At 41.1% G+C, this 72,089-nt stretch overlaps 1 protein-coding gene across 1 annotated transcript; it reads right to left on the bottom strand.

Moving 5' to 3' along the window:
- Window positions 1-17,804: 17,804 nt before the first annotated feature.
- LOC122787321 (RNA-binding protein MEX3B-like) lies at window positions 17,805-59,099 on the bottom strand. The gene is made up of 2 exons (XM_044053966.1): window positions 58,297-59,099; window positions 17,805-19,900 (listed from the first exon to the last, which is right to left on the bottom strand). The coding sequence occupies exons 1-2, from the start codon at window positions 58,856-58,858 to the stop codon at window positions 18,624-18,626; spliced, it is 1,839 nt and encodes a 612-aa protein (XP_043909901.1). The 5' UTR covers window positions 58,859-59,099; the 3' UTR covers window positions 17,805-18,623.
- Window positions 59,100-72,089: the final 12,990 nt, after the last annotated feature.

Raw genomic sequence — 72,089 nt, 5'->3', positions numbered from 1 at the left:
TCCGTAGCATCTGCTTATAATTAATATAGCTTACTTAGTGATATCTGCAGACATGACACTCAGCTATATGAGTATAATCTTTATATGTAAATAGGAATATTTGGTTCCCGATTTATTTTTGCAATGATATTTTTGCAATGATATATTTTTTGCAATGATGTTTAGTTAGCAAGAGATCGGGCACCGTATAAGTGTTGACTAAGGCAACTATAAATGCTTTGGTGAATGTTACGTTCCTGACATGGATATCTAAGCTTATATTATTTTTAGTGTTTTTAAGCACTGATAATTTAGTAATGGCTGACTTAACTATATTTTAGATTGTGTCTATATGCTTAGAGTCTTGTTTCTTTAACAAAATGACAATGAATTGCAAATGAGTTTTTAGAACTGTTGATCTAACTTCTGGGAATAATGAATGTAAAGTGCTAATTTACTAACAGCCCTACTTTTTCCAAAAATGGGCATTATTTCCTGCTAGGCAGGATTGTATCTAGCAATTATGCCCTTAATTAAGGGGCATTTATATACGCTGATATGAATTTTTTGCACAAACTTTGATATTATCATGCTGCTGAATTTATGAGTAACGTTATTATGTTGCTTGCTTCAATATTATACTTAATATATTTGGATTGGGTATTTAGATGCTGATTTCAGCAAACCAATAATGTAGATGAGCTTAATTTAATTAACAAAGTTAATTGAATTATTGTAGGTAAAGCACTAATATAAAAGATGTTGGTAGTTTTGAAAGAATGTAACCTGATGAAGCGCAATCTTATTGCGTGAAAGCGCTTGTTCCTGTTTTACTTTTTGTCATTAAATGCTGTTTGACTCAATTCGTGGTGGTTTCAAGCAATTTCTTCATTATAGGTTTCTGTTACTGCACAGATATCGATGTTCTCCACGCTAAGGAGAGTTTCGAGTGCGTGCATCTTGAGGTTTAGACTTCTGGCATTGAGTAGCATTACTCTTAGTTTCTTATCCCTTGTGATACCTATGGAGGTGGGTTTGTCTTTTGAGCCTTGCCTAAAAAAGGCACTATGGGGGTGGCAAGAGCCTTTGCCAATATCCGAAAGCCCAGGGGTGACAGGTGCAAGCCGTCCCTAGTGAAGCATCGTGGCTTGTCGAGCATGTCATCCCAGGCTGACAGGCATTGGATCCCCTTTGAATGACACCAATACTTAAGCCAATCATTGAAATTGATCATCTTGTCTTCATATTGTGGCATCATTCTTGGTGAGGGTAAGATGCTACTCAAGGTCAGGGTCATACTGGCCTGGGCTACATGCTCAGAGAGCTCCTCTATGTCTCTTTTCATGTAGTCCAGGGAGGTACATCTCGGGTCATTCACACCAGCATGGACAATGACTGAGTCATATTTGTACTTGCCTTGGCGTGACTGGAGTGCTTTTGTTATGTGGCGGATCCTAGCGCCAGATAGGCAGCTCACAGTGACCTTCTCCTTGTTCAGCCTGGTGAGCAGGACGTCAGTGTGCCTGACGATAGTCACCTATTACAAGTGTATCAGGTGCGTTGTTTAGCCTTAAGGGCTGTGACTGTTCGGCACACTGGCTTTGTGAGCTATGTGTTGCACGTGTTTTGTTTTGGGGTAGCGGTTGCTTGGGTGTCTGCTTTGGAGGTCTCTGTTGCTTAGGCAGATTTTTATTTAGAGTCTCAGAGTATGTTTTTGTGTGTTTGTGTGCTTGGTTTGCTGTCGTGGTAGGTCTATGTGAGACTGGAATTGTAGTGAGTGTGGTTTCCTTCTCCTCCTGACTGGTTACGCCAGTACTGAGTTGAGAGAGCTTAGCCTCCAGTTTGGCTATATGGTTGCATCTCTCACATGTGTTGGAATTTGTTGGGAGGAGGACAGGGTTGTCTGTGTACATGAGGCAGTTGTAACATTGCCTCAAGATTCCCAGATTCACCAGCTGGACCGGAGAGGAGATTGACAACTGACCTTTGGACATGCTAGAATAGTATTGGGAATTCCTTTATAATTGAAAAAAGGGCCAATGGGGAACAAGGTACTCAAGGGGAGTGTGTGAGGGTGTAGTGCTTTTAATTTTTTAGTGCTGACATATAATTGCTTTAGTGAGCAAGTGCCAGGCTTTAGAGTAGGAATAGGGTGCTTATTATGAGAACTAGATCAGTTCTAAGGGAAAAAGTGAAGAGCAGACTTTGTGGAGCAGAAAATGGTTTAAACCCAATTAAGCGGCGTTACCCGATGCTGCACTATGCGCAAAATCGCGCAAAGCCGTGCTAAAGCGGGTTTTGCACAGGGGGGACTTGAAAGAGCTAGAAATTAGCCCAAAAACGGCCAACAGACTACCAGATTCTTGTGCTGGGAAAACTTCTCCAGGGATAGATAGGCTGCTCTAAGCTCCCCACTGCCACTGGTGAACAAAGAAGCCTCCCTTTACCCAAGAAAAGAAATGGGCAACAAAGGAACTTTCCAAAAGTCCAGAATACAGCAAAGCCTGTATTTGGACTACTCTAGGTCAGGAAAGACAGGAAACAAGGATAATTTTTTTTCTTCTCTTTTTTTGCAACAAACAGCAGGAAAATGCAATAAATATGTAACACAGGCTAGCGCACTTGAGTGTGTAGCCTCAACAGGTAAATGCAACAAACAGGACAAACTTTAAATTACAAGCGCAAAAGCGCGCTAAAGCTGGCTTTAAAGCAGGGGGTTAGAGATAGGAAATGGCCCAAAACGGCCAATAAGCTACAAGTTACTGGGCTGGAACCACTCCTCAAGGGACAGATAGGCTGCTCAGAGCTCCCCACTTTCACTGGTGAACAAAGAAGCTTCCCCCTATCCAAATAAGGATATGGGCAACACAGGAACTATGACACAGCCCAGAGATCAGCAATACCTGAAGACTGGACTATTTTAGTTCAGTAAAGGTGGGAAACAAGGAATTATTTATTTATTTATTTTTTATTTTATTATTTTTTTTTTTTTTTTTTTAAGTAGCAGAAATTAGGTACAGAAACACAGTAAATGCTTTAATTCGGCTAGCGCACTTGAGTGTGAAGCCTACCAGTTGCCTGTATCACTCTGCAGGACGCGGAGTTGTATACAATAAACTTTTTAAATCACAGATTCGCTAAGAAAAAAAAAACTGGCGTTTTAGGCAGAATTAGTTAAGACAGCAAGAAAGGCAGAAAACTGATACTTAATCACTCCAAAGTCACTCTTTTGTGTCTCTGCTGCTGTAGACTCTGCAGAACACCTGGAAGGCACTTGCTGAGCGGAATACAAGCGTAAAAACTGTACAAATGAGGTTTTTATAGCAGGGAAGTGAAAGAGATAGACATTATCCCAAAATGGCCAATAAACTACTAACTACTGGGCTGAAATCACTCCTCCAGGGACAGATAGGCTGCACAAAGCTCCCCTCTCTCACAGGTGAACAGAGAAACTTCCTTCTATCCAAGTAAGGTAATGGCAACACACAAACTTGTAACACAGCCCTGGATTCAGCAATAACCTGAAAACTGGACTATACTAGTTCAGAAAGGTGGGAAACAAGTATATCATTTTTTTTCCAGAAAATAGAGCAGATACCATCAAAATTAGCCCAAAAAGGCCAATAAACTACCAACTTCTGGTCTGAAACCACTCCTCCAGGGACAGATAGCCTGCTCAAAGCTCCCCTCTCTCACAGGTGAGCAGAGAAACTTCCTTCTATCCAAGTAAGGTATGGCAACACAGAAACTTGTAACACAACCCTAGATTCAGCAATAACACGAAAACTGGGCTATACTAGTTCAGAAAGGAGAGAAAGTATATATATATATATATATATATATATATATATATATATATATATATATATATATATTCTCCCCCCCCCCCAAGAAAATAGAGCAGATACAATCAAAACAACACTTTACCCAATTGACCAGTTAAAAAGCTTAAAACTGAGCACTCCAGCAGTCTTCAATCAGACAAGTTCTAACTGCACAGTCCTGCCACTAGGGTACAGAGAAACCTTCTCCAAAAAAGACGGCCTGGGTCAGTGCACAATTCATACAAACAAAGCTAGATCCAGCCGGCCTGAATCTAGTCTATGCTACAGCAAACAAGGCGTACCGATTTCAGAAAGAAACAGTTCAAGTAAGCATGCATAATAAGCCTTTAACCAGAAATTCCCAGCTCAGAAGGGCAGAATCTAGCCTCTCCTCCCACAAGAGTGCAGACCACAAACCTTCTTAATGTAAAATAACTGGCCTGAAGCCCAAGTCCTTAACCTAGAACTAATACACTTTTAGAACAACAGACACTGAGCCTTCAATCAGAAATTCCCAACTTAGGATGGACGCTACCTGTCCTGCCACAACAGTGCAGACCACAAACCTTCCTAATGTAAAACAACTGGTTTGAAGCCAAAGTGCTTAAACCAAGGGCCTTAGAATAACAGTTACAATTTAATCAGGCTACTAACAAGCAGTAATAAAGGCAGCAGAATAAATTTAATTGAGTACTTTTAAAAGAGGCAAAAGCAAAATAAGGCAATAAAGTAGGAAGAAACACAAATACAGTAAGGCAGTTAAAGTGCAAAAAAATTTTTTTTTTTTTTTTTGAGATGGAGGAAACAGCAGATTCAGATACTATAGGGGAATGCCCTTCCCAAGTGCTCTCTCTGTACACTGCAGAGGAGATGGGACTGGTAAGAGTATCCAAAATCAAAATATGATCTCACTGTACTCAGTTGAGTAAGCGAATGAGATGGGTCCAGGAGGAGTGTGCATAAAGAGATTTACAGCACGGGCGGGCAATTCCAAAGCCACCAAGATTAACACCACAACAAGAAACAGGGAGGGTGGGTGGGGAACTACTGCAGAGATTCAGACACACACAATATTTACTGAATCCAAGACACACAATATTTACTCACTCAAATCTTAAATAAGTGCAGGAAATATACTTAAATCAGCTTATGTCCAGTTGATATATGCAAGCAAATACACCCAAAAGGTTGTATAGGATAGAGAAGTGTAGATAAGCCCCAGCAAAGGAAAGGGGGATGGTGGGTGGGTAACCTGGACTGCAACAGTGAATACACTCTAACATCTATATTTATGGTAGGTACACAACTGTACTATGTTCATAGTGTTTCACTGTTGCAGTCATTACTCTTGGGTTGAATCCCAAAGCTGAGGTAGGGTGGCTGGTCTAAATAGGATTTGGAGAAGCTATGAGGCCCTGCAGAACTGCAGTGGCAAAGCCTGCTCTGGACTTCGAATAGAGAGGTAAATGGTAGTGCTTTGTGAAGGTGTGCACTGAACTCCAAGTTGCAGCCTCCAAGATATCTTTGGTTGGTACTCCTCTGAGGAAAGCTGCTGAAGTAGCTGCTGCTCTGGTGGAATGAGGCCTAATGTCCTTAGGCACTGGTTTGCCATGTTGAAAATAGCAGAAACGGATGCAATGGCCTATCCATTTAGAAATAGTCTGTTTTGAGATGGCCTTTCCCTGTGAACCTGCAGCATATGACACTAAAAGTTGCTCAGTCTTTCTGAAAGCTTTAGTTCTGTCCATGTAGAAACTTAGCTGCCTGTGTATGTCCAAAGAATGCAGAATTTTCTCACCCTTGTTCTGTGGGTTAGGATAAAAGGTTGGCAAGTGAATGGCTTGGTTGAGGGCCACACTGGACACCACCTTAGGCATAAATGTAGGGTTCGTCCTCAGGGAAACCCTGTCTGGATGAAAAATGATGAAAGGTTCCACAGCCATGAGTGCTTGTAGCTCTGAGACTCGTCTTGCAGAGATTATTGCTAGGAGCAGAGCTGTTTTCCAGGATAAGAATTTTATATCTGCTGTTGATGCTGGCTCGAAAGGAGGCAGTGTGAGTTTTTCCAAAACATAATTGAGGTCCCAGGCCAGAATTAGTGCTCTCCTTGGAGGTCTAATGTTTTTGGCCCCTCTGAGGTACTGCCTTAGTAAAGGATGAGAAAAGATAGGTGGGTTCCGTATTGTAATGGGTTGAAATGGCAGAGGCATGAATCTTAATAGATGAGAAAGAAAGGCCTTTGTTTAGCATCTCAGTTAGGTATTGTAAAATCTGAGGGATATTTGGTACACACGTGTCTATGCCTTGTTCCTGGTTCCAAGCAGAGAATCTCTTCCATTTTTCTGCATAAGATTTTCTGGTACTGGGCCTTCTGGCCTCCAAGATAACTGCCATAACAGTTTTTGTAAGTAGAGTGCTCGGAGTGGCTATATTATCCGCCATGCTGCCAGATTTAAGGTCATGAGTTGGCTGTGCAGGATCTCACTGTTTTGTTGGGTCAGCCATTGAGAAGTTTGAGGCCATATCTATGCTGGACCTTGAGACAAGCTCTTTAGGATTGGGTACCAGTGTTGGCGTGGCCAGTCTGGTGCAATCAGTATCATGTTTGGCTTTTCTTGTCTGACCTTTAGGAGTACCCTGGGAAGGAGAGGCAGTGGGGGGGAAAGCATATACTGTTAGATTTTTCCAGCTGAAGGATAGGGCCGTCTACTTTCCATGCTTGCTTGTGATAAATCCTTGTGCAAAATCTCTGCAATTGGCAGTTGTGAGGGGAGGCAAATAGATCTATGTCTGGGCATCTCCAGCTCCTTATTATCCTGCTGAAGACTTGTGGATCCAGTTTCCATTCATGGGGATCCATGAGGTTTCTGCTTAGTTCGTCTGCCAGAGTATTTGTTTTTCTTGGCAGGAATTGTGCTTGCAGGTGAACTTAAGATGCCAATGCTGTGTCCCATAAGGTCATTGCTTGTCTGCAGAGGGGGTAGGAATGTGTACCTCCCTGCTTGTTTATGTACCACATAACCGTAGTGTTGTCTGTCTTTATCAGTAATTGCCCTGGATGAAGCAGGTCCTTGAAAGCTGTCAGGGCATTTTGTACAGCTAGCATCTCTTTTTGATTGATGTGAAGATGCATCTGGTTTGCAGGCCATGTGCCCTGAATACATTTTCCTGCCATATGGGCTCCCCAGGCATAATCTGATGCGTCCGTTGTCAGTGTCTGTCTGGTTGTGGGTAAACTGAATAGCAGACCCTTGTTGTGGTGACAGGCTTCTGCCCACCATTGAAACTCCTGTTGCAGGCAGGGGATGAGTGCAATTACTGTCTCCAGGCTGTGGCAATGCTGAGTCCAAACACTTTTTAGATACCATTGTAGTTTCCTCATATGCAGTCTTGCATATGGAATTAGTAGAAAGCAGGATGCCATGAAACCCAAGGCCTGCAGGATTTTCCTTGCAGATAAGTGGGCTTTTGTCGCCAAATTCTTGAAGTAAGTAGCCAGTTGGTTTTGTCTGGCGTGAGATGAGCCATCTGGGCAGTTGTATTTAGGCTTGCACTCAGAAATATTATCTCTTGAGAGGGCACTAGTTTTGATTTCTTTTCATTTACTGTGTACTCTAGGCCAATTAGTAATCTTTTTAGAAATGCCAGATGCTTTAGAAGAATGTCTTCGTTCTCTGCTTGAATTAGGCAGTCGTCCAAGTAGGGATATATTTGAATTCTTTTTTGTCTTCAAAACGCAATTACTGGTGCCAGGCATTTTGTGAAGACCCTGGGCGCAATAGATAAGCCAAAGGGCAGTGCAGAGAACTGGTAATGCATTGAGCCAGCTATGAATCTGAGGTATCTTCTGCAAGTTTGTCTGATTGGGACATGCAGGTATGCCTCTTTTAGGTCCAAAGTTACGAGCCAAGCCTTCTTGCCCAGCATGGGCAGTAGCTGCTGCAGAGTCAACATCTTGAATTTTGGAACTTCCAGAAATGTATTTAGTATAGACAGGTCCAGTACTGGTTTCCAGGTTTTGTCGTTTCTGGGTACTAGGAAAAGTCTGGAGTAAAATCCTTGCCCCTGCTCTTGTTGCGGTACTTGCTGAATGGCCCTCATGTCCATGAGGGCTGTAATTTGTTTGTGCCTCTGCCCATTGATTGAGTGGCAGGACTGGCATACCTTTTGACCTTGGTAGTGTGGAAATGGAACCTGTAGCCTTGGGACACTATGTTCAGGACCCATTTGTCTTGGGTAATTCCTTTGCCAATTTAAAGAAAAAAAGTGCTAGTTTTCCCCCTAAGAGGGCCGCCAAAAGAAAAGTGCTTGGATCTGATAGAGGAAAGTCATTGGGACTGTTTCCTGTAAGGTTGTGATTTGTCTTCTCTGCTTTTGGAGGTAGCAGCACCCCATTGTTTAGGCATGTATGAGCCCTGGGGCTGACCTCTGTGCCTCTGGGACGCCTGTATCTGCCTCTTTGTGGTCTGACACTGGAAAGGACCAATTTTTAGAAGGCTAGTTTCTGCTAAATCTGGGTGGCTGTACCTGTAAGAAATCCTTGACTGTCTGCATGGATTTTGCTTTATCCTCCATTTTTTTCAATAATTCTTCTGCTTTAGTAACAAAGTATCATGCTGTAATGGTGCATCTAATAATTTTGCTTTAACATGATAAGGCAGAGTCTGTTCCTTTAACCAAGCATGCCTTCTAATAACAGAACCTGTAACAGCGGCCCTGCAACAGGCCAACAGTGAATCATAACCACATTGCAAAGTATGCTTTCCCACTTGTTCAGCTGCATGCAATAAATCCTGCAATTCCTTGTTCTCTGAACATTCAGTATTTGTCAACATTTTCTGTTTAAGCAGTGACATTAAATATTGCTGATATTTAAGCATATGAAACTGACAATTTAAGGCCCTTACAGCCAGGGTAGCAGAAGTGTAGACTCCCCCCCCCCCCCACCCATCTGTCTAGAGCCCTGGAATCCCTATCAGAGGAGACAGGGTTTTTTTGCAGTGGAAGCTTTAACCCCCTTGGGACCCTGAAATATAGTTTCTGGGTCAAGCAGCGGGGTTTTTATATAGAAATTTATGAGAATCCAGGACCCTGTAGTATCTGTCTGGCTTAGCAGGTGCAGGGGGTAAAGAGTCTAGGGACAGGCTGGACTCTGAAAATACATCATCTACAATGTCTAGAACAGGTGCAATAGCAAGAGGTCTATGCTGAGGAAGTAGCAGAAAGTCTCTGAGCCTTTTCTTAGATTCAGAATAATCTTGGCTCTCCTAGTGGAAATGTTCCCTCATGGTATGGAGGGTTTACCCAAAAGAATAATCCTCAGGAGGAGAGGCTGAAGGAATGGATTCTTCAGCATCAGAATCCTCATAGGGAAGCATGGAGTAATCCTGTTCAGAAGAGGAATCAGAGGAAATAGAAAACGAATCAGAAGAATCATACTCTTTCTCTTGTCTAGGCCTCTTATCAGGGGGGGATGGGAGCCCCTGATCAAAGTAATTAGGTCATCAGCCATTTTGAGCATCTGTTTTTTAGGCATGGAAGTCTGAGTAGGAGAATGCTGTACTTGTTTCTTTGTCTTTAGCGCTGCTTTAGTCTTTGAAGCTGAAGATGGCTTAATATATAGTTGTGTAGGTCTGAAGACACCCTCAGAAGCCGATGCTTGCTCAGCGGCTCCAGACCCATCTGAGGGAATGATTTCCGAGTGTCCAATACCTTGAGTATCCACAGGCCCAGACGGCTCCACGTGGGAGTCGGAAGCGGCCTGTGGCTCTGAGGTAGCAGGCGCCAGGGGCTGCGAAGGTGCCTCACTGAGAACTGGCGACTGGCCTAGAAGAGGCTTTGTCGGTTTTGGACCTCGGATGCCTATCCTTTTCCTTGTCCTTGCATTTTTTGTAAACTCCGGTTGTCGGCTGGTCCGAAGGCATTATACAATTAAATCTTCGGCCAAAGTAATGAAATGCAAAATCGAACCGACCTTGATAGTGTATTGGTTAAATCTAGCACAAAACCGACAACTAGCAACGTTGTGATCAGGGCCTAGGCAAGGAATACAGTAAGAGTGAAAATCCTTATGAGGTATTTGCTTCCCACAAGAAATACAATTGTTAACTTTTTCTGACATCAGTCTGGAGCAAGAAAAAAGTTTCCCCAACGGGGCACTTAGCTTTAATGAAGACTTCGGTTCTGAAATTCTGTTTCGAAAATCTCAGGAGTCTGCCGACTGGCACTTGCGAACTGCTTTTGCTTCGGGCACCGCGCGGCAAGAAAGACTGAAGAAAATAGCGTCAGCTGCATCTTTTATACCCCTGGCGCACTGACGTCAGGGAAGAGGCGACAGCAACCGACGCCGGACCAAGACTTTGGAATTCTGGCCGACTGAGGGTAGCCTGCCAGCAGGATAACCCAAGAGTAAGGACTGCAACAGTGAAGCACGATGAACATCCAGTTAGACTTGAAGTAAAGTTCTCTCAAGTTTTTTTTTTTTTTTTACATGCAATGGGGATACCAATAGAAACGCGTTTTTCTTTTTTTCTTGTTCACCCTTCTCTTTTTCTTTGTCCAGTTTTGAGAATGTAGTCACTGCAATGAAAAAAGAATGGGGGGGGAGCAAAAGTGTATGGTTAAGAGAGTATGACAAAAGAAAAATCAGTGCACTTTTCCCATGCTTGCATAAGGGAATGACTGGGTAATAACTCTAGGCATTATATTTATCCAGTAATACGCTTACTACAAAGCATGTAAATGAAAAAGAATATTGAATATCGTAAGGCATTTTTCTGATAAACAAGGTAGCCTCAGCAGTTTTGTGACTGGTTTGCATGTCACTAGAAGACAATTTGATAAAGAAAAATGGCTTAGAGAAAGTGTTCACTGAAAGCATTCAAGTGTTCTCAACTGGGAGAGTTATATACACATAAAAAAATCAAATAGCACTTGCTAATAGCAAAGAATGTACCATGTGTCTTAGCATGACTAACCCTTCTTTCTGGTTAACTTAAGCCTGTACAGCCATCAACTTAAAACTTATGTTCTTATTAGGAAACAAACTTCAATATTTGAAGATGTACATAGTTGTGTGTGTTATTGCAAAGTTCATAGGTTTTAAAAGAATTTTTTTTGGGGGGGTATTTGTTCCGTTTGGTGGCTTTCAAAAAACAAAGTTATGTAATATGTGACATAGGCGTAAATGGATATGACATGAAACTATATAAAAAAAAAAACAGCCTGCCAAACAGTATATAAATGTAACAAAAGTTGGAACTAGACATTCAGCAAAAGAGCAGTAACATATAAACAGTGGTAATAACTACATAAGAAAATGATGTTTTCTGTAATGTCTTTCAATCTAAATGGTCTTACAGATAACTAAAAAAGAAAGATTAGTGAAATATATTAAAAAATGTAGAGTGCTAACAGCTATGCTACAGGAGACACCTGGAAAGAAATGAGCATGTGAATTTGATAAAGAAAGGTTTTTAGGATGGTTATTCAGCAGAATGTTTGGGGCAAAGGAAAAGAGGAGTACTTATATTAATTGCAAGAGGAGCTCCAATGGTGACAGAAGAGGGAAAAAAAGAATACTGGAAGATGCAGAGTACTAACTGGTTACTGGCTAGGGAGGAGGATTACACTAGCATGTATATGCATCACCCCTACAACTGCTATAATGGAGCTTAAGAAAATTCTGGGAGAAATAATCCACTTTCATCAATGAATATTACGTATAGGTGGAGGCAGGAATTTGGTTTGCAACAGTGAAGATGTGTCTGGGGAGCCTAGAAGGGAAAACATAAAACAAGGGAGGTAGATTTTTGAAGAAATTTATGAAAATGTTTGGCATGGAAGATGTGAATTCAGTACTAGGAGTTCAGAGTGAATTTACATATTACTCAGAGATACAAAAACTAGGACAGTTAGACGAGGCTCAATTACTAACAGTTAGGATAGGAAGGGATGAGATAAAAATGGCTATGTATAACCAATCTAAAGGAAAGTCACCAAGAATAGATGGTATTCCTGTGGAAGTTTGGAAGTTAGGAGGGGAAAAAAATGATAAAGATCTGGAGAGTTTTGTTTAACAGTATTTTAAGAGAAGTACCAGCATTCTACAAGAAGGCAGTGGTAACAGTAATACCTAAAGAGGGTAAAGATCCATCGGATCCAGCATCTCAATACTAAACCATGACTATAAAGTGTTTGTGTCTATAATGGCAAAAGTGGTACCAAAATTTATAGCTGTGGATCAGTGTGGTTTTGTGGAGGGGAGACAATATTAACAGAACACTGAGGACCCAAAGGGAAGCAGAATGTAGGAAAGTACCAGCTGTATTGGTGGGCCTTGATGCACAGAAAGCATTTGACAGACTAGACTGTGACTTCATGATTAGGGCAGTGGAAGCATTTGCTTTTCTTGATAGTTATAAGGTTGATTAGAATAATATATTAGGGACCAGAGGCGCCAACTGAAGTGGGTGCAGTCCTCTCCAATAGTTTCTACTTGAGCAAAGGAACGTGGTAGGGTTGTCAGCTTTCCCCTTTATTGTTTGCATTATATTTAGAACCATTGGCAAAGAAAATAAGGGACTCAGAAATCAAGGATATAAATTGGTATGGTAGTCAGGAAAAGTTGGCTCCATTTGCAGATATTTTAAACATGGCAAAACCAGAAAGGGAAATTAGTGTTGTGGAACACTTCTTGGGAAACAAAATTAATGAAACTAAAACCAAGACAATAGCAGTAAATTATGTACCCACACACGAATTGGTCCAACAATATCCATATTTATAGAGACATGGCAAAATGAAATATTTAGGAGTATGAATTAGAAAGGACTCTGTGGTGGCAGCTAAGGATATGTGGGAAGAGAATAAACAGAAGATACAAAAATTGAGAAACTGGAAGTTTTGTTATATGGATACCAAGACAAGCCATTAAAATGTTTTAGTCCCCTTAGTCTTACACACAGGGCAGGCATACTTTTATCAACTGGAGAAGTTGTGGATACCAATTAAAACAAGAGTTGAAGGACTTTATCTGGGAAAGGAAGACAGCAAGGGTCAAGTGGGATAAGCCAATTCTACCAATAGAACAAGGGGGGACTAGGATTACCTAATTTGAGGGGGTATTTTAGAGCAACACAGTTAAGGCTCTTGTACATAGCACAAGCAGAAAACTACAATTCAAAGTGGAAAGGAATGATGCTGACACAGGGAGAAAGTTAAAGAAATAAGGAGATTTGGAGTTTGGATGCAGTCGCTTAAGGAGAACAACCAAAATCACACAGAGTACTATATTCATAAAATATGGAGTTACTCAAGAACCAAACCAGCACAAGAATGGAGAAGAGAGATTTTGCCGATAGGGTCGACTATGGTCAGGGATACAGATAATACGCAAGAGGGGGCTGGAATTTATTGGAGAAAACTAGCAAAGGAACCAAGGAATTGGGAGCAAATAACTAGAGAGAGAAAGGTAATAAGAGTGGGAAGAGTCCAAGAATTTATTTGGACTGCAGGTTAGAGATTGCCATCCCTATCAAGGATTGATGTCAGAGTATAGGCAAAGAGAAAGAAATAGGGGGCTCCTAAATGAAAGCCCAGCACTGGTAAAGTTTTTAATAGAATCTAGAACAGAAGCTGCCGTTAAAAAAGGAATAATTAGTAAAGGATATAAAATATTGCATTGCATGATAATTATAAGAATCAATCAGTGGAGCTTAGAAAGGATTGCGAAGAGATAATGAATAAGCAATTCACAGAGAGACAATGGGAGGCTATATGTATATCTCCCAAATATGCAAAGTCTAGAAGACTTAAAATCTTTGCCTGGAAGTGTTTACATAGGCATTTTTATACCTCAAGTAGACTACAAAGAATTTTTCCCAGGTGGACAGCAAATGCTGGAGCTGTGACGGACAAGAAAGAGGTAGCTGGGAACATTTTTTGAAGTGTGGTGAGCTGGCAGACTTTTGGGATTCCATGCAGACTGCTCTGGCAGAGATGCTGGGTTAGCAGACTGGACTGACTGGGGGAGTGATTTTTTTGAGTTACGCTACAGAATTGAAATTGCCTGGACATTGTAAAGCTTTGCAGAGTCTAATTATGGTGGCTGCCCAAAAAGCAATTACTATAAAATGGAAATCAAAGTCTAGACCATCTTTACTAGAAAGTAGTGAATATTAGTAACAGAGATAAAACAACTGTAATTGGGATCTTTAGAAAAAAAAGAAAGAGCAAACTACACAAGAAAAAAATGGGAACTGTGGGAACAATACATGCAGAGCAGAAAGGAGGTTTAAGAGCCAGGATTTTAATGATCTATATACTACTCAACTGACAATGACTGGATGGTTTAGAAGTGATGTACAATGTTTACATCTATAGTTGTTTCAATGGCGTTTGTGATGTAAACTGTTGGTAACTAAAGTTGTATCATTTTGTATGTTTTTCATTTATATGAACATAAGATTGCCTTTGTCATGTGTGTAAATTTAATAAAGATGTCTGGGGGGAAAAAAGAAAAAAAGAATGCCATCTCCAAAACAGTGATATGAAGACTGGCCTGTTTCTGTCCTATCCCTTGGACCATCCCCCCCCCTCAAAATACCCCTCAGCCCCAGAGAGGTGTCCCTGGTTACAACCATTACTAGGGAGGGATAAAAAGAAAGGATGACAGAGCAGAGGATTCTGCAAGGTCATCCACCAGTTCAGATGCATCCTGCATGACGGGGCTAAGTGGACTGGTAAGGAAGGGGGAACGGTCAGCTGTGATCACCGGGAAGACAGTAACCACTGAAGAATTCTCATGTATAGTTAGGCATAGAAGATCACTGCCAATAAAAGCATGAGGCCTACAGCTCTCAGAATTGAGGCTGGAAAAAAATTGCTGTTGCATTAATAAGGGTTACCTGCTGATCTCATATTTTGCACTCTTTCTGCTGGACGACTGCCAATGCAACTTTCTGCATTTATACAGCAACCAATGAACTTTAATTTCAAAGCAGGGTGAAGGCATGATTTTTTTTTTTTTTTAATGTTGACTGGTAAACCTTAAGATAGGCAAAACTGAAAAATGCATGATCTGTCTGACAATAAGGATTCCAAGTTCACTGAGAAACCAATTGTCCAGATAAGTGAGCATGAACGCCTGCAGGTTGGGATGAGAACAAAAGGTAGGGCTCGAAACTGATAGTGACCAGCTCCTAGCAAGAAGTGAAGATGTCTCCTACATTCTTTAAATACTTTATGTGGATATATCCGCGGTGGTGCAGCGGTAGCATTGTACTTTATGTGGATATATCCGCGGTGGTGCAGCGGTAGCATTGTTGCCTCACAGCAAGAGGTTCTCCCATTCGATTCTCGGCTGGAGTGCGGGAAGTGCCTTGTGTGTGGAGTCTGCATGTCCTCCCCACGGTTGGGTGGGCGTTAGAAAGACGTGTAAATGGGCGTGCCTTCATTGAAGGTTGAACGTCAAGCTGGCACCTTGGCGCTCATCAAAATCTACTGTCAATCATTAGCAGACTGGAGTTCCGCTGTGGCGACCCCTAACCGGGAAAAGCCGAAAGACAACAAGCATCCTGCAGGTCTAAGAAGCATATCTAATCATCCTGTGTTAAACATGGTAGGACTGCTTGCAGTTTGACCATTCTAAACAGTGTCTTTTTGAAAAATGGTTTAGGTTGTTGAGATCCAGTATCAGCCTATGGTCCTTGATTTTCTTGGATACTAAAAATAATCCGAAATAGGTTCCAAACCCTCTCTCGCCTGGTGGGACCTTTTGGAGGCTCTCTTTTGAAGGAGGGCAATTTCTTTCTTTGGATTGCTGTCTTGTCAGAGTGGAATGTCAGGGAGCAGTATCTTTTGGGGAGGTGGTGGGAGAGGAAAAAGGAATAGTACAGCCTCTAAATATTATATCTCTCTCACCCATCTGTCTTGCATGAAGACCAGCTACTCGTGAGTGGACAGAAAGACTCCTCCCAACTGCCTTGAGTCGTGAACAGCTCCAAACTGCCTTGAGTCGTGAACAGCTAGGGAAGCCTTCACGGATGCTGGTATTGTCTTCTGGAGGGACTGTAAAATCCCTGACTCTGTGGACCACCTCAACATTGGGGCTTGCATCCATTAAATGAAAGGCCAGTCTCCTGAAGAGTCTGCTACCACTATGACCCTTTCCTTGAGGGCATCCAATTTGCTCTGTCCCAGGTAGCCATGAGATAGGGACTTAGAGACAGATGGATTGGAATCTGATGGTGGGGCAAGTGCTGAAGGAAAACCTGCAGCACGTTTGGATAGAGAAGCTATTATCCTTTCCATGACTTTGAATACTGATCTGTAATCCGTTGGCACCTAGTGTCAGGCTCCTGTCTATCTATGCTGCAGAGCCATTCCCCTGATGAAACAGTGGTGATCAGGGCTGAAGGTACACTACCCGGCAGTAAGGAGCTGGACGAGTCCAAACCAGAGACCAGAGTAGATGGCATGAAGGCCAAAAACTCTTTCACTGAAAAAGGCCTCACATGAGTTAGAGCTGAAAACCCAGCATTGAGTGATGTGTGCCGAGAAGCCTCAGGGTCAAATGAATCAGATGTGAAGAAATCAAATCCAAAGGAGATTGTATCAGAGCCAGTACCAAGGAGTCCGGGAGGCATGTCAGCTTAGAAGCCACTAGTGCATACACAGGCACTAGGAAAGGAGCTAGTAATCACATTAACCCATTCAGCAATATGGTAGATGGAAATGGGATAACAACCAATTCCGCCAGAGTCTTAAAAAAATGTTCTCATCGTGGGCTCTCAATCTGCTTCAGTTGTACTCAAAGGTTATAAAAGATGAAGATGGTCTTAAAGGAATACAAGTTCCCTTTCACATGAATGTCTACTAGGAACCCGAAGAGACTCTTCTCTAATAACAATATTCTCTAAAGGAGACTAAGCTGGTGCAGTCATGGTTAAATTTGGGGGCAGTCCTTTTCCTGAAATTCGTTCAGTACGTGCATCTTCCGAAAGACTGCTGCCATTCTTCCTGTTCAAGATTAGCTCTCTGCATTGACTCATTAACTTGCTGGGATAGGTTTTGCTCTCCCTCAATCCTAAAAGGAAAAAAAATAAAGAGGGTATCAGAGAATTAAAGATTGAAAAACGAAAAAAGTAGACAATGTAAAACAGCTTGCAGGGAAGAAAAAAAAAACAATGGATTTGGAGGTACAACTGCTGAAATATTTGGTCTCCACTTTAACACTGGGAGACAACGCTGCCATCCAGTCATACTTGAAAGAAGCTCTACATCAACTCAACTATGACACTGTTTACGAAGGAACAAGAATTAAGTATACATACAGACAATTTTATGGAGAAATAAGGAGAACCAAAGCAATGCTGGACGAATGTACGGCTCATCAAGCACCACCCTCAAACTTTCACCCAAGTAAAAGATGTCACCATTAAAGAACAGTTACTGAAGGTACCTTCTGACATGCAGCAAGCAATCAGCTAGTGTAGTTAGCAAATATGGGCAAAGTAGCTGATGGCAGGACAATATACATTTCTGCCAACTATGCAACATTAAGAGGAATTCAAGAAACCAAAGTAAGCATTTAAGCCCTCACATACTGAGAGTAGTATCAACAGAAATAAGCCACCACTTAACAATGGGTTAACTTTCATAGGTAGGTACTAGGCTATCGGCCCTAGGGACTATACAAGCCCAGCCAAAAAGGTACTCTGGCTTTTGCCACCCAAGAAAATTATTTTCCTGTGCCACTGTCGAACAGAGCCACAGAAGTGATCCTCGGGGTGAATTTCCCATCCAATCATCAATGCACTGGTTTGCCTTGCATGCCATCACACCAAGTGTGAAAATATTACACAACATCCACTTCAATACGTTTTACTACTACTTATTGATGTGAATATGTGCCCAGAAAAAGGGTTCAGCCCTCATGAGCTATCACAACACTACCATCAATGAGAATACACATGAAATAACTTTCTTCACACTAAAGCAAAACTTCATATAGCAAAAATTCTTTATTACAAATGCTCTGAAGTCAAAAAATAAAACTCTTAATACAATTTCCATAACTGTCAAGTCAGTTGAGTAAATATATCAGTACTTTGTCCAGGATGGATAAAGGTCTGTTATTTTTAAAATAAAATATATTTAATTCTTAAAATTTCTTCAATAAAGTACGTATCTCCTATAAATTTCCTACATATACACAGAAAAAGGTAAACAAAAAATAAGATAAAAACTGTTTTTAGTTTATATATGTATATATAATATATATATATATATTTATATGTGTGTTTGCTTGTGTGGTTTGTGCATTCCGTACCAAACTTGGTAAGAAAACAATATAGGACACATTTGGCCATTCACATTCGCATTGTATACAAGTTAAAATTCGTACAAAAATAAAAGCTAAAAAAATGCTACGTACAAAGTATTAAAAAAAAAAAAAAAAACGTCCCAAAAAAAAAGTGCAATGGACCCTTTCTAATTAAGATTTTTAAATGAATACTGCTATTAGTAAACAAGTAAAGAGAAACCTGGCATTCATCCCATCCAGGCCACCACAAATGAACAAGAGTTAAAGCTATGCTGTAAACATTTCAAATTCTAGGAATACAATTTTCCTGTCAGATAAAGAAAAACTTCTTCTAAAAAGATGTACTGTATTTTTATGTTAACCAATGAATGTGGGGGGGGGGGGGGGGGTAAGTCTATGGATTATTTACTTTTGTTTTTTTTCCCCTACCCCCAACCATCACCCCTCTCCACTGTCTATGACAACAGAAGTGGGGTGGTGGTTGCTAGGAAACGCTACGAGAAGATTCGTATGGCTTGGGTGGCAGGAGAATGGCAAGCTGGGCATTCTGCATCTGGCTTTTCACAAATACGGATGGCACATTCCATGCAGAAGAGGTTGTGACCACAGGGAACTAAAGCAGCTATTACTTCACTCTCAAAGCAGACCATGCAGTCACGAGTGCTCTTTCGACGGCCATCAGAGCTGCTGGAATCAGTAGGTGAGCCTGAAGTAACAGAGATACTTCCAGGAAGAGATGAAGAAGATGAGTAACCAGTGCTGTTGGAAAAAGATGAAAGTGAGCCTTGAGCTGGTAGCCACGACAAGGTACTTAGGGGGTCACTTTGGGCACGGCGGGCCAAGGGATGATCTACAGTCACAACATTTTCTGGAAGTGTTGGTGAGAGTCGTGGTGTAGTAGTTCCACTGATACTATTGTTGCGCCTCTGGGGACCACTAACTGTAGAGCAGCTGCTAAAGGCCTGCACTTGGGTGGAACGCTCAAAGGGGCACCAGATGGTTCCTGGGGCTTTAAAGTCAACAGCTGGAAATTCAAATCCAAATTCACGCTCCTCAGAATTAGTAGATGTCTGTGCCTCATTGAAAGTGAGCCCAACGGTGCTGCTTGTAGTGAAAGTGCTACTGGGGCCAGGATCAGTCACACGGCTGCTATAGTAAGTCTCTGCAGATGTGCTCCCCAAAGAACTCAGGCTGTCATTACGAAAGTTTGCAGATGATCTGCGAGCTGAATTCGGTGCTTTGGCCCAGAGGCTGCTAGTTAGAATACCAGTACTATCGAGACTGACATCCAAACCATTTGCATGAAAGTCAGTGTCCCCATTCAACTCAATGAAAGAGCCTGTCCTCATGGTTATGTGAGCTTCTATTTCTTCCCGGGCCCGATCAACGTTTTCTGGCATACCCGTTACTTCAAACACTGGTTCTTTGTCTCTGCTTGGAGTGACAATATACGTGTGTGTCTGCTGCTGAATCCGTTTAATAGTAGCCCCCTTTGGTCCTACAACAAGTCCAACAACACGGTAAGGTACCCGGACCTGGATAGTAGTCTGCCCTGGTAGATTAGGGGGCCCAGGAAGAGGCATACTTAAACCATTGGCTTTGTTACGGCTAGCCCGAATCATGGAAAAATGTTCGGCAGCAGAAAGAATTTCTGCCTTGGCCATTTCTACATCTTCTTTTCTGCCAGTCACAATAAAAAGAGGGTCCTCTCCCCGCACTGGTGTCTTAATGTAAGTGTTTGTCTTGGCACGCAAGGCTTTGATCTTACAACCTGAAAAGTAGTGAGAAAACAAATGTTAGTATCACAAAATGGAAAAGTTTACTGCAACTATATAAACACCATTTTTTTTGCCTTATTCAAAGGAAAGGGAGGAAATCAATAGCTTGCTGAACGTATATCCTTAACTACAGCTCCGCAGAGAAATAAGCTGCTGCTGAAAGCTGGCACTTGAAGGCCAGCAAAACTTTCACAGCATCTATTCCATCATGACGTTCTATATCTTAATTTCCACATTGTCTGCACGACAGTGTCATCATCTTAAGAAAAAACAGTAAGGTTTACCATTTTAGTTTCCAAGTAGCAGCTCCCTATAGTCAATGATGAACAGGGAACTTTACAGTAAAAACATATACAAATTGAGTCATGACAAAAACATTTCAAATAAGCATGCCAACATCTCAACTCTGGACTGCAAGTGTAAATGCAATGAAAATTGTACAATTTTGTTGTGCAAATAAATGTGGGCTTTTAAGGCAGAGGTAAGCATTATAACTTATGACAAGGTGCCTCTAATTAGCATTTCTGGGGAAGCCCCCCCCCCCAAAACCAGCTGTCGAGTGTTCTCACCACATTATGGACAGTACAAAGGCATGCTGACCTACAACCTCTCACCAGTTGCTCCTGTACAAAGAATCCACATTTCAAAAAATATTTAATTCAAATACACAACACTGACAAAGACCAGGGGCTTGTGCTGAAAAAGCCTTCCTCAACACAATGCAAATAAAAGACAACATGCAGACCACTTTTCTGGGAGGATCTGTTATTTTCTACTATTACAGAAGGGATCACTTCAGACAGCAAGCCATAACATAAAATTAAAAAAAAAAAAAAAAAAAGTGAAGTGAATTCCAAGCATGTTGAATATTTTTTAAAACTGTTAGAGTGAAACAGGATATAAAGCAGCACAAAAACGACAGGAAACCCAAGTATTTCCCAAGGAAGAAAACCCATTGCTCCAAAAATACTCAGAACAGAAGGGCATGAAAAATCCTTGCCAAATCCTGGATGAACAGCAAAAGGATACCAGTGTCAACATTATCAATGGATAAAACAAAATATTTGTATCACTGCATTTGAATGCATCATAAAGGTAGCCAATTCCTAATATCAAACTAGCTCCCAGAAGACAGGCGGATAAGAAGTTATGTACTCGCCGTAACATTCCATCTGAGTAGTTCTACTTCATTCTCCAACCTGTGAGTACCGGATCTGTATCGGATCCGAGCCGGCAAGTTCATTAGCATCTGCTCCAAGCTCCTCCCCCTTACCCGTAAATACACATCCACTACCTTCCAACCCCCAGATCGAGTTTGCTGCCACTTATATGGAGAACTCGACCTGAAAGAATACCTTATGACCTAAAAACTGCAGCCAAACAGGCTGTCCGTATGATGAGGCCAGGGGGAAGGAGGGAGGGATGGTTGAAGACAAATGAAGTAGAACTACTCAGATGGAAAGTTATGAGTACATAACTTCTTTATCTGAAGTAGTTTACTTCATTTGGTCTTCAACCTGTGGGACAGAGTCCCCAGCTACTAAACTCCTGGATGGCCCTCCTAGAAGGATATTCTGGAGCACCACAGAACCAAAGGATGCTTTCCTTTTAGAAGTCAAATCCAATTTGTAGTGAGAAATAAAGGTACGAGATGAGGACCAAGTAGCTGCAGAACAAATATCATCCAATGAGACTCTAGACCAAAAAGCCATGGAAGTAGCCATTGACCTAGTGAAATGAAATTTCACCTGACCTGGAGGAGACAAACCTTTATCCTTATAGAACTGAAGGATGCACAAAAAAATCCACCTAGCGATTGTGACCTTGGGAGATAGGTTTACCCAAAAAGGGTTTAGAGAAGGACACAAAACTGGGATTTACAAAAGGTTTTAAGGACACAAACAATTGATCAGATTTATGAAAGGTTTTAGTCCTGTGTAAATAAAATCGTAACTGTCTATGAACATCCAACAAGTGGAGTCTGCATTCCATTTTGTTAGCAAAATTTTGAAAGAAAACAGGTAAGTTAGTGGTCTGATTGATGTCAACTTGTGATGCAACCTTGGGAACAAAGGACAGAATGGTTTGAAAGGAAACCCTAGCCTTATGGAAAACCATATATGGAACTTTAATGGACAAAGCTTGCAGTTCTGAAACCCTTTTAGCTGAGGTGATAGTGACTAGAAATGCTGTTTTCCAAGACAAAAACTTAAGATCTGTGGTTGCTGCAGGTTCAAATGGTGGAGCCACCAAAGCTTGAAGAAACACAGTAAGGTCCCAAGGGGGAACAGGATCCTTGACCGGGGGGGCGTAATAGGAAAGTACCCTTAATAAAGGCTAGTCTAGGAGAGGCTAGAGAAGCAGAATCCTCTCCCACGTGAAAATGAGAGATGGCAGCCAACTGAACTTTGATAGCAGAAGAGCTTGCTCCTTGTTGAAAAATATTGGCTAGGAAGTTAAGAATGGCACAAATAGGAGCCGTGAAAGGGTCTAAACTCCTTTGAGAAGCCCAGGCTTGATAGTTGTTGCCGAAGCACCTACCAAGAGGAGAAAACGCTGAGAAAAGAAAGGAGCCACTTTTGAGATTTTAAGTATTTTCTTCCGATTTATTTCTTAGAAAAACTGCATTGCCGTCTACTTTTCGGCGTTTTCTTGCTTGCAAAAGTTGATATCTGTGTTAGAAACAGTATTTAGAGCATACCCAGAGCCTGTTTATTGCATTTTTTGTGTTGCACTTAATTTAAAATAGTTTTTTTCTGAAAATTGCATTTTGCCTGCCTCTGACCTAGCACACACATGTTGGGGTCATTTATTGCACTGTTCTGACTAGTTTGCTACTTGCGTCTCTGCTATCCTTAAACAAAAACAAAAAAATCTTGCTATTTTCCCACTTTCTATAATTAAAAAAAAGTTCAGTTACAAAGTTGCTGTTCTGAACTGTTTGTAAGTTTCTTGGAGGCCAGTGCTTACTTGGGTTAAAGGGAAGTCTATGTGTTCATCAGTGGCAGTGGTTAACACTGAGCAGCCTGCCTGTCCCTGTAGGAGTGGTTACTGCCTAGAAACTGCAGTTTTATTGGCCATTTTGGGTCAATTCCAAACTCCTTGATCTCTCTCTTAAAGGAGTACTGCACCCACAGACTCAAAAAACATGTTTAAAACATCATGGCATGATGTTTCCTACACTTTAACAGCACTCTGGGATTATTTACAGGATTTTAAATATTTGTATATGTAATTCCAGACTCTGACCACCTTGAGGCTGGCATATTGAAGTGGTTTGGATAAATCAGGTTGCCATCCAGTATCCCAGAAATCATTGTTTGGCTCAAAAATGTTACATCATGCAGGCCTCCGTTTGCCTAAAGTTACTGTCATTTCATAGATGTTGCATGCGTACAAAGTACTGAGTAAAATAGAACAGTGTAAGTAACATTCCCTGCTGCTGGATGACTACTTAACAGAAACAGTGCAAATGCCACAGAACACACTCAAAGTGCTGTTTACTGCTGCCTTTTTTTCTAATTTAGTTTAAATGGCTCTAATTTGTGAGACAATGAATTCCAGTCCATTTACTTCTCCCCTCCCCCATAACACTTAGCTTCCCTAGCTGTCAAAGTCCTGAGGGTAATTTGACCTGGTAATTCCATTGTTTGGCAGATCTCAGCAGGGTGCTTGACTCATGCAATTTAATCTTTGCTCTAGCATTTTCTTTGTTAGAGGGGACATTTTCTTGCTGCACTATAGCCATGGCCTTACTTGACTGCAATCACATCCAGTAAGGTCTTGCACCAAGGAGCTAAAGAATAAAACATTTATACTATTAACCAGTTTAGATCTTTATTAATTTAAGTGTTAAGGTATCACTTCATGCTTCCACCTTGTTAAAAATTGAGATTTACGTGTGCAAAGTGTGTTGGTATGCAGTGTTTGCCTTCATATGTTTTTACTCCACTGCTGGTTGGTTTGCAAAAAATATCTTGCCCCTGGATTTGTCTTTGTACATACAAACCACATTGCTATATTTTCCCCTTCCTTTTTCTTGTGTCCAGAAGTCACTTATAACAAAGTCAATTTTTTATTGATTTTTTTTAAATTAAGGACATCAAGGTTAACTTACCTTGAATCAGATAATGGATGCCACTGCAAAGAATCACTGTTGAAATATTTGTGCATGGACAAAATCCCTTACTAAATCTATTTGCCAGCCTCCAGTTCAATTGGTGCTATGGCTTTAATATACTGGTGTGTTTGATCATGCCTTCCAAATATCTCCACCATTACATACCAGTTTTGCAGTGTAGTAACCACCCGACATGTCCATACACCTTTAGCTATCAATATGCAGCTACTCCTGTTCATGTGAGTATGTGAATTCATTTTCAGACTTAAGGTGTGGAAGCTGCATTGAATAATTCTAGGTGCTTGTTCAGCTTTCACATGGTGCTTGCTTAGAGCTACTCTCATGTTAACTCGCTATGAATATGTTGCACTGCCACCTCTGATACCAGGGTAATGTTTTAATCTTTCTATTCCCACACTGCATACTAGCAGTATCTGGTGCAAATACAACAGAGAAGTATGCAAGCGATACACCACCTAAGCATCATTTGTCGTGCAGAATGTACAAGTATGCATACCAAATTTCTGTGTTTCCAAACATCGGTGTTACTACACTATTACTGAATAAAATGAACAGCACTCAGGCTGGGGGAAGGACAAGGGAGCCATGACATCACAGAATGGGTGGGTCTTATTATTTTAGTTAGAATCAGATGACGGCTGTGGTGATGTCACTTTGGGGGAGGGAACTGATTAAAAAAAAAGTACCTGCACTGCCTGGCCTCGATGATGTCAGTAATTGGGCGACTCCAGCAAGCTTTATTCAAACGTGAGAGAATCATTTTGCAAGTGAAACCATCACAGTATGAGAAGGTAGGCTTCTGTTGCAGAAGTAAGGGGAATTATAAAAATTGTAAATGCTTTATTGTTGTTGCTTTACAGAAGACAATGTAAATAGGGAGGAAAAGGGCCGTGAAGTTGAGGAATACATTAGAGAAACCTGTTGTACTCCTTTAAAACCCTGCAACTCTCTTTTTGCGCGGTGTTGCGCACAGAACAGCGTCGGGCAGCGCCGGTTAGCTGGGGTATACTATTCCTGGCTCCACAAAGTCTGCGCTGCAAATTTTCCCTTAGAACTAGGCAAGCCTCAACTCAAGTGCTTCATATCAACTGCTCTTATTGCAGCACTTTCATATCCCAAATCAGCATTTGTCCAAATCTCCTAGACAGCACTATTTTCCAAATCTCCTAGACAGCACTATTATAATACAGCACAAGACCCTCGATTGTCCGCAAGACAAGTGAAATTTACTTTTCCAAGCATGTCCAGAGGTCAGCTTCGGGTGTATTCTTCAGTTCATCTGGTGGAATTGGGCATCCTGAGGCAATGTCACAACTGCCTCATGTATACAGACAACCCTCTCCTCTTACCTCTAGACACAAACACTACACTTGAGAGATGCACATACACAAGCAGACTGAAGCCTAAGCACTCTCAACCAATGACTAACAGATATTCAAGAGTAGAAGAGACACACTAGCATCACACCACCAGTCACACATGGATCTACAAAACAAGCACCAGCAAAACATACACAAATACACAAAAACATATTCGGAGGCACTAAGTACCAATCTGAAAAAGAAACAGTGCCCTCCAAAGCAGAAAAGCAAGCAACCTGCACCTCCAAACACAAGCCAGAAAACACATAATTCACCTCAGCAGTGTGCCTCACGACAGCCAACAAGAAACACCATACCCAACACGCTAGTAATAGGAGACTCTATAGTAAGGCACACATGTTCCCATTCACCAGGCTGAACAAGAAGGTTACTGTCAGCTGCCTGTCAGGTGCTAAGATCCGCCACATGACACAGGCACTTGGGTCACTTCAGAACAAGTACATGTATGATGCTGTCATTGTACATGTTGGTGTGAATGATCTACGACGTACCTCCCTGGACTACATGGAGAGAGACATTGAGGAGCTCTCTGATCATGTAGCCCAAGCTGGTATGACCCTGACCTTGAGAAGCATACTACCTTCACCTATAATGATACCACAATACAAAGACAAAATTATCAGTTTCAACAACTGGCTAAGCTTCTGGTGTCATTCTAAGGGGATCCAGTGTCTGTCTGCCTGGGATGACATGATAGACGAGCCTCGCTGTTTCACCTGAGATGGTTTGCACCTGTCACCCCCTAGGCTTTCGAATACTGGCCAAGGCTCTTGCCGACCCCACAGTGCCTTTTTTAGGCAAGGCTCAAAGGACAAACCAACCACTGTAACCAGCACAGGTAACCAAAAACTAAGGGTAATGCTACTTAACGCCAGAAGTCTCAACCTCAAAATGCACGCACTCAAGGCACTCCTCAGTATGGAGAAAATCGGTTTGTGCAGTGACGGAAACATGATTCAAGGCTCCAGAGAGCAGCCCAGCACTACCAGGTTACAATTCATAGCATTCCTTCCGGCCTCAGTTACCGGATCGCAGTACAAAGGGCGGAGGTGTATCCATATTCAAAGATACCCACATCTCCAGGTTAGTGGCGCAGCATGATGCCCCAGAAATCATCCATGCGCAACTATCAGCAGGCAAAACCACATTTCAAGTTGTAGCCTGTTATAGATCGCCCACCATGTCCCAAGATGCACACTCAGCATTCCTTGAGGCACTGGAAAACATAAAGGTCCTACCCAACACCATAATTTTGGGTGATTTCAACTACCCTGGTATAGAATGGGCGAACTACCAAAGTTCTAACTCCTATGCCCTGCAGTTCATAGAATTTATAAATTTAAATGCCCTTGGACAACTGGTATGTTCTCCCACTAGAAGGGACAACATATTGGATTTAGTCATCACAAATATGGGCACCCACTGTACCACACCCGTTATCACTCCCTCTCTGGTCAGATCAGACCACAAACTGATAACCCTGGACATCCTCACCCCTCCTCCTCCCCCAGTCAAGGAAACCATCGTAAAGAACCTTTCCAAAGCAAACTTCAAGCTACTTGTGTCAGAAGTGGAAAGCTTCACTATTCCCTTGCAGAAGGATAATGATATCCAGGATGCAGAATCCTACACCAAGGCACTTTATATACATCTTCAGGATTGCATGGACCATGCTATCCCAAATAAAACCAAGACTCCTTCCTCAAGCATGAAGAAACCAGTCTGGTGGACCCCGGCCAAAAGCAAACTATACAATAAGAGGAGACGACTTATACAAAAAAGGCCAAATCTAGTAGAAAAATCATCCCTGATCAGCATTAGTAAGAAATTGAGGGCCCTCATCCAGTCAACTAAAGCCAATTTTGAAAAGAAAGTTGCCAAGGATAACCATAAAGCCTGCTATGGTTACGTCAAAAACCTAAACGGCAACGCTCAGGTCTGTTCTGAGCTAGTACAAAATGAAACAAAATACACTGACCCCACTGACATTGCCAACATCTTGCTGACAGGTTCAGTGCAAATCCCCCCACCACCACCACCACCTGCAGGGCCTATAATATCCCAGGAGATTGTGCAACTCCAATTATTACTGATACGTTGGTTAATAAGGCTCTATTCTAAAGCTAAAAACACTGCCTCCATGGGACCAGATGGTGTCCCAGGCCGTCTCATACGAGAGCTTCAAAATGAATTAACCCCACATCTGAATACCCTGTTCAGTCTCAGCCTCTCTACAGGAAATGTGCCCATAGAACGGTGGTTCCACTGCAAATCATTATGGAACTCATAAATGGAGAGATTGGGAACCTCCAAAAACTTGACCCCACACAGTTCGGATTCGTCAAGGGCAGATCATGCCTCCTGAACCTGGTGGACTTCTTTGAGAAAGTTACTCAGGCTATAGATAAGGGGAAAGTAAGTACACACGGCTTACCTTGACCTTGCTAAAGCATTTGACATCATTCCCCATTCAGGTATTATTGATAAACTCACCAACCTGGGCATAAACCCTTACGTCACAAGATGGATTGCAAACTGGCTCTCAGACAGATCCCACAAAGTAAGAGTAGCGGGATCTATATCCGAATCCAGACCAATAACGAGCAGTGTGCCTCAGGGCTCTGTCCTGGGGCCCCTCCTGTTTGGCATATACTTCTCAGAAGTACAGGCAAGCACTGAAGGGCTGTGGCTGACCAAGTTTACGGACGACTGCAAACTGGGTGCTATAATAGAGTCTCAGGCCGACATGGATATCCTCCAGAAGGGCCTTAACGAGACTGATGCATGGTGTCAAAGCCATGGTCTCAAACTAAATGCTAAAAAATGCGTAGTAATCCCCTTTGGAAAAAACAGAGTACCCGCGAACTACCACATAGGAGGTAACCCTCTGAAATTTGAAGTAATAAGGGATCTAGAGACCCAAGTAGGTGGTCAGCTTTTCTTTGATAACCATGTTGCCAAGGTGGTTAGAAAATCCTTCTATGTGACCCATCTGATCATGAAAGGGTTCACATCAAGATCTAAGGATGTAGTGGTGCCCCTCTACTACTCCCTCATCAGACCATTTATTGAGTACAATGCACCAATTGGAATGTACCTGGCTAGGCATATCCAGCAGCTGGAGAGACCACAGAGGTACCTCACTACGAGGATTACTGGCCCCAAACAGTTGCCCTATGCAGCACAACTGAAAAAACTAAGGCTTTTCTCTGTTGTATACCGCCTTCTCTGAGGCGATCTCTGTCTAACATACAGAGCCATGTCCAACCCAGAACTGTTGAACATGCTCCATATTAGCAAAACCAAATCTACTCGAGCTACACTGTAATAATTAACTGTGTTACACGGATGTTCTACTCAAACATTTAGTAATTACACATTTTTATTTTTTTCTGCATCTGATTGACTTGATGGTATTGGCAAGATGATACCATTTCATTTCTAGCCAAGTCTTCATTTTTCCACAATGCACTCTGTCCTCAGAGTTTGAAATTAAAATTTCTTATCCTCACCCACATATTTTTCTCTTAACCTATAATGGCTGTGCATTACTTCTTACTGCCAAAATTCCATGAAAAGTGCCACTACCCTCCAGCATCCCTCATAGGTTTGCCTTTTTCAGCCTTCTTTCACAGATACCGTATTGGGCAATCTCTTTCAGCTGCAGAAAATGCTGAAATGAAATTGCCTTTTTAAAGTTTAAGACTTTATATCTGCTTGAAGGTAATCCTCCACCTTTAGTGTTTCAAGTCCGTTACAATACATTTTATGCCCTTCCAGTCTCAAATACTCAGCTGTGATAAGAGTTGCTTACCTTATTCTAGTAAGCTTGCACATACATTCAACTAAGTTACTTCTCTGGCAGGAGGGAAATATAGGAAGGACTACAAACAACTTGTGATGCAGTCTTTTCATGACAAAAAAAAAAAAAAAAGCTTTGAAGGAAACCTCTACCCAAAAAAAAGCACACACACACACACACACACACACACACACACACACACATATATATATATATATATATTTTTTTTTTTCATTCTTTTTTTATTTTTATTTATTTTTACATTTGTTGACCGGGAAAGTCTGACTAGGCTCCACAGAGCCTGTTTTCAGCAGAGGCCCGGGGAGAAATGCTCCAGATGCAAATCTTTAGAAAGAGAAAAACCGGAGTACCCGGAGGAAACCCATGCAAGTGCAGGGAGAACATAGAAACTCAGCAAAGAAGGCACCCCAGCCGAGACTCTAACAGGAGAAACTCTTGCTGTGAAGCGACTTAACCACTGCACCGCCTTATATACAATTACACTAAAGCATCACTCCTGATGTTTGACATTTTGAAATGCGCTATACCCTAATATGGACTGGTTGACGACTGCCACAATGACATTCACTCTTGTTCATTTTTTTCTCCCATAACGTCCATCGCAGCTTACATTACATAACCTACAATCAGGTGGTTTGCTTTTGGAATTCTTTTATAGTCAGTACTGTGAGTCACTAGCATCTCAAACCACTTCAGTAAACAAAGACACAGTCACACAAGCAGTCTGGAAGATTGCTAATTCACCACGGAGGACATGATTTTGTGATGTATGAGAACTTAGCAGAATTCCATGCAGGTATATGAAGATGCTCAGACTCCACAAGGAAGGATCCAAACCAAGACACTTTGATTTGTGCTAAATTTAAGCTACTACTAAAAGCTTTTCACCTCGACTGGGATGCCTTCTATGCAGAGTCTTCATGTGCTATCTCGCAGTTCTGTGGATATCACATACATCCAAAGAAGACTAGCAACTCAACTCTAAGTGCATATGCAGCATAGGATAAGGGGGGGGGGAAAAGCCTTAATCTCCCATTCCTTATTTGCCTAGGAAACTGTGTGGCTAGTGTCAGCTGTTCAAGGGGTCACTGCAAGAGTTGGATGATTCACCACATCATAGGACTGATGGACAGTAGCTCTGGTTCAGTCAAATGTCAAGATCACAGTTAAAACACTTCAAAGACTTAGTGATTTTCAAGCAACTTTTACTATTACACACTGAACTCAATTTTTCTATATTTGAGTGGACACCACCAATACTTATTTACCAGTGTATGTATTGCTGCAATCTAAAATGGTCCATTCTCTATAACATAATCACCTGACAACAAACCCTTTGGAAGAGTTAAACTGGCTGACGTGTGACTTGCACAGACCTCAATGTGGCACAATTAGGAATACAACTGTAGACTGTAACTTTAGAAAAATACTGAAAGGTGATGGAAACAGAGAAAATTGGAAGCAAAGTTTTTGTGAATGTAGATAGTTGGAAGAACAAATGGTAGTACCCAAGACAATGACACTTTTGATCTGGAATACAGTATAGGAATTACCTAGACACAGAAAAGCTTTACAATTACCAAAATTGCTTAGGCATAGTAAGGCATTATAATTACCAGAAAATGGAAATCATACCCTAAACCAATAGTTACTCTAAACCAATAGTTACAGAAGTTTTGAATATTGCAAATAAGATGAAAGAATTGAAGATGGGATCTTTAGAACTAAACAGGAGGAGAACACTACTATAAAAAAGTGGCATTTGTAGAAAACACTTAGAGGAATGAGGTTTTAAGCAAAGTCAAGAACTGAGCAATTCATGTAATGCTGGAAAGAAAATTATTAAAAAATATCTATACTGCACAGTAATAACAAAAACTGTTATGCAAATGTTCTACTAATTCACGCAAACTCATGTTGCAACTTAAAAATCTGATGATTTAATAAAGATGTTAAAAATGCAGGCAATAATTTTCAAGAATGAAGAACACAAAAATAGTAGTCTCTCTCCTGTATTACGCAAGCCAATACAAATTTAGACCAGAGCACAAATGACAGAAATGAAGATATTGGAACGCAGTGAAGGGTTTCCGGGCACCAAGCAACACATTAGGTGGTATTAGTGTGTGTGTGTGTGTGTGTGTGTGGGGGGGGTTACATTACATAAAAAAACAACATTAAAGAAAGCATAACAAATGTTTGTAGCCAACATTGACAGCACTGAGGATGTTAAAACACAATGAAATGCTTAAAAAATACATATATTCCCCTCATAGCCTGCTGTTACTGAAACAATTAACCTAATTTATATTCCTCAGTGTACCACTGGACAATCATGCTCAATACACAGAAGTGTGTGCATAGTTTAAAGACACATTTATTTAACGTACTAAATAAAAACAATGTCCACATACGCACACAAGTTAACACGTCCAGGACAGTCACTTGTGGCTCACTAAGTCCTAAACCCAAGCAGTTCCACCTTCAAACCACTGTCTGGTCCTCTTTTTAGCAATTACTTATTTTCATCTTCAAATGCAAGTGTTGTATATGTTAGACTATAAAGTGTACCTCATTACTTAAGTCTTAAAAAGACAGTGTTCCACGACATATCACATTGGAAGGGCCTGTCATACATTTAGTTTTGTTTTTTAAATTAATATCAATACTTTACAGCAAGACGCTGTCCGGTTAGATTCTTAGCTAGAGAGTCATCAGCGTGGAGACATGCGTGAATAGGCGTACTTTCGTTGAAAGTTGTGCGTCAGGGCTGGTAATTCGGAATGTAAAAATCAACTACCAATCATTAGCGGACCGGAGTTCCGCTGTGGTGACCCCTAACCGGGAAAAGCCTAAAGACACAAACAAACTAAATAATAAGTCCCCCACCCCCTTTACAATTTTTCAAAGAAACCTGGCCAAGAAATCCACTCGTGGATACAAAAGGAAAAGGTTCTCAGTTAACAGGCTAGACCCCTAGTTTACAAAACAAAAAGAATACTTACAATATGGTGTTTAATCCTCCATTACTGCAGAGACAAAGACAAAAACGAAAGTAATATGTAGTCAACCAACCAGCTGAAACGATGTATATCAATGGGTCTACCTGAAAACACAGACAGGCAAAAACAAACGAGATAACAGACACCACAAAACCAAAAGTTCAAAAACATGAAACTTCACATGCCCCACAAACCACAATCCAGACAATCAACAAAACAAATACCTTTTCCGCAAAACACACACAACACAACCACACCAAAAACCTTACAAACCTACACTAAACCTTACATAAACAACTATAAATGCACTAACCTTAACCCAAACCCTAAGGTCCGTCACTATCTCACACTCACCTAACCTGCGCCCTAACCCTAAATCACTTAATCCGCCCCTAACCCTAACGTCTGTCACTATCACACACTTACCCGCACCCTGACCCTAACGTCCATCACTATCACACACTTAACATGTTGGTGTTCTCAGTGTTGGGATTTTCAATTGTCTGTCATTCTCTGTTGTCGATCTTCCGGTGTTGGTTATCTCGTTGTCAGCGTTCGTTGTTTTCAGGTAGACCCATATCAACACAACAGCTGTACCAAAGGCATGTGACTGGCATGACCAAATCCCAACGATGCTTCTGCCTATCAAGCAGACTAGGCCCACACATACCAAGTTTTGCCAAACACTCAATTTTTTTTTTTTTTTTTTTTTTTACACACACATCTGCCTCTAGTATTTTTGGTGCCAGACTAAACACAAATTCAAATATCACTGATAGCAGTTAGAGGGAAGGTGGTATTAAACAGGTGTTGATAGCCTACACATGTGAATCAGCTTAACGTTGCTGTCATCTAGCATCAGATAATTCATAAACTAGCAGCAGGGTCAAGTACAAATTAAATATCACTGACAGCTGTCACTGCGATGGTGCTCTCAGGATACTCAGAGCAGATACATTTCTGCGATGGACGTAAAGGACACGGCACCTAAATATATCTAAAAACGTTTAAAGGCGTGCAGTACAGCCTCATGAAGTACATCTTGTGCAACAGCATGAAGTACTTAAATGCAGGCAAATGCCCATTAGTTTACTGAAGATTAATAAAGCCCAATCACCAACAATCCATTAATCTCCTCAAAAAATCTTTTTGGTTAACCATGATGCTCAAACAGAATTAGTTTCCATATCACTTCTGACTACTCAAAGTAAACTTTTTAGTCACTGGATGTATAAAATCAATGTAATTCACAATGTGTTTACAGCAAATGCAATTGTATCAGGGAAATGTACTTATATGTCCCTTTTTTTGATTTCCTGATAAGTCTGTTTCAATTGGTACAGCTTTTAAAAGTGAATTGCAGATTTTCATCTATTATTCTATCCATACCTGGTTGTGTTTAAAGGATACCCCAATTACTTTTAATTATGTCAAGCGCTCCTTCACTTCAAGTACTATAATATGTTAGGTTTCTAACCATATTATTGTTAGCAATCAGAGCTGCTGGAAGCAAGAAATAAATCTGCTGAATGCATGAAATAGGGCTGTGCTTTAGTACCCCATCCTAAAATTACTTCCCTGAAACATTCAAGAGCGAAGAATCACACTGCCTGTTTTGAAAAATCGCACACAGTTTCTGACATCTGTAATTCACAAGTTTGTAAGTCAGTATTTAGGCAACTTGCTCTAAGGAGATGACTTTTGACTACTACTTTAAAAAAATGTTTGGAGTGCATGCTACATCTATGTAAAAGGCGATTAGACTGTGCATCTTTCTTATAGTCATATCCAGTTTAGTGCCTTGTCTGAAGATTTTTATATCTAAAAAAATTCTCTCATCAGAATGGATCAGTTTAAACTTAAGGAATTCTGTCGTACAATCAAAATAACTCACAAAATCCAGTAAAGTGTTCACATCTCCTTGCCAAATTAAAAATACATCGACAGTGCTTGTAAAATAAAACGCTGTAATTGTATGATGAATTAAAGACAAGTGTTTTCCCAATGGTCAACCGCAATGCTGGCATAAATATTAGGCACAGGGGGTGCCCACTGCAATCCCGGATATCTGATGATACATGTTATTCTCAAACAAGAAAATAATATTCAGTACAACATCTATTGGAAAACAAAATTTGTTTTATTTGCAGTGAAGTCACTATTTACACAAAGAAATTCTCTGACAACTTCCAAGTCGTATGAGTTGGGTATAACAAAAAGTGAATTAATGTTTAGCATTGCTAACAAATAGTCAAAAACCTGATTACATTCACACCAACGGAGCTTTTTAAGAAAGTCTCCAGTCTCATGTACAATGCTTTTTATTGTGTGATAACAAACCTAGCACATTATCCAAATATAGAGAAAAAGGTTCTTCTGTTATCCTTTCCAGAAATTACTAACCGGGAAAAGCCGAAGGACACAACAACTGGTCTCATTGAGGGGTGAACTTTATTCTTGTGTATCTTGCGAAGTCCATAAATAACTGGATTAATGGAGTGGGCGAGATTAACACATTGTATGCAATATCTTGCAGTTGCATTTTGCATATTTATTTATTTTACGTTTGTTTACCGGGAAAGTCCATCTGGATACAGGTCCTTTTTCAGCAGAAGCCCAGGGAGAAAAGCTCCTAATACGGTATAGAACTTTACATCTGACAGTTTTGATTACATTGGACATTTTGATATACAAAGTAATGGTGCAAAGTATGACGGACACTAACAGCCTGAATGTTTAATACAATTACATGGTGTATTTAGTTTCCGATTTATAACCATTTATATATGTTCTAAACAGTGAATAGATGCATATGCACTATACCATGCAGAGTTACAGGCAATCAAAAAGCAAAGATGTAATTCAAGTTGACATAAAAGGCGAGGGGTTACTGAAAGTAGAAGTGGAAAGGGTAGAACAAATGGAGGGGCAGTATACTGAGACAGAGGGAGGTGGTATAGAGCAGTAGGTAGTAAGAAGATAAATCAGGCGTGTCACAATTACAAGGCAAAGACAACAGCAGGTAGATTTTACGGCTAAGGATGTAATACAAGTTGGCAAGGAAGGTGGGATGTGGGGTAAATAAAAATAGGGGAGATAAGGACAGAGGTACTTTAGTGGAGGTAGCAAGTGGAGAGAGGGGAACTGATAGTCCAGTAGGAGGAATAAAGGATTAATCAGGGTTAACAGTTACAGAGCCACGATTGCTGTAGGGGGGATTTTAAGGCTTTTTTGAAGGAAGCAATGGAGATTGTGGTTGAGATGCTGGGGGAAGGTTGAAACACTGTTTGGCAATGGTGTTGCTATAGAAGTATATATAAATAAAAAATCATATTCATAATCTTGCTGTTGGTCTTAAAAAAAAGCTTACATTTCAAAAAATTGTAAACAGTATTTAATCACTTCTATTCATTATTACAACTGCACCGCCTTTATCTGTTTGCTTAATAACTATCATTATTTTGCAAAGATTGTAGCAACTCATACTCAGCCAGAGTTAAATTGCATCTTTAATTTTAGTTAATATAATTGCCTGATTTGTCTCTCTCATACATTGTGGAACCTCACAGCAAGAGGTTCTCTGGTTCGATTCTCAGCTGGGGTGCCTTCTGTGCGGAGTCTGTATGTCCTCCCTGTGGTCGCGTAGGCTTCCTCCGGGTGCTCCGGTTTCCTCCCACATCCCAAAGACATGCAGTAGGTGGATTGGACACTCTAAATTAGCCCTAGGTGCGAGTGTGTGCCTTATGTGGAAGGTTGGGCGCCGGGCTGGCAACTAGACACCGTAAAATTCCACTGCCAATCATAGCAGACAGATGATCCGCTGTGGTGACCACCTGACCGGGAAAAGCCGAAAGAAGAAGATGATGATACATTGTGGAAGGCAGTAATAACAGGGGTTCCAGATGGGAAAAAAATAACTAGAAAGATGTCTCGCTCTTAATTTCAGTTCTAAATTCCGAGAGAGAAATTTAAAGTCCATCACTGCATCAATGACAGTCACTAGTAGTAAGGATGAAATTCAATGTGACCAAAAGCGAAAGATCTGAGGAAGTTAGAATCAAGTCCGAGAGGTTAACCACCATTATTTTGTCATCTTATAGAATTTGGAGTGTCTGCGTGTTTGCAGACTTTCCCCTCTTCCTCCTATGTTTTTTTCTTCCTCTTGGCAAGCCTCGTCTTAACTCTATTCTTTCCGGTAAATTCAGTTTGATGCCTGGATTCGACAACCAAACATCCTCTTTCATTATAACCCCAAGAGCCATATCACTATTTCTTTCACCAACAGATGGGGCTTGTTGTTCACTAACAGACGATATGAACCTTGCTTAAAATAGAGTTCTGTGCAAAGGGTATTTCAGAAATTTGCACTGTAGATGCAAGTTGATTTGCATTATTAGTTACAGGTAAAGGTGAAGAAAGATAGTCAAGCTCATACACACAGAACTACTAATTTCAACAGACATTCTATTTCTCTCATTTCTTGGCCAAGAAGAAATATTGCCATTCTTGAAGTCATTTAAATCTCTATTAAGCTTAGACCTTTTCATTTCTTCTAATCGACACGCAAACACCCACAATCGTTCCAGCATTTGGTTATACAATTCAGTCTTGCTGTTAAAACAAGGCATACTAGATGCTTTACTCTCCAAACTCGCTATTTGTGATTGCAAGTCCAATTCTATGTCAGTGAAAAATGTATTCATTGAATTCATATAGTCAGCCCTCAGTTTCAGATTCAGCTGCTGCCACTTCTTTAATACAATCAGACAGGTGTAAAGAATACTTACAATGCCAACATATGCCAAGTCCCCTCAGAAACAATACCCAATTTAAGATGAGCAGCATTTTTAATGGTATTACCATGCAACTACCCAGTTAAGATGGAATGATTCATTAACTGAAAATGTATTTCAACTGGTTCATGAATTATGTGATAGATTTTAAAAGGCTGCCTTTTAACTTACTTTTTGTATGCATTGACAAAAGGTATCAAACCAGAAATGTTTGTATGCACTGACAAAAGGTATCAAGCCAGAAATGTTTGCTGTGTTTTATGTAATTTTGGAATTAAATTAAGGGCACCCATTCAACTGTCCAAACTACATTTGAAGGATGATTCCATTACTTGACATGCAGGGGGAGATTACTCAAGAGCAGAAGGAGGCACTGGGTGATGACAAACTCTGAGTAGTTTTATGAAGGTTTTGATATCAGATTCCAGTGCAAGCAGTACAATTTGACTTGAGGAAAAGGTGACCAATGACAACCGGATCTCTAAGAGCATGGTAAGCCAGGCACAGGTTTTCCTTCAGGAGCATATACAACACTTGAGTACAAGGATAAGGACTCTTCTGGCAGCGAATGCTGAGATCAGAGATCATGAATCAAATGAGTTTTCAGTCAAAATAACTACATGTGTGTGCTTGTGTATTTGTAAAACAAAAATTTCACCTCCAGGTTTGTCAGACAAGATAATGACATGGAACCCCTCTGCATTACACTTAGCAGTAACAAAACCCTGTATCACATCATAGCAAACAATACAATCTCCTCTATGACCCACCCCAGCTGACTAGTAAGGAGCCCCTATGCATTAGGCCAAAACAACCTTCTCCTACAGGACTTCAACTACTCCTCTATCAACTGAGAAACTTGTACACCCCCATGAATGTACAACAGAGAATTCTGGATTTCATAAATACAAACTCTCTGGATTGGTTAGTCTGCTCAACAGCTGTAGAAGACAAAATCTTGGACTTGATTCTCACCAATAAGGAACAGCGCTATTCCCAACCATTTATAACTTCCTCCAAAGTCAAGCTGAACCACAAATCAGTCTTCATAAGACTAAAGCCTGAAACATCTTAAAATACCTCAGTATGCAGAGATTACGTGAAGGCCAATCAACAAACTTTGTGGCAACTGTCTAAATTCAACAACCCCCCCTTCCAACCTGATGACCACAGTGTGCAAGTAAAATCCTTCACCACCAAATTTTATGCATGTGGGAATAGCCACATAGATGCATCTGTGTTCCTTCAAAGTAAATATGCCAAATTTAAAAATAAACCCCTGTATTGTAATCCAAACATAAAAGGCTCTAGAATAAAAGAAAACACTCACTGCAAGCAATAATAAAAGTAACTCAATGTCAAAAATGCTCTTACTAAACTTAACAAGGAACTTCGGACCCTGATCAAATTGACCAATGCTACAAACAGCTACCCGGGCAAAATACAACAATAAGGCCCTCTATAACGGTTAGAAACCTCAAAAACTATGCCAAGCAATGCACATAACTAACAGCAAATTATATCACATAGTCCGACCCTGAGGGCACAGCCAATAAATTTAGCTACAACTTCACCCCTTCACCACATTCACAGATCATATACCCACATGCACATGCTCCTCAAATCTCTTAAGAACAAGTCCTCAAAGCACTTTCCAAAGCCAAGAATACTGCTTCTATGAGGCCAGATAATATACTAGGGTACCCACTAGCCAGCCTAAAACAATACCAGTCAACCCCACCTAGAGGCTATTCAATATCAGCCTCCAATCAGGTTTTGTGCTGAACAAATGGAAGGCAGCAACAAACACCCCCTTGCACAAAAGGTGGGGTACCAATGGACTTAAGTAATTAGAGACCCATAAGTCTGACCAGCAACATCTGGAAGGCTACAGACGGGTCATTACAGAGTTTAGTAGTAAGGACATGGGTAACCTACACACACTTGACCAAAGACAGTTTGGGTAGATCCCACCTGCTTAACCTGGTTGACTTAACTCACTGGACAGCAAACTGGCTCACAAACAGAACCCAGGAAATTGGGGCAGGCAGCTCTGACTCTTCCCAGAGACTTGTTCATGGTGTACTCCAGGATTCAGTCCTTGGGCTACTTTCTTTGGTATTCCCTTCTCAGGAGTCAAATATAAGATAAATGGTAAGAGCTTATGGCTGACTAAGTTTGCGCATGACTAAACTTGGTACCATCATAAACTCTCTGGAGGACACCAAAAATCTTCCAAGGCAGCCTTCTCATAACAAATAGCATTTAGTTGTAGTCCATGCTAATGACACCTGAAAAAAAAAGTATAACAGTTTACATCAGCAAGCATGACATATCCTGCAACCATCACACTAACACAATACTGAAAAATGATCCAGCCTTAGCAACCTTGGACGAGTACAAACAATTCCCAGCAGATCTGCTAGGTTTGTAGACATCAGTTTTTGGCCCCTGGATCACAATGGCCAACGGGGGGCATAGTTGTATAGAATGCTTTTTAGTGCTGGACAGGCAAATAGATGCTAGATAATTTTAAAAGGTGACAAGAAGTTGTGTATATGTTAGTTCTAACCAAGTTAGACTTTTCAGTGCTACACAGTGGTGGATTCTGAAAAGGGTACGGGCTGCAAAATTAGCAACTTTGTTACAGCATTGTTCAAGTGGGAGGGCTACACACTCAAGTGTTAGCCTTTTGTGTGTTTATTTACTGTATTACTGCATTGTTTAGCCTATTCTAACCCCCCCCCCAAAAAAAAATACCATCTTGCTTGCTCGTTTCATGCCTTTCCTAGCTAGTATAGTCCAGATCTCAGGCTCTGCTGCTTTCAAGACTTTATTTTCTGTATTCAGAGCTATCCACACCAGTTACAATCAAAGTGACAGCTCACAACACCAGTGTGCCACCCAACAGCAGCTCCTAAGGCAAAACAACGTACCCAACACTTTAGTCATAGGTGACTCTATAGTCAGGCACACTGATGTCCCACTCACCAGGTTGAACAATGAGAAAATTACAGTCAACTGTCTGCCGGGTGCCAAGATCCGCCACATAACGCATGCACTCAACTCACTCCACAAGTAGTACAAATAAGACTCTGTCAGTGTCCATGTTGGAGTGAATGACTTAAGACATAACTCCCTGGACTACATGAAGAGAGACATGGAAGAGCTCTCGGATCATGTGGCCCAGGAAGGTATGATCCTAGCCCCGAGTAGCATCATGCCTTCGCCCAGAATGATACCACAGTACAAGGACAAAATGATGGACAAACAATTGGCAAACTTCTGGTGTCTTTCAAAGTGGATCCAGTATCTGTCTGCCTGGGATGACATGATCGACAAACCACAATGCTTTGCCAGAGATGGTCTGCACCTGTCACCTCTGGGATTCAGGTTACTGGCTAAAGCTCTTGCCACCCCTATAGTGCCTTTTTTAGGCAAGGTTCAAAGGACAAAACCACCAGCGTAACAGATGCAAGTATGCAAAATCTGAAGGTAATGTTACTCAATGCTGGAAGTCTAAACCTCAAAATTTACTCTCTCGAGGCACTCCTAAAAATGGAGAACATCAATATCTGTGCAGTAACTGAGACCTGGTTCAAGGCTCCAGAAAGCACCCCTGCAATACCAGGCTACAACTCTTACCACACTTTATGGCCATCACACCAAGATCAAAACACGAAAGGCCGAGGAGTGTCTATATTCACCAAGGATATTAACACCTCCAGGCTAGTTGCCAAACACAATGCATCTGAAATTCTGCAGGTGCAAACACTAGGTAAGACTACAATCCAAATTAAAGCTTGCTACAGATCCCCCACCATGCCCCAAGATTCTCACACCACCTTTCTAAACACACTGGAAAATGTTAAGATATAACCAAACACCCTAATACTGGGCGATTTCAACTAGCCTGCCATTAACTGGGAAAACTGCTTGGGTACCAACATCTTTTCCCAATGGTCCTTGGAATTCATAAATTCCAACGCCCTGGATCAACTAATCCATTGCCCCACCAGGGGCTACAATATCCTAGACTTGGTCATTACCAACATGGGAGATAGATGCTCCACACCAGTGGTCACCCCCTCATTGGTCAGAACTGACCATAAGATAATCACCCCTTAACATCGACATCCCACCCCAACCTCACAAGTAAGGAAACCTCTGTAAAAAAACTTCTCCAAAGCAAACTTCATGCTACTCAAGTCAGAAGGGACAAACTTCACGACACACACGCAGACGGGAGATGAAAGTTCGACTGTTGAATTCTACACTTCGGCACTGTACGAGCACATCCACTCGTGCATGAATCGTGCCATCCCAAATAGAACCAAGACGCTCTCCTCCAAAAAAAGAAAGCCAATCTGGTGGTCCCCTGCCATAAACTATACAACAGAAGGAAGAAACTGTGGCAGAAGAGAGGAAAATCCCAGGACGCAAAAAACTCCCTTACCAGCCTCAGTAAGAAGCCGAGATCCCACATAAAATCCTCCAAAGCTAGTTACGAAAATAAAAAAATGCCAAAGATTCCAAAGACAACCACACGGCATTCTACAGTTATGTTAAGAATCTAAGTGGCAATGCTCAGATCTGCTCTGAGCTACAACAGAATGGCATTAAATATACTGATCCCAAGGATATTGCCAATATCCTGGCAGATCGATTTAGTGCCAACTTCACCCCCCCTCTCACCCCCTAAAGGGCCCATCTCAATACCAAAAGATTGTCAAATCCAGGTAATCACAGCCACACAGGTAGAAACTGCACTCTCCAAAGCTAAGAATACAGCACCCATGGGACCAGATGACATACCAGGCTGTGTACTACATGAACTACAAAATGAACTGGCACCTCACCTAAGTGTCATGTTTAATCATAGCCTCACCTCAGGCTTCGTGCCCACTGAGTGGCGCACAGCTACAGTTATCCCACTCCACAAGGGGGATCCACCTTGGATCCCGGGAACTACCATCCGATCAGTCTGACGAGCCTGATCTGTAAGGGCATGGAACTTCTAAACAGACATTGGCAACCTTCAACCACTGGACCTCACCCAGTTTGGGTTTGTGAAGGACTGATCTTGTCTCCTGAACCCGAATGACTTCTTTGAATCAGTCTCCAGAGCTGTGGATGGGGGTAAGGCGTATCTGGACACAGCGTATCTGCACCTCACCAAGGCCTTCAACACCACCCCCCAAGCCGGAATCATAGATAAACTTACTAAGCTGGGCATAAATCCCTATATATGTCACTCGACGAGTTGCCAACTGGCTTACTGACAGAACCCAGATTGTAAAAGTAGCCGACTCCAAATCCAGCTCCAGACAAGTGGAGTACCTCAGGGTTCAGTTCTGGGACCACTCTTGTTTGGCATCTACTTCTCTGAAGTATAGGCCAACACTAAGGGACACTGGCTAACAAAGTTCACAGATGACTGCAAACTGAATCCCCAAATGATGTGGATATTCTACAAAAGGGCCTTACAGAAACAGATGCTTGGTGCCAAAACCATGGGCTCAAGCTGAATGCCAAGAAATGTATGTTGCTTCCCAAAGGGGATAACCATGTACCCATGAATTACCACATAGGTGGCAGCACACTAAACACCAAAAGTGTGAGGAGAAACTTGGGGACAGAGGTGGACAGTGGTCTCACCTTCGATAACCACATTGCCACAACAGTCAGGAAATTCTTCTATGTGGCACACATCACTAAGGGCTTTTCATCCAGAAAAAAAGGAGGTCATTGTCCCACTGTGATCATCCCTCATGAGACCCATTATAGAGTACACCGCCCCATTTGCTATGTACCTCACAAAACATCTGCAACAGCTGGAAAGGCTGCAAAAATACCTCACTAAAAGAATCACAGGCCTAAAGCAGATGCCATATGCTGACAGTCTTAAAAAAACAAAAAAACCTCCAGCTATACTTTGTGGCATATCGTCTACTCAGAGGCAATCTCTGCTTAATGTCAAACCCTGAGCTGGAGGGATAGGTTCCTGACCCAGAGACTCCCCATACATGTCAAGCAGAGTGCCTCCTTGACACACTTCAAAAGGAACCTTGACAACTGGATGGGGGATGGGTAGATTCACCCCGGGGATCACGTCAGTCTCCCTGCTAGACAGGGGTCCAGGGAAGTAAATAAGGTGGGAAGAAATATCCAGGGAATTGTTATGGCTAAGCTTGTATAGGCCCTAAGGCTGATAGGTTGGTACTAGGCTAAGTCTTGTGAAGCCTGGAGACTAGTAAGGACAGAAGCGCCATAAAGAAGAGTGGGGAGGAGATGAGCAGCACCATAAAGAAGAGTGGGGAGGAGATGAGCAGCGGCAAGTGTAGTTTTGGTCACATCAGTGAGAAATGTTTTGGATCTGTAAAGCAACTCCTAGTTTGACGAGTTTTTCTTATGCAATTGTGTATATGCACGTCACTATCACAACAGTTTGTTATAAAAAGTTACTTCAATGGTTGCATTACCAAGAGAGAGAGACGACTAAATTGTGTTTTTTCTTAAGGAGGAGGATTTGGGGAAAAAAGTATTAGTCTGGTCTTTGGGTTGAGCATGAGTTGTGAATGATATAACCATGTTTCAGTGGCTGTTGAAGCTTTCCGAGTAATTTTTTTTGAAGTGTACCATGTTGTCAGATGTGCAAATGAGAATGGAATAATCTGCATATTGTATTAGGGTGGCCTGTTGTGTGGAGGTATAGAGGGTGTTTGTGAAAATTTTAAAGAGAAGGGGACCAAGGACAAAGTCTTGTGGTACACCAGTGATGACTGGGAGGTGAGGAGAGAGCATGAAGTGCCACTTTACTGACTGGTACCTACTGGACAGGTAGCTTTTGGACCACGGAAGGGTGGGATGAGAGAGACCTAGTGAAGACATTTGAAGTAGACGTTTGCTGCAACAAACTGTCGAAGGTTTTACACAAGTCTAGAAATAAGTAAGAGACTAGTTTGCCATTATCTCTAACTTTACTGACAATACCTATATAGATTAGAAGTGCAGTGCTAGCACTATTGGAAGGATGGAAGCCATGTTGTGTAGGGGTAGGAGCTCTTCCTGTAGGAAACAGTCAAGCAAATGTTAGTGAATACATTTTTCAAGTATTTTGGTGAGGGAGATAAGACTGCTATAGGTCTAAAGTTAATGTCTGTTGAATGTCCTCCTTTGTGCAGAGAGATAGTGTGACTTTTTATAGAGAGAACGAATGTGGGATTCACAGACTGACCTACTTATAAGGATTGACACAGGACAGGCAATGCTACTGGCTGCTATTTTTAGGTACTTACTCGGATAGTCATCAGCTGACAGAGTACAGTTTAAGTGTAGTTTGACATAGGATGTGGACACAGGTCTGAAGTTGAAAGTAGATGTTTTATCTGAAAGGTGAAAGTGGATGTGTTACCTGGCTGTTGGGCAGGGTTGGGATTAGATGTTGAGGAATCCTTGGTTAGAGATGCTATATTAGCTACAAATAAGAATTGAACTGTATTGCAGTTTTGAGTGGTTGAGCTATCGGGAGAGAGGTTTGGGTTGAATTTTTGGCCTAGATGTAAGATTTCTTTAATGGACATCCGATTTTTTAAAGACAGTGTTTAATATTATTCTGAAAGCTATTGTATAGTGTTTTTTTTTTGTCTTCACTTACTTGCTTTTTAGTACAATTGCAAAGCATCCTGAAGTTTTTGATATTGATGCCTTTTTATAAATTTTTGTCATTCTTCTCATGCCTTTTTCTCTATCGTGCATTAACATTCTTCTCTTTTTGGATAGCCAAATGAATTATTTGCTGTCCTTCTAGGAGGAGCATGGCTATATAGGATATTTTTGCACTGAATTCAATTACAGCATCATCTAAGGGAAGGATTTTTAGGAAGTTGCAGTTAACAGAGGATTGTGTAGTAATGAACATTTCTGGGTTACAACTCAAAGGTTGCATGTTTTATAAATATGCTGTTTAACTGTAGATGTTAAAGATGAGATGTCTGGTCATATAGACTGGGAGATAATCACCAGGAGAGTCTGCCATTGTACCTGTGATGGGGCATTTGCTAGGGTCTAATAGTAGGATCCAGTCTAACACAGAATTTGATGTCTTGCTACAATGTGTGGGGCTATTAATTAGTTGTGGGAAACCATACAATTTCATGCTAGATGTAGAAGAGTTAGAGTTTGTGCCCAGCCAATTGACATTCACATAACCTAGTAAATTCTTTCTTATTGTGGAAATGTTATGGATATCCAATTTAGGATATCTTCCGGTACAGCTACATTGTCACTAGGAGGGATACAAAAGGACAGTAATACATATCTGTCTCAGGGCCCACATGAACAGTTAACTATTTTATTTTACTCATTTATTTTACATTTGCTGACCGGGCTAGTCCAACTGGATACATGTCCATTTTCAGTAGAGGCCCGGGGAGAAAAGCTCCACTAAAAATAATAGCAAAATCAGATACAGTACATTTTTAAGACTAGAATACAAGTTATTTACATAGTAGCTTAGCAATCAAAAATTTTACAAGACAATATAGCAACAATCAGATACCGTACATTTTTAATACTAGAATACAAACTATTTACATAGTAACTTACTGATCAAAAAAATTTTACAAGACAATAGTGACATGTTTATATGGTAGAGACAAGTACATAGAGTAGAGAGCTTGCTAAACATGAACAAGCTCTACAGTAGCTTCTAAGAAAGGGCAAGTTAGTACTAACTTCAGTTAGCTGACAGCTAATGCACTCTGAGGTTAATAGGAAGGTGGACAAAGCACAGCAGTTGTGAGGTAAGTATAGATTAAGTATGAAGGAAGGAGATGATTCATCTGGGTTGGTGCATGGACATAGCCAGTGATTTTAAGGTATTATTTGAGTTGCTTTTTGAAAATTAGTGTACATGAAAGAGATGAGAGTTCCCTGGGAATCAGGTTCCAAGTTTTACCCACAATCTTAGGGAACAGAGTCCCCAGCCTTACTTTTAGATTTATGTATAGATAACTAGTAGTTTATTTGCGGAGCGTAGGGTTGAAAGATTTGTGTTGGGGGTAATAAGGCTGGTGAGTATTGGAGTATTACTAGGGTGATAGAGGATCTTGTGTGTGATACTAAGTTGGTAAAATAGAAGTCGATTATGGAGTTCTAGCCAACCAAGTTGTTTTAGATTGTGACAATGGTGAGGTCTGAATGGGGAGCTTGTGGCAAATCTGGCAATGTTATTATAGGAGGCTGCAAGTTTGTTGAGGTGTTTTTAGAAAGATTGGTATAAATGGATGAGGTGTAAAGGAGGGTAGAGATAAGATGGGTGTGAGCAATAGTAGTTCTAGCTGTTGGGTGTAAGAAAGGCTTTAATCCTGTAAAGGGGTCCTAGCTTTCTGTTGATTGATTTTATTGTAGTATTGATGTGCGTTTCAAAGGTAAGGTTATGATCTATTGTAACTCCTAAGAGTTTGGTCAGGAGATATAACACTGTCATTATTAGATAATACTGTAAGGTCCATTTGTGAGGACTTTCTTGTCGGATTGAAGAGCATTAATTTCGTTTTTTGGGGGTTCAGGAGAAGGCAGCGCTGTAGGAACCAGTTTTCCACTATGTTAAGTACATTTTGGGTGAGGGATTGGAGTTCAGATAATGAAGTAGCGGAGCACATTAATGTTGAATCTGCATATTGTATGCAGGTAGCTTGAGGACTTGTTAAATTAAGGTCATTAATAAAAACTGAGAATAGGAGGGGGCCCTATTACCTACTAATTGACTACCTATAACAAAGTAACCAAGAGTTAGAAAACATTAATATGAAAATACATATCAAGCTTCCCTCAGCAGTGTTTTTCTTGCTTTTATCACAAGGCCTACTACAGCACAAATGAAGACAGCAAAATGCCTTGTCTTTTCCACTGCAGGAACACAGGACAGCTTTCTTTCATAAAACATTGATGATTTTCAAGAGACCAGGTTATGACTGTAATCAGTAAAGGTAAGGCCTTACAATGCAGTAGGTAGCTTAGTAGTGGTGTCACTGGCAGCACTTGCGCTCATTTGAGGAAACATCATGAAAACTTGCTTAGCAACAGCCAGTAAGTTATAGGTTCATAGGTTCATACTAGGCTATCTGCCCGAGGGCATTTATAAGCCTAGCCCATAGTTTTGTGGCTTACGCCACCCCTTTAGTTTGGAGAAACTATGCCCTTTATTTTGCTGTGCCTCTGTCTAACAGTGACACTGAGGTAACCCCTGGGTTGTATCTGCGATCCCCCATCCATTGGTCAAGATTCCTCTTGAACAAGGCCAGCGAGGCGCTCTGCCTCACATAGACCGGGATTTTGTTCCATAGCATAGGGAGTCTTTGGGTGATGAATCTATCCCTCCAGCACGTCCTATTAATAACCGTGTCGAGGTTTAAGTCTCCCGCCCTTGTGGCTCTGAGGGATCTAGATTTTTTGAGATGAAGCATGTTCATCAAATCTGGGTTTGACATGGCCTTGTATGTCAGGCATAGGTCACCTCTGAGCAAGCGGTAAGCAACTGAATATAACTGGAGTTCTTTCAGTCGGGCAGCATAAGACAGATTTTTGAGACCCTTTATCCTTTTGGTGAGGAACTTTTGTGACCTCTCCAGCTGCTGCAAGTGTCGGGTCAGATACATTCTGAATGGGGCATTGTACTCGATCATGGGTCTGATGAGCGATGAGTATAGGGAGACTATGACTTCCCTTGATCTAGATGCGAATCCCTTCATGATAAGGTGGGCAATGTAGAAGGTCTTCCTAACTACTTTAGCAATATGGATGTCGAATGAAAGGCTACTGTCCACCTGGGTTCCCAGGTCCCTGATAACTTTTTCTGTGATCAGGGGATTGCCTCCTATATGGTAGCTAGAAGTGACCTTATTTGTCCCGAAGGGTATGACTATGCATTTCTTGCCATTTAACTTTAGGCTATGGCTCTGGCACCAGTTATCCGTTTCTGTGAGACCCTTCTGAAGGATATCTGTGTCGGATGTGTTTTCAACTACGGCGCCCAGTTTGCAGTCATCTGCAAACTTTGTCAGCCATAACCCTCCTATGTTTGCTTGTACTTCAGAAAAGTAGATGCCAAACAAGAGTGGGCCCAGGACTGAGCCCTGTGGTACACCACTTGTGACAGGCTTTGAGTCTGACATGGCGCCAGCAACTCTGACTCTGTGGGTTCTGTCACTCAGCCAGTTTGCAACCCATCTTGTAATGTATGGGTTTACATTTAAGTTGATGAGTTTATCAATGATGCCCGAGTGGGGTATTGTATCGAAAGCCTTCGCCAGGTCTAGGCAGGCTGTATGGACTGCCTTTCCTTCAATGGCCTTGGTGACTGTTTCGAAAAAGTCAACCAAGTTTAAGAGGCATGATCTGCCTTTGACAAAGCCAAACTGGGTTGGATCCAAAGTCTGCAAATTCCTATGTCTTTATTTATGAGATCCATTATGATCCTCTCCATGGCTTTGCAGATAAGGCTTGTCAAGCTAATGGGACGGTAATTTCCAGGGTCGGTGGAGGCACCGCCTTTGTGGAGTGGGACCACAGTCGCTGTGCGCCACTCCCTGGGTACGTATCCGGAGGTGAGACTAAGATTAAACAGCTGTCCTAACTGTGGGTTTAATTCCTCATTGAGTTCATGGAGCACACAACCGGGGACACCATCAGGTCCCATGGATGCTGTGTTTTTTGCCTTGGAGAGAGCAGTTCTCACCTGGGAGTTAGAGATGTTTGGGGGGCTACAATCATTTGGTATAGATATCTCTCCTTTGGGGGGGGGGGAAGAAGTTTGCACTGAACCTGTCAGCCAGTATGTTGGCAATGTCTGTAGGATCAGTAATCTTCACATCATTTTGAACTAATTCTGAGCATATCTGGGAGTTTCCTCCTAGGTTTCTGACATAGCTGAAGAATGCCTTATGGTTGTCTTTAGAGTCCTTAGCTATTTTTTTCTCAAAATTAGCTTTGGATGATTTTATGAGAGCTCTTAGCTTTTTACTTATAGTGATCAGCGGTGTCTTACCTTTTAAGGATTTTGCTCTATCTTGTAGTAGCTTTCTCCTTTTGTTGTAGAGTTTGTTTATGGCTGGGGTCCACCAGACTGGACGCTTGCCTTTGGTACAAAGGGTCTTTGTTTTGCTTGGGATTGCCTGATCCATGCAGCCCTGCAGGTGCTGGTAGAAGGCATTTGTAAGTGATTCAGCGGTTTGAGTAATGTTTACCGCCGGTTCAGGGGCCTTAAAGGTAAATGTAATACACTCACACACACAAGTACTACAGAGAAGCTGGAACAGGATCGGGTGACAACTGATTGCCGGAAGGTGGGTAGCAAAGCACTACAGAACATACTACTTAAGTCATCTTTTACTACAGAAAAGAGGTGGTGGGCTATTAAAAAAAAGTTTAAGAGCAATGAGGATCATGTTGCAGCAATAGCCCTCATCAATGATGCAAGAAGTTTGCACAGAATTTTACGAGGTTTTCAGAACATGCTGACATGCAAAATTCCAGGAAGTACATTAGCATGTCTCTTACCTCATGGACTAGCAGAAAGGAATATACAGACTTAGAAAAAAGCAGTGGTGGCTGTTTTAAACAATTACACAAAAAGTAGCATGATGCGAGTCCTGCAAAAGGAGTGGGGGAACAGTAGGAAAGTTGTACATATATAGGGTTAAGCTTGGCTTCTGGATCCTCACTAAGGGACGGTGGAAAGGTGGCATTATAAGTGAGGCAATGCTCTGTGGCAGAGAAGGTTGCAGGCTATTGAGCACAACCTTCAGGGATTTATTTTCAGCTGTAAGTATGAGATTCTGTACCCGGGCTCGTTTTTGAGGCACTGCAAACAAAAGGTAGTAATGTAGGAAAGCTTGAGGGTGAATCTTGGCCTCCATGTTGAGAACACAAAATATGGGTTATCATTAGACTGGTCTATATCAGAACATCGAAGTTTTAAAACTTTGAATGTTCTAATATCGACCCGTTTTGAGCGAATGCTAAAAATAGTGTAGCTGCAGAACGACAAATTCTTTCCTAGAGAAAGAATTTGGTTGGCCGGTTCTGTGGCTTCACTATTTTCAGCGCTGTGGTGGAAATTTACAGGTCAGGTTCAGCTAAGTGTGTGATTGTGTGGTCGTTGGGATTAGGGCGCTTGTTAGGCGAGTGTGCGATAGTGACGGACCTTAGGGTTTGGGTTAAGGCAAGTGAATAGTTTATGCGCGGTTTAGTGTAGGGTTAGTTGTAGGACTATAAGAGTGTGTATTGATATTTTTTAGGTGTGCTTGTGTTGTATGTGCTTCGGAATAGCGAATTTTTTCCCCAAGGAAAAAATTTGCTGTTCTTAATGTTCGATATTGTGGTTTAGATAATTTAGGTTCGATGAAATAGCGCTCGCTATTTTCATCTTTCGATAGCGTGATATAAATGCTCAGACACCCAAATCATAACTCTTTTCAGTGCTTTCTCTAGTCCATGTACTACCAGCTATAGAAAAGAGAGAGAGAGAGGAAGAAAAAAAAGAGTGTGTGGAAACAGAGGTCTTACTAACTTTAAAAGCTGGTAAAGCACTTTGTGCAGTCAGACAGTAACATGCCTGTTAACTTATTTGGTTAAGAATTCTGGACAATAGAGCACTTGGTATGTAAAAAAAAAAAAAAAAAGGTACGCGCGCACAGGAACTATGAATTATACTAAGGAATATCATGGGTCCTAGAAGGAAAGTCAGACAGGGAAGGGCAAAGACAGAGGTTAGAAAAAAATTCACAAAATAGATGCACATGTATTTTTAAAAGATACAATAAAGGAGGAGAATGGTGCATGGATATGAATTTATATAAAGACAGAAATACATAAACAGAGTATCCCAGCAGTGCAGGGTTTCAGTGCCTTCCACACTATTACACAAGGACTACAGGTGGACATGTTTTAATATACATTAAAGGAGAACCGCACCCACAGACAAAAATATGTTTATTTCATCATGGCTTGGTGTTTCCTACATTTTACCACCACTCTGGGACTATTTACATATATTTTTATATGTAATTTCTCAGTCTGACCACATGGGGTCTGGCATATTGAAGTAATACTGATTTAATCTGTCTCTAGGTATCCCACAATGCAATCCTTGTCAGTAAAAAAAAATCACAAGGCTTCTTTCTTCCTAAAGCCCCTGTGACTGAATTGAATTTACATGCATACACTGCTGTACTTCAGCGAGTTAGTCACTGAACAGCATGAAATGTTACTTAAAACACAAACAGTGCAAATATCACAGAACAGACTTTCAGAGTGCTTTTTACTGTTGCTTCTTTTTAGAATAGCTAAACAGCAGTCTTTTGTAAAGCATGAATTGTACTAGTTTGACTCCTCTCCCACCCCCCTTCACACCTAACTTCTCTAGCTGTCAAAGTGCTAAGGATAATTTGAGTTTTACCTGCTGTGATTGACAGCTCAAAGCAAGAGTCTTGACTCATGTACCGTTTTCCTTGTTCTAACCTTTACTTTCTGTATGGGTAGGGGAAGGACCAGGGAGCTGTGACATCACAGCATGGGTGTTTTTTTAGAATGGTAGTGGGGATGTCTGGGGAAGGAAATGGCCAAACAATTACATGTATTCAGTGGCCTTGATGACATCAATAAATTGTAGACTGCAGCAAGCGCAGGACAAAAGTTTTTTGAAAGTGAAACCACCACAGTACAGTAAGGCACTGTTCTAGTGGAGAGAAACAATTTAACATATTTTAAATGCTGTATTTTTGCTTATTCATAGCAGGGGCAGTAAATAGGTAGAAAAAAGACAGAAACTGAGCATTTAATAATAGAATCCCATTGTTGTCCTGTAATAACAAGCACACCTCACGGTTAGTCAAACAGGAATGACCAGAGTTCCTCTACGTGCAGATAGTCATAGATAAAATCCCATACCACATCCCAGACAGCTGTACATCACCCTCAATATCCCATAAAACTCACAGTGCATACCTGGACCCACTAAAGTCACTTACCATCCAATCTAACACCCTACTCATGCAATGTCTTTCTGCTTTTCCTGGTTAGGGTTCAATACAGTGGATCACTGGTCCGCAGATTGATTGGCAGTGGTGTTTTTACAGTGTTAAGTTGCCAGCCCGGCACCCAACCTTCACAGAAGGTGCGCACACATGCACGCACCTACCTGCATGTCTTTAAAACTCACTCAAGGGCAGGGAGGACATGCAGACTCTGGACAGAAGGTGATCCAGCCAAGAATCGAACTGAAGAACCTCTTGCTGCAAGGCGACAATGCTAACCAAAGCACCACCACTGCCAACATTAACACCCTACTAACTGCAGACTTAAATTACCCTCTACAGGCTGGGAATCCTACATTCCCTGAAATCTACAGGCACAGAGATTTCTGAACTTCTTAAACTCACAAATACAGAAGAATGCTGCACCCCCCCCCCCAATACCTCGTCCTCCCTAGTAAGGTCCAACCATAAAGCTATCCCCTTCGAAATCAAAATCAATTCTATAAACCCAGCAAAATCAGTAACAGGACTATTCCAAGGCAAACTACCTCCTGAGCAGACTAAAATACAACTCATCAGGATCCCCGGATTCACTATTTAACTACAGTGTTAAAAAAATGCCTTGCGCCACGAGAACGGAGGACAGTTATGGTCATCCTCTGCCAAAAAGGAGCACCTTCAACATATCCTGGAAACTACAGACCCACTAGATCTTATTTCTAAAGCCATCAAAAGAATCATAAACAAGGACATAGGAGCCCTCCAGACACTGAAACCATCCCAGTTTGGCTCTATCAAAACAATGTCATGCTTACTGAACCTGGTGGACTTCTTTGAAAAGGTCACCAAGACGATGGATAAGGAGGAAAGCAGTGCACACTGCCACCCAAGATCTGAAAGGGTAATTGGAAATTCACCTCTGATCTACTGCCCGTGTCTCTGATGGACATAGGCAGTAAATCACCCCCATATAAATCAAACTTGTGGATCACATTTTGCAGGGATAGACGCCCTAGTGGTCTTTAACCTAGTATACAACTAAAAACCATACAGGACAATAAGGGGATATGGAGACTAAAGATAAAGGAATGGCTGGAATTTTTAGTACCCTGGTCAGATTTCCCTAGTCAGTATTAATACCCCCTCAGGTCTCCACTGAACAGAAGGCACTGGCCTTGTGGGACTAATCCAGTCACAGAAGCAAAAATAGTACATTTAGAAGTGATGGAAAAGGGTACGTGTGCTGGGCAGAGGTGGTAGAAAAGGGGTCTAAGTTTTTAAAGGAGCTTTACAGCAGTTTGATTTAGTTAATGAGGAGCACAGCATGATGAAGCATAAAGTGAAGATGGTGGAGAAAATGTAATGGGGGTAAGATTTAATAAAAGAATAAGAAAAGGAAGTAGAAAGGGACCAATAGACAGGAACATTCTATAAATATAAAAAAAAAAAACCTTTTATTTGGCTAGGTTTACAGAACAACAAAGGGTCAGGAACAGGAATAATACTGTGTGGCCTGGTAAACACAGGCAGTGTTAAGAAGCATTAGCTGAGGGGAATAACTTTTTTATACTTCTCACTGCAGCCATGAAGGAACATGACTAAGTCATAATAAATGTTAAAGATAGAAAACTGTGGGTAACCTAATCTGGCAGACATGACAAATATGCAAATGAAAGTTGGTACCAATGGTCCAAGTCAAAAGGTTGGTAGACAGGTTATGGATTTGTGGGGAACCGATACAGACAACAGATCATTGTTTTGAGACAAAGGAATGAAAGAAAAAAGAAAAGATGGCGTTCAAAGAAAATGTAGACAGAAAAAGGGGAGGAAGTATGAAAAACTACACAGGAGTCAAAACAGTTGCGTCTTTCGGCCTATGTCGGACAGAAATGAAGATAAGGGACAATATAACCTCAGAGAACAAGTAAGTCAAAAGTGTAAAAGTTGGTGCCTGATGGGCCAAAAGCATAATAAAAGTGGGACTGGGTTTGCAGGATACAGGGGGTACAATACCAGATCACACTGCAGCCATACTGGGGCTGCGGGGCAGTTAATAGGAAGCATCTGGCAGTTAACAGCCAGATGTGATGCAAGAAAGTAGCAGTTGCCAAATTTCAAATGCCGGTGAAGAGGTGGGTTATAGCCAGGTTTATTAAGGGGCAACTAAACTCAATCAGCTGCTAGGTTTTTACATAACTAATATGATTAAAAAAAGCAAATTACCATGCAAGAATTATGAAGATGTATTTTCTTTAATGAACAGAGAACGGGATAACAGAGATAAGGACAAAGAGGCTCTCTACAAGTTAAAGCAAAAATGGAAAGTCTTGGCAAGGAAGACATGGGAGAATTGGGCTGTCCATATATACAGATAGTTTAGTGATGAGAAGTCCAAAGACAGGACTGGGCATGTGAACAAATGTACATGTTACTCTCACTGCCTTTTGACTACTTCATAAGTAAGGACAAAAGATGCTTTGTTGTTTTCTCCTCCTAATACATCAGTTGCACGACACATTTCCTTTCTACTTGAAGAATGACCACAATGGCTATCATACTTTGAGCAATATCCCGATCACCCATACAATGCTCTGACACTTTCTTCTGGGTAGGGTAGGGAAGCACATGACAAAAGTAGCCCCAAGCCTTCTCATTCCAGAACCCATCTCCCAAATCTACAGTATAGACTGGCATAGCCACTCTTTCCCAGTCCACTACCTTTGCTTCTTGAAAAAACATATTTATGTTTAATAGGATAAAGCACTAATCCATATGAACTTATTTCAGATTCAGTCTGAGGTAAAAACAATATATTCTAAGCACTGCATGGATACAAATAATAAGGTTATGAATAACAGAAAAAAAAAAAAAAAACAGTAAATAGACAAAAAACACCACACACTGGTACAGATGGCACGGAAATAGGAAAGGATACATAATCTAGAGAAAGGGCAACTATTGTCAGCTTATAACCACAGTAAATGAAGCATAACCTGCAAGTGAAAAAAAGACAGTAAAAATACATAGGGGTAAGGTAGCACAAATGTTGACCCCACATTTTCTCTTACCCCTTTCCAATCCTTCTCAACCCACCTCTATGACATTTCCCTGAAAAAACACAATACAGTATTAAGATGTGACCCAAACACCTTCTGTAAAACATTCTATCCAAAAAAAATCACATTCAATCAGACTTCAATGCCCCTAACTATTGTCTTTTTATACTAAGACAGAGCCCACTCATTCAATATACCAGAAGGCCTAAAACTCCAACTGATCCAACAGCCCCTTTTTGGTGGATAACGGGAGAAAACGTCACCTAAAGACAAAGCATTATATACAATTTCTTAGATAAATCAACAGTACAAAGCTTACAACAAACTGATAAAGTGCATGACTCATACTTAAAAAACAGAAACATTTAAACAAACTGCTGCAAGAAAAAAATAGGATCACTAATACAGCAACAAAGGGCTTTATGGTATTGTTAGGTGAGATATAGATATTTGCTACAATGTGTGTGCCTTCAGTGGAAGGTTGGGCGCAGGAGTGGCAACTCGACACTGTAAAACTCCACTGCCAATCATGAGCGGACAGGTGATCCACTGTGGTGACCCCTAACCGGGAAAAAGCCGAAAGACGTGCATTAGAATACTAACTACATGTCAATCTCGACTGCTTTGTCAAGTACTCCCAGATTTGTTGAATTTAGGAATGTTATTTCCATGCCTAGAGATTTTAAGAAAATACAATGGGTCAGCAAAAGCATTTTTTATTTTTCAACAGAAATTATATGCTGGTATATAAAGACTGCTTGATCGTTCCTGTCTGTTCACTACCTTACCTGGCAAATGGAAACATGCTTATGCCTGGTAAAGACCTACACAGCTAACAACTATTAATTTATTCAACTGGATGAATCACAAGTTATCTGTTATACCAGTCATTATTTATAAACATGGCCTTAAGCATGATCCACACACTCCTGAACTGAATCATTTTGAGTATTACACCTTTTCAGCAAGACTGTTCCAATCATCCACAAACTGTTCTTATGAAATTGTACTTCCTTCTATCCCCCCAAAACCACTCACAGTGTTTTCTCACACATTAAAATCTTCAAAGAATGGAATTTTAGAAAAAAGGATAATGTACCTACTACTATGACATCAGAAATTCAAACAGTTTTATAGTGGTAGGCAAGATCCTGAAGAAAAATCTTTAACAGTAGATACTTTGCCTAAACTCTAACATTTGCCTTAGTATGCAATAACTCTGCTTCATTTTCTCAAAAATACACAAGTGTCAAGTATTGCGATTATTATTTATCTATGGTTGCTGATGCATACATCATTTGCTGCACTCCTCCAAACTTCTCGAGTACTCTGTTATTGTGCAGACACACCTATTTTATTTCACCTTTGTTTACGGAGTTGGTGTCTTCAAAACTTAAGCAATATAGGCTCACAGCGCCTCCCCCTTATGCGTCTAAATATATATTTCATAACTTACACCTAAGGATTTACTCAATAGGAAAAAAACTTAAAAAAAAAAAATCACAGTAGCGGGTAGCAACATTTCCATGTTCTACAAGTTAAGGCATTTTTTTACTTGTACAACTATTACAACGTCACAATCACATGTAAAGAACATGAAACCTTGTGCCACAAAACAAAAAATGTGCCAACACATCACTCAATACCATAAACACCAACTAAAAACTTCTTATAAGACAAGTTATTACAAAAACATCTAATTTTGTATAACAAAATTAGCCATCATTTTGAATAAAATCAATCCAATCAGAACCATGGCAGTTTTGACAAAAGGTTTGATACAAAATTCGACCTAATGGGAGTGAAGCCGTTAAAACTCACATTAACACAATGTGGTGCTGTGCATATACCAGGGCCGGTGCTTGTGTTTAACAAAATCAGCAACAGTTATAAAAAATACTTCTCAAAGCAGCTTACAAAAACAATAAATGAACAAAGAATGCAAGATGACCAGGCAAGTTTTCTGTTATAGGTTATATGGGACCCCTGTCCTTTTAAATGGGTGGGTCTTAACCTAGTGCCCAATAGGAAGAAGACAGTGTGGCGTCATCATGCTAATCACAGCGTGGCTTTCTCCAACAAAGAGAACAATAGGGAAATAACACTATAACTGCAGCCACAATGAAAAAATAAGTATTTAAACTTCAAATGCACTCATTTACCAAGATTAACTAATTATGTACATTCTTGCGTATAAAAAAACCTCGACATTTTAAGAAAAAAATGTCGTTTTGTTACTCAAGGTGAGGAGTGACACTCGTCAAAAAATCGTGAGAAAAAGAAGTGCAAGTCTGCAACCTACACCTCCAAATATGCACGTGTACGTGCAAAAGAGAGGTGAGCAACTCAAACTTTCCGGAAAGTGTCTGTCATATGTATGTATGTATGTATGTATATATAAACAGTGTCCCACAAAACCTTTAGGCTAGCCAGGGCAAGCCCTTGGTCCCTTTTATAATAAGAAAGGCACAAGGCTGACTACAAACAATCCAGTGTGCTGTAGTTTCAGATCAGAAAATCAGGTGAATCCAAGAATAAACTTAACCTTCAAGGTCAAGGTAACATTCAACAATTAAAGTTTGCAGAACAAAGTAAACAAAAAAAAACATTCAAAATAAATAAAAACAAGAGACACCCCCAAATTATGCAAAAAACATAAGATTAGGTTTTTTTCCATACTTCCACTGACAGAGGTAAAACACTTGGGATCATATAATGATCGTAAACTCATAACCTATTTAGGTACCTGCGATAACAAAAAAATAATAATAATCACTGCTTAAGAGCACAGCACTTAACTTTTGAAAACAACTGCTCCCTTACAGAATGAAACCAGACTTGTCTCTAAACAAAAGAATACTACACCCATGTGTCTTTCTTCATGTCGCATGAACAAAAGACATGGGGGATGGGTCCGTTTCTTAAAATGGATCTGCACACCAGTACAAATTTAAGTAGCGTTAACTTCAAAGTCACTGATGCTTCGTGTCGTTTCAATAAGTTAGAAATGGTATAAAAACAAGCGGAGCTCTCGAATAACCAATTCTCATAACATACTGCTCATATTTACAGGGTATAAGCCAAAAACATTTAAGCACTCACAATCCATTCAGCTGCCCACTGCAGAATACCCAATAAAACACACTCGGATTACCTTGTCTGCCTACGATCTCTGCCACATGTTCCGAGCTAGGTACCGGTACACATTCTGTCATGTTTACGCTCTTTTTACGGTTACCGATCACATTCATCTGCTCGCTCACAACTGAATGGCTCAAAGGACTGAATGTACTAAAAAGATCCTGTGAAACACTACTACAAGGACTAGCAGGGGGTAACAGCTGCAGTCCTCCAAGTCCCCCACCACTTCCTCCATTGTCAAGCTTACTACTATTGTCCGATTCATCAATTTCTACAACGCAACCTCCAGCATCCTCAACGCTTTGGGATACAGCAGCGAGACTCCCGCAGCTGTCTTCTAGACCCAGAATAGATAACTGCTGCAACGTGAACTTCAGAGTCTCTGTCTCCCTGTGGTCGTGGTTTTGTATTTCACCGCCAGTTTCTCGTAGAGCCCCGGCTACCATTGCACGGCCCCCCAAAAGAAGGCTTGGCCCCCCTCCCGCCGTCTCTATATCTGCATGGTATAAAGAACTGGGCATGCTTGCTGACTTGCAGGCTAGGCTGCTACTTTTGCTACCGTGGTTTTCTTGCATGCACCACCTTTCTAGTTTAAAGAGTCTATAAATCCCTAATATGTTCGAACAGCTTTACTATTCAGCTGCGTTCTCGCCGACGCAGCCGTAAGCGCGTGTTTGCCCCCCTTCTCTATTTGCCAGTGCCTCTTTGTCTCGCTGCTTCCTGGAATCTGATTTGTTATTCTGTACTCTCCTGTACGCCGTCTCCGCCGCGCGCAGCAGGTTTTGGGCCCACAAACAGTATCGTGATGTCACCCCCCACACAACAACGGGTCAGAGGACACATGCATGTGCGGCTGCGTCAGGCCCATTTGTCTGACGTCAGCTTGCCCGAAAATAGAACAAAATAGTCGCGTGTGTTAGGATTATTAAAAAAAAAGTCCTGGGATGACCTATATGCTGGAATTGACAGCGTGAACGATGTTGTGCATAGGTTTGCGGTGTATATTTAAATTCGGGGAGCGCTGCTTTTTTAGAGCAGTTTGATGTTAAGTGCAAAGTCCTAAAAAGATTTGTTTTCGCGACCGTAGGTTGATTTAGATGTATAGTATTTTATGACTGTGTAATTCCCAGTGAACGTACCACTTTTTAAGGCACATTTTACATTGTTTATTTAACGAAAACAAAAACCAGGAGGGACACCCTTTCTTACTGTAGAGAAGGACCACATTTTGACAGCGTACAGCTAAGGCTCTATAGTCCAACGTGAATCCCAGTATCTCGCTGCAAAAGTAACAGAGGCTTATTCTTTTACCAATCTTCATTGCACTCGTGTTTCAGAAAAAAAACTTAAATGTACGTAGGTACGAACGAAGGAACTCAAGCACTTGTCTAAAGGAAGAAGTTCTACTAAAACGTTTCCGTCATGTGTATTTCCCGGGTTAGAATATCTGGACCACAAGGGCAACGTTTAGCCACGATTTAATTGTATAACATTAAAATGAACAAAGATTGAAAGGCAAGAATGTGTAATAAATTTTGTGTAAGAATAGTTACAAAAATAAATGCCTTGTTGGTGCCCAAGCAGAAATCACAAAAACAATGGCATACAGAAGTAATATAATAAGTGACAGCACTAATAATAAAACTTGTGCTCCAGCGAAAGGTATTATATCACATCTTAGTTCTGCTGTTTTTGTGTTTTTCAATTTCAGGAAAGTTCTAAAGAAAGAATAGCAACATCCTACACACAGTTATTCCTAATCCCACTGCGCACATTCCTCTATTAAAAATATTTATTCACCTCTTACATAGAAAAGGTATGACTTAGTTGTTTCTTAGCTTGTCTTGTCACCTCCGCAAAAAAAAAAAAAGGCACATGGCTGTTTTGTGTGGAATATTGCAAGTTCTTTAAGAATGTCTCCCTGGCTGTCCCACAGCATTATCTACTTTTTTTTTTTTTTTTTGGGGGGGGGGGGGGGGGGTCATACCTCAAGTGTAACTCTTTACGAGGAACATACCTCATTTGGGGTTTTAAAAAGTTCATGTTCTTCAAAGTTCCACATTGAAAGGGTCTGACTGTCACACATTCAGTTAGGCATTTTTTTTAAGTGAAATCCTGGTAAATAGAAATTAATCATATTCATTCATTAACCAGCATAGTTTAACCATCCTATGACCTTCCAAGCTGAAGCTATTAGTATGTGTTCCTCATTTTGGAGGTGGAAGGTTGAGAGCTATTGAGGAGGAGTAGCAGTGTTTTTCAGCCCTGCTATAATTTTATTTCAGTGAATCCAACAGAACTGCTGAATCTCTGCGATGGTCTTGCAGACAGTGTGGATACAGCCACCTACGTTGCTGCTGCTGATAAAGCAATTCAGGAAGAAAAAGAGCATTTCATTCTGAAAAAAAGTGAACAAGTGGATAAGGATACATAATTCCTTCATTCAATTCAATTCAAGGTGATGGCAGAGCCTAACAAGCAACAATTGTAAGGCAAAGAAACAATATTGGACATAAAGTCAGTCCTTTGCAAGATGTATGCACTCCCAAACATCTACTAGCAGTTTACAAGCTTACCAGGTTCATGCACAATAACAGGTCTTTCGAATGTAAGACAAACTGCAACACCCAATTGTAGTATGTTTGGAATTCACTGTTCAGTTCATGATTAGCCCAATAAGAATATTATGACCACACACACTCTGCAAATGAGGTGAAAGATTTTATTCCTGAAACTGATATGTAAAGCAATATTCTAAATTGGTCATCATTGAATTTGAAGCCAACTTGCACAGCACATTACCTAAATCAGAGCGGTCACCAAAGCCATAGATGAGGGTAAGGTGGCTCACACAGCCAAGGCTTTTCTCACCATCCCCCACTCTGGAATTATAGATAAACTCCCTAAACTAGGTATACATCCCTGTGTCACAAGATGGGTTGCCAACTGGCTCACTGACCGAACCCACCATGCTGTGAAAGTAGCAGACTTCAAATCCAACTTCAGACCATTGACAAGTGGAGTACCACAGGATTCATTCCTGGGTCCTCTCTTGGTATCTACTTCTCTGAAGTACAGGCTAACACAGAAGGTCTTTGGCTAACGAAGTTCGCAGATGACTGCAAACTAGGAGCCATAATCAAAACTCCTAACGATGTGGACATCCCACAAAAGGGCCTCACTAAGACAGGTGCCTGGTGTCAAAGCCATGGCCTCATGCTCAATGCCAAAAAGTGCATTGTCATCCCTTTTGGTAAAAACTCTCCACCCATGAACTACCACATAGGCGGTAGTCTACTTAACACAAAGTATGATATGAGACCTTGGGACACAGGTGGACAGTAGTCTCTCCTTTGATAATCACATCGCCACAGTAGTCAGGAAATCCTTCTGCGTGGCACACCTCATCACAAAAGGTTTCTCATCCAGGAAAAAAAGAGGTCATTGTTCCCCTCTACTCGTCACTCATTAGATCCATTATAGATTACAGCACCCCTTTTGGTATGCATCTCACAAGACATCTACAACTGGAAAGGCTGCAGAAATACCTCACAAAGAGGATTACTGACCTCAAACAGATGCCCTACGCAGACAGTCTCAAAAAACTCCAGCTTTACTCCGTCTCATATCACCTACTCAGAGGCGATCTCTGCCTAACATACAAAGCTATGTCCAACCCAGAGCTGTTGGACATGCTCCACTTAAAGAAATCCCAATCCTTCCAAGCTACATGTTCTAGGAACCTAAACCTTGTCACCACAATAAACAGAACATGCTGGAGGGATAGATATTCCTGTCCCAGAGACTCCCCATACTCTGGCACAAACTACCTTTCTATATAAAACAAAGCTCCTCATTAGGACTCTTCACAAAAAATTGTGATGATTGGATGGGAGATAGGAAATTCACCCCAGGGATCACTTCTTTGGCTCTGCTCGACAGGGGCACATGAATATAATTTTCTTGGGTGGTGAAAGCCAGGGTACCATTTGGCTAGGCTTATATAGGCCCTAGGGCCAATAGCCTAGTACGTAACTATGAACCTATGCCTTGGCTGGCACGCAGAACTGAGGATTTGCACAAAGCAGCTAGTAAGCATCAACAAACAATTTATTGTTTAATCAAATCTGGCTAATATTCACTGCAACACCTAATCAAGCCTGGCTGATTACTTAAGAGTATAATATATTGATGGTCTGACATAGCAATTAGCTGCATTTATATAAATTATACATTTATAATTTAAACAAAGTACCACTGTTCACAGGTCTTGACACTTACCCTTTCATTCCTGTATGCCAAAGAGAATTTCCATTGTTTCATTTTAGGTGGCAAGATGGAAAAAAAAAAGGTTCAGTTTTAATGTGAAAGCCATGGTATGAAAACAGAGCTCAAACATTCATGGACAGAGATCCCAAAATATGGCAAAATGCATCAGCATTAATAGACATTTTGAACAGCAGGCTGTGTGAGAGAACCAAAGATATTTACAGAGAATAGCAACACACCCAATGGAATATTTTCCAGGTGTATATCAGAGTCATCTGGATCAGTCAGTATTCTAGTATGAATATACTTTTAAGTTCTGCCGATTTCCCAGCAAGAAGCAGTATAACATTAGTGTAAACTATGCTGGCTTTGTAGAAAATTCCTCTTTTCTCATGTCTTTGTATGTAAAGAGGACTCTGGTACTGTTTATCTCAAGTCATTTGAGTGTGTCATCCAGTTTTGTATAGCAGTGCTGTAAAATTAATTGAATTAATTATTCCATCCCATCAGCAGGTTATATACTATTTATGTTCCTTAACATATCATCCTTGGATAACCTCCTTGCATTAAATTATAGTATTTCATCCCACAGCACCTATGAAAACCCAATTGGAGAAAATAATGGCACTCATACTCTTTGTACCTAGGCAAGAATCAAAAGCCGTGACTCAGCAGTGCTAACCTCAGCACCAGTTTGCTAACCTCTGATATTTCAGCTGAAGTGTTACCTTTTGTAAAGGAACTTATTTAATAATTTTCTAAAAAGTGTGTCTAAGTCTGTTTACAAGATGGGAAAGAGTACAATCAAAGCACTGCTGATTAAACATGTAAAATGCTGTCTACAGAAATTCTTAAAGAGATATTCTGAGAACTCCCTTTTCAAATGAATGGGCAAAATATGCAAAAGGAAATGCAAAGACCATATTCCATGGTCATGGAGTATATTGGAGACAAAACCTTTAAATCGAGTTGCTGGCTACTGAGACTTCTCTGCATACATCAACTGGACATAAGCTGATTTAAGTATATTTTCTGCACTTATTTAAGATTTGAGTGAGTAAATATTGTGTGTCTTGCATTCAGTAAATATTGTGTGTGTCTTTGAATCTCTGCAGTAGTTGTTAGACTGCTGTGAAATTCCTTTGTTAAGTGTTAAATAGCTTGGGGGTTTCTGCTAGCTTTAAAATCGGTGTTGGTTACATTTCTAGTAATCATTTTAAATAGAGTTGCTGGCTACTGAGACTTCTCTGCATACATCAACTGGACATAAGCTGATTTAAGTATATTTTCTGCACTTATTTAAGATTTGAGTGAGTAAATAGTGTGTCTTGCATTCAGTAAATATTGTGTGTGTCTCTGAATCTCTGAAGTAGTCCCCCCCCTGTTTCTTGTTGTGGTGTTAATCTTGTGTGGCTTTGGAATTGCCCGCCCCTGCTGTAAATCTCTTTTTGCAGACTCCTCCTGGACCCATCTCATTCGCTCACTCAACTGAGTACAGTGAGATCATATTTTGATTTTGGATACTCTTACCAGTCCCATCTCCTCTGCAGTGTACAGAGAGAGCACTTGGGAAGGGCATTCTCCTATAGTATATCTTAATCTGCTCTGTTTCTTCCATCTCAAAAAAAAAAAAAATAAAATTTTTTTTTGCACTTCATCTGCCTTACTGTATTTGTGTTTCTTCCTACTTTATTAGCTTATTGTGCTTTTGCCTCTTTTAACATTTTAAAATGGAACCTGTGTGTTGAGAGACAGCCTTACAAGACTATCTGCAAATATATAGAGCTGAGTATATTTTTCTGTATTACAGAGCTAAATTGTTGCTTAGATATCTGTTGTCTTACTGTTCTGCAAATATACAGAGATCAGTATATATTTTTTTGGTTTTATAATTTGCACTCTGATTCCTCACATCTCTGTTGAAACTGCCCCCCCCTCCCTGTTCTTGGTTTTAGTTTAAATTTGGTGGCTTTTGCAGTGCCCGCCCCACTGTAGATTTGATCTAGGACACTCCCCCAGTCCCATCTCTTTACCGCATTCTACCTAATAAACCCTTTCTGCACTTGCTTTTAGTCCTTTTTAATTTAATTACATTTTTTTCAAACTGTGTGTGGACTAATATTGCTACATACTCAAGTGTGCCAGCTTATACTGCATGTGAATTGTTTTTACTACTGTTTTTGCTACTTTTCTGAAAAAAAATTATCTGCTTTTACTGTATTTGTGTTTCTTCCTACTTTATTTTGCCTTTGCGTCATCTTAAAAGTACTCAATTGTATTTATTACTGCTTGGTGTATCTCATTCTAAGCCTTTTAGTTTAAGCACTTGGGCTTCAGACCAGTTGTTTTACATTAAGAAGGTTTGTGGTCTGCACTGTGGTGGCAGTACAGGTAGCTTACATCCTTCTAAGTTGGGAACTGCTGATTGAGGGCTCAGTGTCTGTTATTCTAAAAGTGTATTAATTCTGGTTTAAGCACTTGAGCTTCAGGCCAGTTATTTTACATTAGAAGGGTTCGTGGTCTGCACTCTTGTGGGAGGAGAGGCTGGACTCTGCCCTTCTGAGCTGGGAATTTCTGGTTAAAGGCTTATAGTTCCTGCATATTTGAACTGCTTCTTACTGAAATTGGTACACCTTATTTGCTGTAGCATAGACTAGATCCAGGCCTCCTGAATCTAGCTTTGTTTGTATAACTTGAGCAATAATCCAGGCATTCTTTAAAGTATTCAATTGTATTTATTACTGCTTGGTAGTAACTTGATTAAAGTGTAGCTATCATTCTAAGTCTTTTGGATTAAGCACTTGGGCTTCAGACCAGTTGTTTTACATTAGGAAGGTTTGTGGCCTGCACTGTGGTGGCAGGACAGGTAGCTTACATCCTTCTAAGTTGGGAACTGCTGATTGAGGGCTCAGTGCCTGTTATTCTAAAAGTATATTAGTTCTGGTTTAAGCACTTGGGCTTTAGGCCAGTTATTTTACATTAAGAAGGTTCATGGTCTGCACTCTTGTGGGAGGAGAGGCTGGACTCTGCCCTTCTGAGCTGGGAATTTTTGTTTAAAGGCTTATAGTGCCTGCATATTTGAACTGTTTCTTATTGAAATTGGTACATCTTGTTTGCTGTAGCATAGACTAGATCCAGGCCTGCTGAATCTAGCTTTGTTTGTATGCTTGTTATTTCCCAGAAACACTAATTCCACCTAAAACATGGCTTTTTGGCACTTCTGCAGATCCCTAGTGATATCTGCATTGCTTACTGTACTTATTTCCTTGTTTCACTTGAAAGTTACTGTTTGTCGTTTTTGCATTTAAGTTACCTGTAACACATTGCATTTAAGTTATCTGGCACTTGCCCACTAAAGCAAATATATATGTCAGCACTAAAAAAAGTAAAAGCACTACACCCTCACAAACTCCCCTTGAGTACCTTGTTCCCCATTAGCCCTTTTTTTTTTCAATTATAAAGGAATTCCCAATACTATTCTAGCATGTCCAAAGGTCAGTTGTCAATCTCCTCTCCGGTCCAGCTGGTGAACCTGGGAATCTTGAAGCAATGTTACAACTGCCTCATGTACACAGACAACCCTCTCCTCCTCCCAACAAATTCCAACACATGTGAGAGATGCAACCATATAGCCATACTGGAGGCTAAGCTCTCTCAACTCGGTACTGGCGTAACCAGTCAGGAGGAGAAGGAAACCACACTCACTACAATTCCAGTCTCACATAGACCTACCACGACAGCAAACCAAACACAAACACACAAAAACATACTCTGAGGCTCTAAATAAAAATCTGCCTAAGCAGCAGAGACCTCCAAAGCAGACACCCAAGCAACCGCTATCCCAAAATAAAACACGTACAACACATAGCTCACAAAGCCAGTGTGCCGAACAGTCACAGCCCTTAAGGCTAAACAACACACCTGATACACTTGTAATAGGTGACTATAGTCAGGCACACTGACGTCCCGCTCACCAGGCTGAACAAGAAGGTCACGGTGAGCTGCCTGTCGGGCGCTAGGATACACCACATAACACAAGCACTCAGGTCACTCCAAGGCAAGTACAAATATGACTCATTGTCCATGCTGGTGTGAATGACCTGAGACGTACCTCCCTGGACTACATGAAAAGAGACAGAGGAGCTCTCTGAGCATGTAGCCCAGGCCGGTATGATCCTGACCTTGAGTAGCATCTTACCCTCACCAAGAATGATGCCACAATATGAAGACAAGATGATCAATTTCAACAATTGGCTTAAGTATTGGTGTCATTCAAAGGGGATCCAATGCCTGTCAGCCTGGGATGACATGCTTGACAAGCCACGATGCTTCGCTAGGGACGGCTTGCACCTGTCACCCCTGGGCTTTCGGATATTGACAAAGGCTCTTGCTACCCCCAGTGTGGCTTTTTTAGGCAAGGCTCAAAAGACAAACCCACCTCCATAGGTATCACAAGGTATAAGAAACTAAGAGTAATGCTACTCAATGCCAGAAGTCTAAACCTCAAGATGCACGCACTCAAAACTCTCCTTAGCATGGAGAACATTGATATCTGTGCAGTAACAGAAACCTGGTTCAAGGCTCCCGAGAGCACCCCAGCACTACCAGGTTATACCTCATACCATGCTTTTCGGCCCCAAAACTTGGACCGAACCACAAAAGGAGGGGAAGTATCAATATTCGTCAAAGATACCCACACCTCCAGGTTGGTGGCACAGCACGAAGCATCAGAGACTATGCATGTGCAACTAACAGTGGGTAAAATTGCCTTCCAGTTTATAGCCTGCTACAGACCACCCTCCCAAACCCAAGAACCCCACTCGGCCTTCCTAAGAACACTGGAAAATATGAAGGTCTCTCCAAACACCATTATATTGGGCGACGTCAACTACCCAAACATAGACTGGGAGCATTACTCTAGCTCCAACACCCTAGCCCAAAGGTTCCTAGAATTTATAAACTCAAATGCTATGGAACAACTTGTTACCACTCCCACAAGAGGGGAAAACATACTGGACCTGATCATCACCAACATGGGGACTCTATGCTCCAGACCAGAAGTGTATCCCTCATTCGTAAGATCAGACCATAAACTAATCTCACTGGATATTCACATCCCGACTCCACCCCCTGCCCTGAAAACCACAGTGAAAAACTTCGCTAATGCAAATTTTACACTCCTCAAAACCGAGGTGGAATCCTTCAAAGCCCCCCGGCCTGTGGAAAATATGGCCAAGACCGCAAAATCCTTTATAAACGCATTCTATGAACACCTTCAGGAATGCATGAATCATGCAATCCCAAATAAAACCAAGTCCCAATCCTCCAAAGGCAGACATCCTGTCTGGTGGACCCCGGCCATAAACAAACTATACAATAGGAGGAGGAAGCTACTACATATGATAGAGCAAAATCCCAAAAAGGGAAGGCATCTCTGATCAGTATTAGCAAAAAAACTACTGGCACTCATAAAATCGTCCAAGGCCAGCTTTGAGAGAAAAATTGCACAGGACACTAAGGATAATCACAAGGCTTTCTTTAGTTATGTTAGGAACCTGGGTGGGAATTCCCAGATATGCTCAGAATTAGTCCAAAATGACAAAAAATACATCGAACCCACTGACATTGCCAACATCCTAGCCGACAGGTTCAGCGCAAACTTCTCCCCCCTCCCCCACCAAAAGGGCAAATATCTATCCCAGCAGAGTGCTGCCCCCCCCTGACATCTCAGATGCTCAGGTAAGAGCTGCCCTCTCCAAAGCAAAAAACACAGCATCAATGGGACCAGACGGTGTCCCGGGCTGCATCCCACATGAACTCCAAGAAGAGCTAAACCCAAACATAAAACTACTGTTTAATCTCAGCCTTACTACAGGATATGTACCCAGAGTGGCGTACAGCAACAGTGGTCCCTCTCCACAAAGGTGGTGCCTCAACGGATCCTGGAAACTATTGCCCCATAAGCCTGACTAGCTTGGTCTGCAAAGCTATGGAAAGGATCATCATGGACCTCATAAATAAAGATATTGGGGACCTACAGACACTGGATCCTACCCAGTTTGGCTTTGTTAAGGGCAGATCCTGCCTCTTAAACCTGGTTGATTTCTTTGAAACAGTCACTAAGGCCATTGATGAGGGGAAAGTGGTCCACACAGCATACCTGGACCTCGCAAAAGCCTTTGATACAATACCCCACTCGGGCATTATAGATAAGCTCACCAGCTTAAATATAAACCCCTATGTCACTAGATGGGTTGCAAACTGGCTCAAGGACAGAACCCACATGGTTAGAATTGCTGGAGCCATGTCAGACTCCAAACTGGTTACAAGTGGCGTCCCACAAGGCTCAGTCCTGGGACCTCTCTTGTTCGGTATATATTTCTCGGAGGTACAGGCCAACACGGAAGGACTGTGGCTGACCAAGTTTGCAGATGACTGCAAACTGGGCGCCATAATAGACACTCCAGCCGACACAAGCATCCTCCAAAAGGGCCTCATAGAAACAGACAACTGGTGCCAGAGCCATGTCCTCAAGCTAAACGCCAAAAAGTGTATAGTCATCCCCTTTGGCAAAAACAAAGTGCCCACAAATTACCACATAGGTGGTAATCCATTAAGTACAGAAGAAGTAATTAGGGACCTGGGGACCCAGGTTGATAGCAAACTCTCATTTGACAACCACATGGCCAAAGTGGTTAGAAAAACGTTTTATATAGCCCACCTAATCATGAAGGGATTCACATCTAGATCAGGGGAGGTCATCGTGCCTCTTTACTTATCCCTCATCAGGCCCATAATTGAGTACAATGCCCCTTTTGGGATGTACCTTACCAGACACCTGCAGCAACTGGAAAGACCCCAAAAGTACCTCACCAAGAGGATCAAAGGGCTCAAACAGATGCCATATGCTGCCTGGTTAAAGAAACTCCAGCTCTACTCAGTGGCATACCGCCTGCTCAGAGGCGATCTGTGCCTGACATATAAAGCCATGTCCAACCCGGAATTAATGGACATGCTGCACCTCAGAAAATCCAAATCCCATCGAGCTACGCGCTCGAGAGACTTGAACTTCAGCACTGAAATAAATAGGACATGCTGGAGGGACAGATTCATAACCCAGAGGCTCCCTTCACTCTGGAATAAAATCCCAGGTTAGGCAGAGTCCCTTCATTGACTCTCTTCAAGAGGAATCTTGATGAGTGGATGGGAGATCGTAGGTTTACCCCGGGTATCACTTCTGTGTCACTGTTAGACAGAGGCACAGTGTACTAACCTCGAAAAAGGGCATAGCAAAATTATTTTAAAATGGGTGGCGAAAGCCAAACACACTCTGGCTAGGCTTATAAATGCCCTAGGGCAGATAGCCTAGTATGAACCTATGAACCTTTGAAGAATAAATTCATGCCAGCATGGCAGCCCCCCAGCAAGACATTCTGATGTAGATCAAATTGTGAAATTTAACCATCTAGATTGATAAAGTGACAACTGTTCTGCAGAAAAAAAATAAGGTATGGCAAAACATGTATTTTCTATTTCTGAAAATAATGATCTTTTAAATATTAGTGGGAAAGGAAAATTAAAATGACACTTTAGTATAACACGTTAAGCTAAAGTACTTGATTAAACAGACGTAAATATAATGCTGTAATAACTGTGTACCCCAACATGACTTTTAGGAAATCCTACAGTATGGGGTCCCTATATTTGAGGAGTGAGAGCTGTGTCTATATTCTCATTGTTACATGAAATACACTCAAGGTGGGCAGTGGACTTTAACAGTATGCCTTGTCTTTTGCTGTTTATGGTTTTAGTGGACAAGATATTAGGGAAAAACAATGGCTTGGGTTGCATCCCAGTCTGGGATGGGAGTACTGTATTTTTGTTGTTTATAGATGATATAATCTTAGCCTCAAGTGACTGTTGTATCCAGTGTACTGTGGAGAAAATCACTACCAAGTATGAAGCAGCTGTATTGAAAATCAGCCCCCCAAATCAAAGGTCATGGTTCTGTTCTGGAAAAGAGTGGAGTGCTGTCTGCAAGTCAAGGGGAACAGCTACATCAGGCACAGAAATTTAAGAATCCTCTGATCTGGTTCATTAGTAATGAATGCAGTAGTGTCTGGGGTGATCCCTGTTATAAATTTTCCCAGTGGCAGCACTGCAGGCACTGTACTACATTATGGTTTGGAAGTGAGAACTGAGTCATAGGACAAAGCTCTCAATTTAAAAGTGAATCTATGTCCCCATCCACATCTATGGTCATAACATTTTGGAATTGACTTGAAAGGATGAGATACAGAATCAAGCAGCACAAAATGAGATTCATTCAGGATAGCTGAGCTTATCGTCCATGATACAGCGAGGAGCTTGGCAATATGGATGGATCATGGAGTGCAGCTTCTCCTCCTTCATGTTGAAAGGAGTCACTGGAGTTGGTTTTGGCACAGTGTGGGAATGCCCCTGTGCATCTTTCATGGGAGCTGTACTGTGGCATGGCCCACAGGGAGGAGACCCTATTTGGCAGATGAAGGACATGGAGGAATTGTTCATCTCTCTCCATCTCTCAGCTTCCCTAGAAATGTCTGGGGATCCCACAAGGTGAGCAGGGGCTGTCTTCCTCAGCCTAGTACTACTGCCATCCACAGCAAGACCATATCTGAAAATGAAAGAATGAATGTGATGCTGTTGTTGAGGGATCAGTTTTCTTGCAACAGCCAGTTAGCTTCATAGTTGTGTGTTATTAGTAACATATGCATATACATATACCTCAGGAAAATAGTGGAAAGGAATGTGAGAAGAATACATGCAGCTATTACATTTCTGGTTCATTAAAAAGGTAAATTGAAATAAACGTTTTCATCATTTGAAAGGTCCATTGCAGTGTCTAAAAAAAGTAACACAAACCACAGTTATCAGTGGAAAAAGGTTGTTGATATTTTGATAAGTTTTGAAGGTCTGAAGAAGCCTACATATTGTAGGTGAAAGCGCTTAACTTAAGTAGCTGAAAGTTTTTATATTGTAACAAACAATTGGACATTTTATTACATGAACATAGTGAGTTTGCATTGCAATAAACGTCTTTTCAGGAGTCTGCACTGCGTTTCCTCTGTGTTTTCACATTGTTTTACAGAGAAGATAGCGTGGTTGTTGGACTCCACGTTAAAACTATTCACAAGTTTTGAAATAAAGCAGTACAGTAGAAAGTCGATTATCAGAAACGTCAATTATCAGAACCAGCTTTCCAAAGTTTTCAGGTAGGAAAAATCAAAGTCTGAATATATAAACATACGTATTTGCATGAGCATGTTTTTTTGAGCTTGTAGCCAGCTTGTGTGTGAAAATATTCTTTACTGTTCATTGGAATCACTGAATGGTTGAAATGTGTATTCCTGGGTGCAGAAAAAAAAAGATTTTTGAAGTTTTTTATCCAGTTAAATTATATGTTTGATTATCCGAACTACCCTAGGTCCCAATTAGTTTGGATAATCGACTCTCTACTGTAATTCTGAATAGGTTCATAGGTCTGTCAAACGTACA

The sequence above is a fragment of the Protopterus annectens genome, chromosome 13.part0 (assembly GCF_019279795.1).
Source record: "Protopterus annectens isolate FY-2018-M chromosome 13.part0, PAN1.0, whole genome shotgun sequence".
NCBI classification, from domain to species: Eukaryota; Metazoa; Chordata; order Ceratodontiformes; family Protopteridae; genus Protopterus; species Protopterus annectens.
The sequence above is the reverse complement of the archived record's forward strand: the minus strand, read 5'-3'. Positions and strand labels throughout refer to the sequence as shown.

Bases quoted from the DNA above. Each gene is read 5' to 3' on its own strand.
- LOC122787321 (XM_044053966.1), bottom strand. From the start codon at position 58,858: ATGCAAGAAAACCACGGTAGCAAAAGTAGCAGCCTAGCCTGCAAGTCA. The intron at 19,901-58,296 runs GTAATCCGAGTG...ACTACTTTTCAG, and splicing joins AGAGATCGTAGGCAGACAAG to GTTGTAAGATCAAAGCCTTG.